The sequence below is a fragment of the Quercus suber genome, unplaced genomic scaffold (genome assembly GCF_002906115.3).
Source record: "Quercus suber isolate HL8 unplaced genomic scaffold, Cork oak 2.0 scaffold_74, whole genome shotgun sequence".
NCBI classification, from domain to species: domain Eukaryota; kingdom Viridiplantae; phylum Streptophyta; class Magnoliopsida; order Fagales; family Fagaceae; genus Quercus; species Quercus suber.
Window position 1 is genome coordinate 755,795 of NW_027069539.1, and position 72,089 is coordinate 827,883.

Sequence of the window (72,089 nt, forward strand, 5' to 3'; positions counted from 1 at the left end):
TTATTTATTTGGGAACCTTGGACCATTGCCTACAGGTTAAGCCAGCCCGTCTATATAGACATCAATATCTTGATATATCCAATCATGGATAAACGTTGATAAGTTATATTATGCTATTTGGATCATTACCCCTTTGTCAATTTTTTGGTAAATGTATCCATTATTAAGTGTCATATCAACTTATGACATGTACTAGTAGCCCAATCAAATTATTATATTTTATAGATTTTAGGATTTTTTTTAAAAGATTTTTCAGTTAATTTAATTGTTAAATTTACGTGTCACAATTTATTCGGACCTATTAATACATGTTATAAGTTGATGTAGCACTTAAGGAATACATAGCGAAAAACTAACTGAGGGGCTAATGATCCAAATGACATATAATATTTGTGGGGGGAGGGGGGAGGGGAATTCAAATTCTAAAACTTTACGTATAAAATTAAAAGCTTCAAAATTTTAGGGGCTGTTTTGCACTTTAAACTAAATTTTATTCGAATCAAAGATCATAAGTACACATGTATTATACCATGTGTCAATCACATCTAAGCTTAAATAGTACAGTTATCAAGAAATTCCAATAAGTTTGAGAAAGAGAACCTCCCTTCAAACAACATCCCTAGGAAGTGCACCAATCGTGGATACACTGATATACATATTCAAGCGTACAAGTTTTCTTCATTAAACACAGATTTATTCACTGGGCTTTAAAATGACACTCATTCCAAAATCACCGTTCTTGAATAAGCAATTATGATCATCGGACAAATTCAATTTTTTAAAACTCCATCATATTAGTGGTTGATACATGAAGGAAAAGTAGGCTTCAATCAAGGCGTCGCAGTAGGTACTCGACTTCAACATGCTTGGTAAGAGGCATTATCCAATCCCCATAGAGGCGAGAAACTACTGATGGATCAACCTTGTTCTTTCCATGGTTGCCATCGTTATTCAGAGTCACTTCTTGCCCAAACATCATGGCCTTCTTAGCAACCCTCTTCATCACTGCCTCCTCTACTTTCTCAAATGTCAACAATTTCATCAGAGTATCTCTGTCCTGAAAAACCAACACATTGTCTGAGTAAAATCCATGACCTTTATGTTTAAATTTGCCATATGTTCTCATTTTCCTCAAATGCCTGTCATAGTGTAATTGAACTCATTATTGTATTAAAAAAAAAAAATCCAACTTTACATTGTTATAGTGAATCTAATTTATTGCTTAAGAGTTAAGACTCACAGGTTCTTCAATCTGCTGATCAGAGCAAGGCAAATATTCTAGCAAAACCTTATTTACTATGGTACATAATGATGCACCTATAATACCTTGGCGCGAATTGCAGGCTCATATTCTTGAGGGGATTCCCTGAATTTTACCTCAGCTACTAACTTTCCATAACGAATTCTTCTGGAGAGGGCCTACAGGAAATACTTTGTATTATTCATTGTGAAAAACTCAAAAAATATGGCTTATGCCAGTAATCAAGAATTTACATTTTTGAAGAAAATTTTTAAAAGGATAGCAACATATGACTTTGCACAACAATCCAAATGATCATAAGCAGCCAGAAAATGTTTAATTTTAACAACAGCATAGCAGAACACTGAACAAGTTCACATGCACCTTTACCTGTAAACACACAAAGTCACTAGCAGCAGTTGATGCATAATTGCCATCATCACCCGGTGCAACAAACAACTGAAGCAGTTTATTGATATACGTATCCCATATGTCCTTGTTTATGTTAATTGAAGCAGCTGGAGGATGCAAAAACTATAGTTGGAATTAGATCAAGAGAAACTGACCATTTCAAAATTTAAAAGCAAAACAAGAGTTTGCAGCATATGATTACCTTTGCAAAGTTGTAAGGTGGCACTTCTGAAGGTGGTAAATCTTCTGGAAAGAAGGGATGTTTTTCAGGGTTTGCATATCTACCAGCCTGCAAAATTCCAAGTCATATTATAAATAATACTGAAGTAGAAAGTACCCACGCAACACAATCCAAATAATTATCTGTCGCCTGAGTTTCATTACTGTGGTCAGGGGCGTAGCCAGGAATTCTTGCTTGGGGGGGCCAAGGTAAAACTATCATTTTGATTTGCAATTCAATAAAAAACTCAAAGTACTGTATATTTATAACACAAAATTATTGGTAGAATTTTTTTGTCAGTGTAATTCTATAGCACTAAGATATCAAAATACTAACAAGTTAATCAACCAATTGAGCATCTTAAGTTTTTTTTTTTTTTTTCTTGAATTTTTCCTATTCTTTTGAAAAACCATAAGTCCATAACATTCATAGAAATCAAATATAAGTATACAACAAAAATACAGAAGAAGAAGACAAAGACGAAGTTGGTATTTCTCAATATTTGCTTAGCTTTAAATAAGAAAACTCTTTGTTAAGGAAGATGGAGGAACTAATGAAAATGTGATTATGTGAGAGCATCCCATAGAAGAGTTAATGAAGAGTAACTGAAGAGAGAGCACCAAGTGATGAGGAGAGCCTTTTCAGTGGTTTTTAAGTGGAAAGTGATATTGTAATAGTTTTGAGAAAGTGCAAAACTTAAGTATAATATCGTAAGTGTAATACATTAGGTTCTTCAATTAAATTCAAGCACATGTTTATCATGACCAATAAAATACAAATAATGTTATTATTTTTAAGGACAATTAAATTTAATACATATGATTTTAATCAAGTAATCTGATGTACTACACTTCAGTTTTATCCCTTCACAAAAATTGAATAACTAAAAACTAAAAAAATACGGATGTGGCTATCATGCTTTAGAGAAGAAAGGAAAAGACAAAAGGAGTTAATTTTTATGATTGCACAGTGGGAAGAATTTTATGAGTGACGTGTTGGAGGGGGGGCAATCTTTTAATCTTGTGGAGGCCAACTCTTAACTCAAAATGATTCTAGCCTAGTTTTACCTATAATTACAGAGGTTTTAAAAAAATTTGGAGGGGCCATGGTCCCCCCCCCCCCCAAATGCATAAAGTGGCTCCGCCCCTGATTCTACTAAGTTCACATTTGGCATTGACACTAAACAAAAAAGTATACATATCAAGGATACAAGTAACTTAGTAGATAGAAAGCTGGAACAAACGAAATTACATACAGTCAAGCAATTTATCTCAGGGCTAGATTTTCAGATGCTGCGTTCGAATTTAATTTGGCTTGGGTGCCCTTGTCAGATATGTTTAACAGCGTGAAGAGTCAGTGTGGCGTACTAATGACAACAATGTTCATGTTTTCTAATTAAAATTAGCCGATGACAATTCCATATAAACTTGATGTCGTTTGATACAATTCTACTAAGAATCAAAGAACACAAACCCAAATTTCCCAGTGGAATGTCTGGTCAGTCCACCTCATTTGTTATAAGAAAAAAAGGTTCACCCTTGGTGATCTTTCATATTATTGGTTCTCCAAATTTTTAGTGTGTCCCTTAACTGGCTACATCTATGGAAGCAAGAATGACTCTTCACTCCTTCCTATACTGTGTGAAATGTGATGATCAATTTCAACTAGAAGAAACGTACCATATTGAAATCTCTTTGCCATTTGTCTAGTCAAGCATTAGAGGATGTAGAGGCTCGATTAGTAAAAGGGCACTATCTTTCCCATATAATAAAATCATAAAAATATTCTAAATAAATAAATAAACCATACATACATACAAGGAGACCAAAAAATAAAAAAAAAAAGGAAAACATAATTTCCACTAGACCTTTATTCACATGGTAGGACCATCATCAATTCATCAGTGGGAACTTTGATAGTATGGAAAAATGGAAATAGCACCACCCAAAATAAATGGTGAATACAAAGTCCCAGGCTAATATGTTTTGTAACTCTTGTCGAATCCAAATCTTCTGTCCCACTTTTCCTGCTCCACTCTATACTCCACCAATAAATACTTGCCACGTGATTCTATTAATTAATAACTGTAGGATTAATAAGTCAATAATGATAATATTTAATTAATTAGGTGAACACGTAGTAAGTATTTATTGGTGGAGTATAGAGTAGAGCAGGAAAAGTGGAACAGAAGATTTGGACTCACTCTTGTCAAGTTACACCTAGTGTAACTTAACAAGAGTTACACTATTTGTAGACCACAAATTTGTAATTGATTTAATGGTTAAAAAAATAGCATTAAATGCTATTGGTTTCCTCCTCATTTATAATTAATACTAGCATTTTCTCTCTCTCCTTATTTGTTGTTTTTCACTTGATTAAAGGGATACTGCCATTTTTAAGAATTCTATACTTGAAAAAAAATAAACTATACAAAAAAACGGATGTTATCAACTGGACCAAAGTTCATTGGCTTTTTTTTTTTTTTTTTTTTTTTTTTTTGTTTAGATTTTTCATGGAAATTATATATGCCTCCAGTTATCAAATCTATATCAAATCTTCCAGATCCAATATAAGGATATGAAGCTTGGTGGTCCTTAGCATATTTTATTTTGTGTTTGTGTTATCAGTAATCATGTTCATAATAGACAAAGGACGAGGATCCCAAGTAACATAGTGATATAGTTTGATGCAACTCTTCATTGGTAATGAAGTAGTGCCTTTTCCCACATAATCGTAGATTTTAAGCAAACTGTTTTCAAATCAAAAGGAACTATGTAATTAATTCTTCATTTGTTGTAATTACTTCTTCTTTTTTGTTTCCCCCATTTATTTAAAACCTCATTAAACAACACTTAGCCATTTATTTATTTTTAAGGAGACAAGATATATATTCACAATTGATATAAGAGTATGACCGGCTTAAAAGAAGGAAAAAAAAAAGTATTGCAAATATATTTGTGAAGTCATTGGCAAAAAAAAGGAATATATGTAAAAGGTTTTAAATAATAAATAAGGAGAGAGAAACAAAATTGTTATTAATTAAGTAAATAGGGGTATAAGTCAATTAGCATTTAATGCTATTTTTTTAACCATTAGATCAATTACAAATCTATAGTCTACAAATGGTATAACTCTTGTCAAGTTACGCGTTTCAGTCCACTTTTTTTTACTGTTCATTACTGTTGCGGCTACGTTGAACAGTAGCCGCAATATTTGACTTTTCCACACAAATTTTACTGTTTATGAACTCACAAATTTCACTTTTCAGCAACTTTTTCATTAAAAATGGGTTCCACGGTACTATTTACATATTTAAAAATTATTTACTACAGTATTTTTTAGTTTTAAGTTTTCAGTTTTTAGCTGTATCCAAACAGACCCATATATATATATATATATATAAGTTTTGCACTTTGATTTCTGTATCAGTATTAGATTAAAACATCACCAGGTTGCGACAGCTTAACAACAAATAAGAGGGGGAGTTCTCCCACATGGCCCAAAATCCAAATAGAGTCCACACAATGTGGTCCGTCCAAATTGACACCACAAGCCCAACGTCAATTTTTTTTGCAGACAATAGTCACAATACAAAATACAAAACATTAATATATTTTATTATTATAATGATAGTATCAATATTTTATTTATTAAAATATGAATATTTTGAATGAAAAGCAAAGCGCATACATACACACCTTAGCTAGGAGGGCTTCGGTTTCCTTAACAACAAAGCGAAGCAAAGGACCAGAAAAGGTGTGAATAATTTATGTACTAGTACGGAGAATGGAGTGCGAACCTACACCCCGTGAACGAACCGGTGAAGAAGATGCGGAACTACAACGCAGCACCAAAAAAGTGAAGGAGGACCAACATCTCGGTGTATCGCAGGGGGGCTGCGATGGGGGTGGAGGGGGTACTGGTGCTCTGTCCTATAAGGCCAAACTCGTTGGTGACATATCTGGTGATTATGCCCAGGCATTTAATTTTCTGACTGATGAAGTTGAGGAGCTCTTCTCCGATGAAGAGATGGATGACCCTCCTGAGGGTTCAGTTGCCATCAAGCTGTCCAAAAAGACCAAGATTAATATCCGGGCTAAATGGAATCACTCTCTCATTGTTAAGGTGTTTGGGAGAACAGTGGGGTTCCACTTCCTGCATTCCAGGATCATGCAACTCTGGAAACCAGCTGGAAGACTGGACTGTATCGACCTGGAAAATGACTTCTACTTAATTAAGTTTGGTTTGGTGGAGGATTTTGAGAGAGTTCTTAAAGGAGGACCCTGGTTCGTAGGGGAACACTACCTCACTATCCGTGCATGGGAACCTCATTTTAAACCTTTAGAGGCAACTTGCTCCAAGGTCGCTGTTTGGGCTCGTCTTCCTAGTCTTCCTATTGAGTTCTACGAACTGGAGGTCCTTCAGGATATCGGAAGGGCGATTGGGCCGGTGCTCCGGATTGACGCCAACACCGCTGCGGGTACAAGGGGTCGGTATGCCCGATTGTGTGTACAGGTTGATTTGGATACGCCCCTGCCGAGAAGTGTTTTTATTGGAAAATTCAAACAAGCCATTCTTTATGAGGGCATTGGTGCTCTCTGTTTTTCTTGTGGCAGAATGGGTCACCGTAAATTTCAGTGCCCGTACACCGTGAAGGAGGCTGTCAAGGAAACGGTGGTGGAAATGGAGACTTCCGGCGTGAGTGACCAAGGAGGGATAGATGATGAGGTGGAAGTCAACACCAATCCCGAGGGAGCAGATGCAAGCAATGAGAGGGGAGATTATGGCCCTTGGATGCTTGTGGTGCGCAAGAAACATGCAGCAAAAAATCGGGCTGGCCGCCCTCTCCCTCTCAAGTCAAATCCGGACCAAATCCCTGCATTTAATGCCAAAGATTTGGGCCGGTTGAGAAGGCTTACCCAAGAAGCCAAGCCACCTACTAAGCCTCCTGCTATATCTCCTGATGGGAAACGTAAAAGCAGGCGTTTTGACAATACAAGCCTGACCGAACCCACCTGCTCCACTAACTTTGACTCAACGGCTACTGTGACAGCCCACTCTACACTGCCCAAGGTAAATCACAGAGATTCGGGACTGAAGGTTAATGACACTTTGGGTATTAATTCATTACCTAAAGTCCCCTCACCCAGGTTTGAAGCTCCCACGCATACTCCAAAAATTTTAAGCAAGTCTAAATCTAAGCCTGGCAGTTCCTCTGCAAATCATGGCAGACAGCACACTAAGGCAGTGGGCAATAAGCTTGCACGGGAAAACCATGCCGTTGTCACGAGCTCTCATGCAGCAGATCCAAGCATCTCCCACTATGATTTGGGGGTGGTTCGACCAGGAACAACTTCAAGCATGGAACCATATNCAAAGCGAAGCAAGGGACCAGAAAAGGTGTGAATGGAATTTGAAACGTAAGACTGGCTGTAGGTAGGAGAATTGATGGGGAAGTGAGCTCGCTCTATGAGACTGAAAATGATGCTGTCTTCTTGTCTTATCAATGAATGTCTCACCGATTCAAGCGTCAGACAATTCCTCGCCATGCTATTTCTAACATTATGGGATGCCACACAAAAAAAAAAAAAAAAACAATAAGTAATAATAATAGGGACATGTTATGTTATATGTTAGCAACAATTTTGTCAAAAAAACAACTAGGAAATTAAGGAATTTTTGCCATTATTATTATTGGGACTTGGGATATATGGTAATTGTTTTTTTTTTTTTTTTTTTTTTTTTTAAAAGGCACCCTTTGGTGAAGCATTTTGTTATATGGTTGGTAAATAAATAGAAAATGGAAAAGGTCGAATAAAACATGAATTAAAAAGAAGAAGAAATTATAAGTACCCTTGAGTTTGGTGGGACTTTGTGGTGATGGAAGAGTTAAGACTTCTATGATAGGATTAAGAGGTGATGATGTTAGAAAGACAGAGGAGAAAAGAGGTGGTGGAGGAGAGAAAGAGGTAAGAGAGAACGGAATTGTTGTGATGATGTTTTGTTTTCTATGACTGACTACTCTGGCTGTGAGTTCATGTTTTGTTTTCTATGGAAAGGAAAATCGTGGGAAAGAATCAAAGAAGTGGGGTTTGATAGGAACGGCCATTTCCACTATTAATATGCGGATTTTGCTTGGGTACTAGTGGCCATAGCGTGGCGTCATTGCAGATTGTGTATTGCTTAGGCAGGAAGATAGGTAAGTGAGGACCCACACGCACCTTCTTTATGTCCACCTCCTGGTGGTGTGGCCTCTTTAGTTAGCACTTATTAGAGTAAATGAATAAAGCCGTAGCTATTCATTTTGTAAATACTGTAGGTTGTTGATGCAATGTATTATGGATCTGTTTGGATACTACTTATTACTGAAAATTAAAAATTGAAAACTGAAAATATTATAACAAAATAATTTTTAAATGTGTGAATAGTGCCGTAGGACCCAGTTTTAAAGTTGTTTTTGCTGAAAAAAATACTTGCGAATTCTATGAACAATACACGAGACCCACTAAAAAATGCACGAGACAACACAAACACATTGAGAAAAAAATACGGTATCCAAACTAACACTACATTGTTATTTTGTGAGTTTATTAATAATATAAGGACAAAGTTTAGCTACAAAATTGGTTGTAACTTTACGTTACAAACTCACTTAATAAAATAAATATTACTGCATATTTTGAAAATCTAACCGTTGAATTACATGTTCTTTATGCTCTTAATGCACATGTCAATTTTTGTGTCAATCGGATATCATTTACTATATAATCAATAATCTTATATTTTATGCATAATTTTAAATTACAAAAACTTGCAATTTAAAAATTTATCGATGACATAGTTATTGATTTTTAATTTTCTTGAAATTTTGCAAACATGGAGGATATAAGAAGAAGATGCAATCCAACGGTGAATTTGTCAAAATTCAATTCCAATAAAAAAAATATTGAGTGAGTTTGTAGCCTAAGACTACAATCAATTTTGTAGCTAAACTTTGTCCATAATATAATCATTCATTTGTTGTAAACATTCATTGATTTGTGAGGGGGTCAAAAATTTTAGTCATCGTTTTATCATATATGTAAAAAAATAAGTTTTTTTTTTTTAAGGTAAGAGAAAAATTATAAGTTAGTCAAAACTTAAGCTTGTTGGATAAGAAAATAAACCAAACTTGAACATATAAATTTGTTCGATAAACAGGTTAAGCTTAGCTCATATTTGAAATAGAATTAAATGAATGAGGCTAAACTTTTAACACTCAGCACGACTTTTGATATAAATTCAAATTATCACTTCCAAATTAATTCAAACAAAAATCAAACTAAAGTTATAAGAGGGGGAGAGACTACTTATGATAGGGAACTAAAAAACACAACACCAAAACTTATTAACCCAAAACAGAGTTATAAAAAATATAATGATTCATCAATTAAAGTAAAGTTGCAAGAAATAATACGAGAGAGAGAGAGAGAGAGAGAGAGAGAGAGAGAGAGAGAGAGAGAGAGAGAGAGAGAGAGAGAGAGAGAGAGAGAGAGGAGTAGCAAATTCGTAGAAAATAAAAATGAGAAGAAAAAAAGTAAAGATAAAATATTTGGTAATAAATAGCAAATTATCTAAGTCATGCTATGTAATAGAATAACATTATATTCTTATGTACTATCTTTATATGTAATAGATAACATCTAACAATTAAAAAAAATAACAGCTTAAAACACAAAATTAAATTGCATCAACCAAAAGTAGAGTTCTATAGAACATAAAATTTATCATTCTAAAGTAGAGATGCAGGAAAAAAACCAAAAAATAATTAAAAAGAGAGAGAGAGAGAGAGAGAGAGAGAGAGAGAGAGAGAGAGAGAGAGAGAGAGAGAGAGAAATAACCTTCTTACATGGAAATTTATGGTAAGAGAATGAATAAGAAGAGCCAAAATAACGGAAGATAAATGGATAAGGGAAGAGTGACATTAAAGTAGAGAGTACTATGAAGATGAAAAGGCAAAAATGAAGAGGAAATGTGGGAGAAGTGTAACAATCTGTTGGAAAATTAATAAAAGGAAAAAAAAATTAAAAAAAAGGGAGAGAATGTTGGAAATAAGTGAATGATGTGACATAATGTGAGAGTGTAAAAATTAATTGCTATCTTCAATTTTTAGATAAGTATAGATAGATACAGATATAGATATAAACTAGTTATTAACCATGCTTTGCACAATTTATTTTATTTTTTATTAAATTTCTTTTAATTTATAAATTTGTAAATATTAGAAGTAAAAACGTTTGTAGAAAATATATTTATTATCATATAGATAATTTTTTTTTTTTTTTTTGGTGATAGCCTCTTTTAATTCATTACTAAATTTGATTATATATGTGTGTGTGCGCGCACGTGCGCGTGCCAAAAAAAAAATATGAGTTGTATATATTAAATTGTATGCTGCTTCTTGCCTAAAATTATTTACTGCATTTTTCAGCAAAAAATATATATATATTTAGTGCATTTAAATTTTTTTAAATTTTTTTTTTATAAGATAGTGCATTTAAGATCATGTTAGCAATATCTGATTGTTCCTTCCGCTCAATAGTATAATGACATGGTGCCAACTAATTGAGTCAGATATTTATCATTATCAAGATATGTCAACATCCTTATTAGTTTCAACACTTTTCTTGCTCAATTGGACAACATCTTTATCAATTCTTTATTATTATTATTATCTTTTCTTTATCAATTTTTTATTATTATAATTATGATTTTTTTAGGAAAATACTTTCTAAAAGATTTAGGGGATGTTTTGTTTGTGTTTTTAAACAACCATTTCAATTTTTAAACAACGTTTCACGCATTTTAACGCATTTTTTCACTCACACGTATTTTCACAAATGTTTTCAAATAACAATTTTTAGTTTTTAAATAAATGTACCAAACGGGAGATTAATTTGAAGATTTGTTTCTATGAATGGTAAGTATATGCTCTTCAACAATCAAATAAGTTTAGCAGCGCGATTAGGACCATCCATTGTCCCTTTCATCCAAGTTATGTGTAGCTCTTGTTTGATTAAATGTTATTTCATGGTTTACATTAATTTGATTTTCTTTTCTTCCGTAATATTGTGAACGTTGTGATGGTGTATTTTTATTTACTTTTATTTCGGATAGTATACTTAGGATTTGTTTGCCACATGAAATTATAGTATTTAGTGTGTGAAAATCTCTCCTGCCTACATGTGTCATTAGATTTGGCACTTTCTTGCTAGCTAAATTGGACAACATCCTCATCAATTATTTTTTATTATTAGGACAAAGATTAGTTACAAAATTGCTTGTAGCCTTAGGCTACAACCTTACTCAATAAAATAAAAATTACTATATATTTTAAAAATCTAACTGTTAAATTGTATGTTCTTTACTCTCTTAATACACATGTTAAATTTTGCATCAGCCAGACATTATTTACAATAAGATTTATATGCTTATATTTTATGCATAATTTTAAACTACAAAAACTTTTAATTTAAACAATTTATTGATGACATAGCTATTAATGTTTAATTTTCTAGAAAATTTGCAAACATGGAGGTTATAAGAAAAAGATGTAATCTAATGGTAGATTTGTTAAAATTCACCTCAAATAAAAAGATATTGAGTAACGTTGTAGCCTTTATCTACAACAAATTTTGTAACTAAACTTTGTCCTTATTATTATGTTTCCTCCTCAATTCTTTATTATTACTATATTTTTTTATTATAGAAATACATTCTAAAAGATTTAGTGTTTGATTGGATTAATAAGTTTGGTTTAATTTGAAGATTTTTTTAAAAAAAAAATTTTATCAAGGGCAGCTATATGCTCTTCAACCATCAAGGACGTTTAGCAACACCAAGCCATTAGGAACCATCCTTTGTGTCTTTCATGCAATTTATGTGTACATTTTGGTGATTAAATGTAATTTTCATGGTTTAAATTGATTTGAATTTTCTTTTCCTCCATAATATTGTGAATGTTGTGATGTGGTGTATTTTTATTACTTTTATTGGTATGGTATAATTAAAATTTATTTGCACACATAAAATTAAAACACTGAGCGGCAGAAATCTCCCCTCCAATTGTAGCTATTGAATTAAAAGATAAAAATAAATAATAAATAAATAATTTGATCACTGGATCTTGCTGATGTGATCTTCCAGACATGTAGAATAATTTCTCGCAATCTTGTATTCATTCTATAACAATAGTTAGCCCACTATACTCATTTGTAATGCATTTAATTGGGGAAAATAATAATGGAAAGACATAAACATTTTATAAGCATCATTTTTAATATTTGTTTTCTACAATTTGTAGACGTGTAGATCACTAGGGCAAAATTGACAGTAACTAATTCAACCATGGTGTTTTCTATATTGGTGTTATATCTACACTTTGTAGTTATATAAAAAGTTATTTGAAATAAAAATAGAATAAATTTTTTGAATTTACCGTATGGATATTGGCATTAATCTAAAAATCATAAATACAAAACTAGAAGGAGCACAAAAGAAACTATATAATTCTCTGAACTTATCATGTGATGACAGGCATGCCTTATGCAATTTGGATCTGTAAAATTACAAAAATATGTTATAGGGAAGAATAATTTGAATCTATATTATAATTGATTATATTAAGAAGATTGTTAAAAACTTCTTTGTTAAGAGCAAATGGATTTTTTTTTTTTTTTTTGGAGAGAAAATGGAGTTTCATTAAGAATAATTCACCATAAAAAAGTTAAGAATATTTCAAAAATAGTATTAATTGGTATGCAAATTTTATTTGTCACAGCTACACATAAATCACATTCTTTTGGAAGCACAGGACTTACAGGAAAGGAATGGCATAAGGCATGTCAAGAATTATGTGATACCTAAAAGAAAAGGAAGAAGAAGAAGAAAAGTTTTCCTAGTTTAATTTCACTCTGTTGCAATTTTTGAATGTGTAATATTCTTCTCATTTGTCATCATTACACCTTGTTAAAATTTATATCCCACACTGTTACAATCCATAAGCCAAAAAGCCAGACAGATAATGTAACTCGTCATCAAACACCCAAGTATAATTACTCATGCATAATGGCTTGATCAAAATCTCACTCAAAACCTGTTGTTTACAATATTTGATGCTTAGGAAGTTTCTGAATTATGTCAGGAACCAAATCGTGAAGGCCCTGGAACATGCTGCGAAATAAGTCGTGCAGTGTCTTTCCACCAAGAAACCTCTATTTCTTTTTCATGAAGATTGTGTATGGTACATTCTAGAGCAGCTTCTAGCTCTTCTACTTCTACCTGATCTTGCTCCCTTGCTTCCAGTAGTTCATGCAACCTTCTCTGGAGTTCTGTGGGTGAAACTCCATATTCCATTTCAGTACCTCCATATTGAGGGTCAATTACTTACCCAAAACTCTGACAGAAGCAGTTTCCTGAGCAGTCACTTGTTAGTTTTAGTCTACAGATATTAAGAAAGTGTAACAGAGATGACCCAAACCTCATTTGTTTCATTGTCTTTGGGTCATTTCTTCTCAAGCCGTTTAATCCATCTGGACCAAAACCTTTGTATTAGGCCCTATATTTCACTCCATGCCTAACTTACCCTCCTCAGGTAGTAAATTGTGTTGATAGTTTATATAGATCAACTTTTGAGGCAACAAGGTGTTTCAAAACCGTTATTTTTTCTCCAATCGTGTGTAAATATGTAAATTATCATGGTCTTAACAACAAAGTCTTCATGTACCAATATAATGTTGAATAAGTACAGCGGTACAACTTTTTCACAACTTGTTGAATTAAAAAATTATGAGTAGCTGTTAACAAAAGTAGTGTTAGTGGAAAGTATATGAAATTATCCACCACTCACAACTTTTCATCTCAACAAGCTATGAAAAAAGTTATGTCAACAACATATTATATAAATCATTTTTTTAGGATTGTAAGCTTCTTTACCTTCATTTCTTTATCAATAATGCCTGCACATATATATATATATATATAGACACACATCGATATCTCTGTATATCCAATCATGGATACACATGTTCATGTAGACGAACTTTCTTAATTAAACACAAATTTATTCGCTAGCTTTTAAAATGATACTCATTTCAAAATCATCTTTCTTGAATAAGCAATTATGTGATTACAAGAAAAATTCAATCCTTTGAAACTCCCATCACATTATTGGATGATTCATAAAGGAAACAGCTTCAATCAAGGCGTCTTAGTAGGTACTCAACTTGGACAAGTTTGGTGAGAGGCATTATCCAATCCCCATAGAGACGAGAAACTACTGATGGATCAACCTTGTACTTTCCCTTGTTGTCATCATTATTCAGAGTCACTTCTTTTCCAAACACCATGGCCTTCTTTGCAACCCTCTTCTTCACTGCCTCTTCTACACTCTCAAATGTCAACAATTTCATCAAAGCATCTCTGTCCTGAAAAAACCAACACATCATTGAAGTAAAATGCATGACCTTTATTTTTTCTTCTTCAAGAAGTAGCACCTAAACAATTTAGCAAGTTAAAATTTGCTTAATATAAAAATCAATCCATATGTTCTCATTTTTCTCAAATTCCTGTCATGGTGTCATTGATCTCATTACCATAATAAATAAAAATCCAACAAAATATTGTTATAGTGATTCTAATTAATTGCTTAGGAGTTAAGAATCACTGGTTCTTCAATCTGCTGATCACAACAAGACAAATATTCCAGCAAAACCTTATTTACTATAGTCCTTAATGATGCATCCTTAATACCTTAGCACGAATTGCAGGCTCATATTCTCCAGGGGATTCCCTGAATTTTACCTCAGCTACTAACTTTCCATAATGAATTCTTCTGGAGAGGGCCTGCACGGAATATTTTGTATTTTTCATTGTCAAAACCTCAAAATATGGCTTATGACAGTAATCAATAATTTACCTTCTCAAAGAATATTTTTATTTAAAAAAAAAAAACAACAAATGACTTTGCACAAGAATCCAAATGATCATCAGCAGCCAGGAAATTTTTAATTTTAACAACAGCATAGCAGAACACTGAACAAGTTCACATGCCCCTTTACCTGTAAACACACAAGGTCGCTAGCTGCAGTTGATGCATAATTGCCATCATCACCCGGTGCAACAAACAACTGAAGTAGTTTCTTAAAATACATATCCCATATGTCCTTGCTTATGTTAATCGAAGCAGCTGGAGGATGCAAAACCTAGAGTTGGAATTAGATGAAAACTAATGGACCATTTCAAAATTAAAAAGCAAAACAAGAGTTTTGCAGCATATGATTACCTCTGTAAAGTTGTAAGGCGGCACCACTGAGGGTGGTAGATTATCTGGAAAGAAGGGATGCTCTTCAGGGTTTGCATATCTTCCAGCCTGTAACATTCCAGGTCATTTTATTAATAAAACTGAAGTAGGAAGTACCCGCACAACCCAAACCAAAGAATTCTGTCAACTGAGTCTCATTACTGTGGTTTTACTAAGTTTGCATAATCGCATTTGGCATTCACACTAAACAAGAAAGTAGACATATCAAGGATACAAGTAACTTAGTAGATAGAAAGCTGGAACAAACGAAATTACATACAGTAAAGCAACTTATCTCAGTGCTAAAGTTTCAGATCCTGCATTGAAAATAAACTTGGCTTGGTTGCCCTTGTCAGATATGTTTAACAGAGTGAAGAGTCAGTGTAGCGCACTAATGACAACAATGTTCATGTTTTCTAATTAAAATTAGCCAATTATGGTTTTGCAGATATTGATAATCATGTAAAGGGCCTAAAGGCTTTAGCCAACGACAATATCACATAAAACTTGATGTTGTTTTGATACAATTCTACCAAAAATCAAAGAGTACAAAGTACAAACCCAAAAGTTCCAATAGTCTGTCTGGTCAGCCTGCCATTATGATGATGTTCAACATGAAGTGTGAAGCAACATAGTTCATCTTCCTCAATGGCACGACATGGTTCTCTCTATGAGGAGAACCTGGCCCAACCCCATATGTTGTAAGCTAAAAAAAAAAAAAAGGTCACCCATGGAGATCTTTCATATTGTTGGTTCTCCAAATTTTTAGTGTGTCCCTAAGTTGGCTACATTCATGGAAGCAAGAAATAACTACCTTGGCCACCAAAAACTCTTAACTCCTTCCTAAACTCTCTGAAATGCGATGATCAATTTTAAGTAGAGAAATGTTACCATATAGAAATCTCTTGCTACTAGTCTAGTCAAGCATTGGGATGCAGAGGCTCAATTAGGCATTGTACACAATGTTTGAACAACATTGTAATTTAGATGGTTCGCACACTCCATTCAATAAACACTTATTTAAGAGTACAACCATATGAAATCAATGGAGTCATGGTAAGGGCACCACTATCTTTCCCATATAATAAAATCATAAAAACATATAAAGAACCATACATATAGGGAGGCCAAAAATAAGGGAAACATAATTTTCACTAGTCCTTTATTCACATGGTACTTGGGAATAGTATGGAAAAAAAATGGAAATAGCACCACCTAAAATAAATGGTGAATACAAGTCCTAGGCTAATATTATTATGAAACTGATATAACAAATATTATTAGTAATATGATCATTATATAACAAATATAATTTTGTTTTGTACTTTGCTATAATAATATTATTATTATTAAATTAAATAACTACTAAAATCATTTTGTTTAGTACAGGCGACAGTAAAGAGTTGAAATCCTGAAGATACATTGTGCAAAAGCAAAAAAAAAACCCAAAGACGAGCGAGTTCACCCACATGGCCCAAATACAGTCCACACACAATGTGGACCGTCGAATTGACACGATACCACAAGCCCAACTTCAAATTTTTGCGGACAATACAAAACACAGCAAAACAAAACAAAACAAAGGACAATGATAAGGAAATAAAAACAAAATTGCACCAGAAGTCGAAGACCAAGAAAAATTAAATTATTTCCTTTGAAATATTAAATATATTTTTTTTAATAGCACATACCTTAGCTTGAAGGGCCTCTGCTTCCTTAACAACAAAGTGAACCAAAGTACCAGAAAAGGTCGGAGTGGAAACGTAAGATTCATTGTAGGTAGGAGAATTGGTGGGGAAACGAGCCCGCTCTATGAGACTGAAAATGATGGTGTCTTCTTGTCTTATCAAAGACTGTCTCACCGATTCAAGCGTTACACCATTCGCCATGCTGTTTCTAACATTATGGGACCATACCACAAAAACAAAAACGATTCGTAAGATGGACATGTTTATGTGTTAGCAACAAGAAAAGGAATGAGATGAGGCCAAGATTATTATTGGGACTTGGGATATATATATTGTAACCAAAAAAAAGGGGCACCCTGTAGTTGCCATATATAGAGGTCAAATTTTATTAATTAGTAAAGCATTTTGCCGTATATAGTTGGTTAGTAAATATACTAAATAGAAAATGGAAAAAAGGTCAAATAAGACATGAATGAAATGGAGAAGAAATTCTACGTACTTACCTTACCTTTGGAGTTTAGTTTGGTGGGACTTGTGGTGGCGGAAGAGTCAGGGAGGGTTAGGAGGTGATGTAAGAAAACGCAGGAAAAGAGCTTGTGGATGTGGATGAGAGAATGGATTAATGGTGATTGACTGTTCTTATATGCGGATTTTGCGTGTGCACGGGCAAGGAGTGAGGACCCACGCGGCGGCCACGCACTTCTTTATTTCCACCTCCGGGTGGAAATTAAACAAGCCCAACCTCGAGCTCCATCCGAGAAATAGATTGTCTACGTTAGTAAATAAATTAATCTTAAACGTAAGTTTAAACTCTATTATTAAAAGCTTGGCTTAAACATAATAATTTGTTATTGAACAAGCTCATGAATATGAGGCCCGGTTTAAGTGTGTGTGTGTGTGTGTGTATATATATATAAATGCTACATGCACAATATTTTCACAATAAATTTTTTTTTAGAGAGTTTCAACTTATAGTGTCTGCTCTTAATAATAACTATTTACCATTAGAGACTTTACCAAGTGAGCTAACTGAAACTTATTGTTTTTCACAATAAATCAGTTGACAAGTTTGTTAAAGGTTTTTAATTTAAATCCACCACTGAAATTACTTTCTTACCCACTAATAACATCAAGTAACAACCTGCTACATAGGATTTGATTTTGTAAATTTATAAATAGGTTGTTGATATGATATCAATTTTTTTATTTTTAGTTTAATAATAATATAACCAGTTTGTTTATTGTGAAAATTCATTGATTTTTGAAAAATGTAAACAATTTTAGTCATGATTTTAATATATATGTGAAAAAATAATTTTTTTTTTAAATAATAAGGAAAAAGAATAAGTTAATTAAGTAACTCATGAACAAAATCAAATTTGTTTGACAAGAAAATGAACCAAGCTCAAACATCTAATTTTGTTTGATAATGAGCTAAGGCTTGACTCATGCTCTTTTTGGTTGGTTTTTGATTTTGAGGGAAATGAATGCAAGTGGGACGGGGAATATTGAGGATTGATGCTCTTTTTTTTCAATTTTAACAATTTTTGGAAAAAGAATTATTTTTCAAATAATTTTTTCAAAAACTATCTTATTTTTCTATGTTTGGTAACAATCTTAAAATGAGTTAAAAAATTTATCTATTGACTTTCTTTATTTAGCTTTGTGCGAGATAGAGTTGTTTTCTAGAAAATTTTAGCTAAAAACTATTCTATCTCATGTCAAGCTAAGTAAATAAAGTTTTTTTTTTTCTTTTTTTAAGTTTTCTTTAACCCCAAGGGGTTAGGGTAATGGTTTCTAAGTCCTCATAATATCCTTGAGCTCTTAGCTTTGAAACCTCTCGCCAACATCTTGAGGTCACCTCCATGAGATTCCTCCCTATAATAACTTGGTGCATGTCACATTTTCTAGTGTTTGGTAATATCAAAAAAAAAAAAAAAAAAGGGAAAACTATCTTTAAAATTCCCTTACTTAGTTTGACACGGGATAGAATTGTTTTGAGCTAAAAATTTTTGCAAAATAACTCTATCTCTCACAAAGCTAAATAAGGACAGTAATTAATAGTTTTTCAACTCATTTTAAGATTGCTACCAATCATAGAAAAATGAGATAGGTTTCTAAAAAATGATTTTTGAAAAACAATTCATTTATAGAAATTGTTAATATGGAAACAAATAGAGCATTAGTCCTCAATATTCCCCATCCTAGTTGCATTATTTCCCAATGCGGTTTGGTTGGTTTTCTTATTTTTCCTTATTTAGCTTTGTGTGAGATGGAGTTGTTTTCTAGGAAATTTTAGCTAAAAACAATTCTATCTCTTGCCAGGCTAAGTAAGGAATTTTTTTTTTTTTCTTTAACCCCAAGGGGTTAGGGTAATGGTTTCTAAGGTCTCATAATATCCTTGAGATCCTAGCTTCGAAACCTCTCGCCAGCATCTTGAGATCACCTCCATGGGATTCCTCCCTATAATAACCTGGTGCATGTCACATTTTCTAGTGTTTGGTAGTATCAAAAAAAAAAAAAAAAAAAAAAAAGGAAAACTATCTTTAAAATTCCCTTACTTAGTTTGAAATGAGATAGAATTGTTTTGAGCTAAAAAATTTTGCAAAATAACTCTATCTCTCACAAAGCTAAATAAGGACAGTAATTAATAGTTTTTCAACTCATTTTAGATTGTTACCAATCATAGAAAATGAGATAGGTTTCTAAAAAATGATTTTTGAAAAATAATTCATTTATAGAAATTGTTAATTTGGAAACAAATAAAGCATTAGTCCTCAATATTCCCCATCCCAGTTGCATTATTTCCCAATGCGGTTTGGTTGTTTTCTTATATATTAAAAAGTTATATTGAATCCCATAAAAAAAAAATTATATTGAATATATGTTGCATGTATATTAAATATTAAATATAACTTATATATTAATAGGTGCGGTGTGGGTTTTTGTGGTTTTCTGAAACAAAACCACACCGCACTTATATTTGCGATGTGGTTTTTGCACCTCCACCATAGTCAACAGTGTGGTGACCTAAATTTCGGTTGGTTAGGTGCGATCAGAACGGTATTTTGTACAGTACTAGTAATAATATATTTTATACTTGTGTCTGACCCTAAAATGTGTTAAGACAACCCTACACTTGACCCTATTTTTGTGGACTATGGATTTGAGCAATGTTTGAAAAATATATATATTTTAAGTTGAATTGAGCTATTTCCATAAATGACACTATTTAGAATTTACAATTGTGGGGCCCGTGGGCCTGATAGCCTCGGCTCATTGTGTAGCAGGCCCAAGGCCTACGCCGAGGAATACTGACTATTCAAGGCTAAATTGGGGAAAGCCTCTTTTCCCAATCCACGCCGAGGACCTCCTCATCCTCGGCCTGACAAGGATGATTTTTGGGAAAGATCAGGCTCAAAGTAAGCTGTCACCCTCGCATTTAATGCATTCACCTAACTTCCCTGGCCGCATTAATGGGGATATAACCCCTTAGCAGGGCAACGTTGATCAGAGTGAACCACTTGAGTACTGATAAGGCCTCTGATGGGACGGACGGCCAGAAGAGAAGCAAATGGATGATCAACAGATGGAATAAAGAGATAGGAAGATGAAGACTATATAATAAAAGCAAGTAAAGTAAAAAAAAGGGGGGGAAGAAAAGGGAAGAAAAAGGTCTCCTCGACCCATGGCCGAGGAGCATCTCCCCAGTTGTAAAGAAACTCTAAGTATCTTTTTTATAAAAGAGAGTTCATGCTTGATGAACGACGGCCAGCACCTAAACCTTTAACCCACTCTCTATAAATTTATTGTTTGGGCTTGTTGGGCTGAAAACTCATTCATACTCAGGGTCAATCCAAACTGAGTCCCTACAACAATTTTTTAAAACTTTTTATTTTATATTTAAAATATGCATATGAAAAATCTTCATAGTACTATGGCCATATTTTGCATGAAATGCATTTAACATGTCAATATTGTAGTTAATATTTCATGATTTTGGCATGAACATAGTTATATTAGTACCAAAAAAAAAAAACAATTCAATCAAGGCTAAAATTGTTATAATATATATATATATATATATCAAATTGATGGCTTTTCAAAGAAGTATTCAACAAGTTGCACCATTGGGCTATTGGAAGAAACTAATAACTTTTCATTAAACTTCTTACTTTAGATTTTCACCTTAACTCAAAAATGTGTTGAGCCAGCCTTGCTATTCGGATAAATACTTCAAAGATATATGGGATCTAAAACGTGATGCTATGTCTTCTACTTAGGTTCTTGTTTCTACACATTCGGCGTTTATCAAGTGGGAAGTCAATTATGAGGAGTCCATTGTATAGGCAAGGGTTCAATGGCAAGCACGGCCTCCTTATGCACTTTGCCAGTGATACTTCTACAAGAAAATACTCTTAGGAATAGATTGCATAAAAAAATATTTATTTGGCAAAAACTCTGAAGAATAGATTGCATAATGACCTATAAACAGTCACAAAGAAGACTTTGCTAAAGGAAAAGTGAAAACCCTAAATGTATCACGGTTGCTAATAGTGGTGATGGTGGATGAAGAAGTTTAAGACGAAATGGACTTGTTATTCAGTGGTGAAGAGGTAGAGTTGGAAGATTTTGCAGTGGATTTCGAGTTCACACTTCCGTTTGAAGACTACCACAAAACTTACAAAGATTTTTCTCATTACGATGATTATCACATTTGTGAGTGTTCATCTCACTAATATTCTTGAAATCCTTCAGATATTGAAAGCAGTGAATTATCTTTTGGTGTCAGGATTTCACTATATTTACCTCTCTTGTTAGATGAGAGTTAAGGGGAGACAACAAAACAGTTAACTTAATTTAGTGGTTAAACTTAACCTTAATTTTTTTTTAAGTTAGTTTATTTAGCAAAAAAAGCAAAAACAAAAGTATTATGACTAAATTATTCGCTGATATCAAGTGGTAGAACTTAGTTGTTCTTCACAAACCTCAAGAAAAGAATTGCCATTTTTTCAATAGTTGGGGGAAAAAAATTTCCTAAAATTTCAATAGAGGTTAATGTAATTTAACAAAAATAAAATAAAAAATACAATGGTATATGATTGATGCAGAGGCCGGGGAAAGACATATTTGTTTTTATTTTATTTATCTTTAAGTTACAAAGCGACTTTGTAATTTAATAATTTTCTAGAATGAGTTGTCCTAATAGTCCGTTGGGTTTTATTTTAGTTTAATTATTTAGTTGGGCTTAGTAATGAAAGCCCAATGAGTCATAGTCTTCTATTTAAAAGTTGCAATGCTTTCTATTGATGAAGAAGAATAATAATAAAGTCTTCAATTTTTGAAGAAACTTGTTTGTATGATGCAAACTTCTAGCAGTCTCTTTTTATTATTTTACATTTTTACTGTTCAAGAGTTATTGTTCACAACACAAGAACAATTGCCTAAATATGATTTTTCTCGTTCCTTTCATCCCCAAATCCTAATAATTTTTGTCCCCTTTGGAAACTCTATAATCCCTATTATTTTCCAACCCTTTTCCCACCAAACCTTCACCCTAATTATTATCGCTGCTACCTCAGATAAAGAAATGAAAGTAAATTCAAATTCAAAGTGCTTATTCAAGATCAATGATACGCTCCAAGAAACCAAGATTTTTCATACTTCAACACTTCAAAATTCGAGGAAGAGTTTTGACCAACCTGAGGAAATGATGTAGGAGGCAATGTTAATTTAATTTTATTTATCTTTAGATTTTAGGGGCAACTTTATAATTTAATAATTTTTTGAAATGGACTTTGCTAATAGTCTATTAGATCTTATTTTAGTTTTATTTTAGTTGGGCTTGGTAATAAAAGCCTAAGGAGTCCAAACCTTCTTCAGGATATCTTAGTTCTACTCGGAATAGCTAAGTCTTCGATTTAAAAAGTTGTAATAGTTTCTACTGAAAAAGAATAATAATAAAGTTTTCAAATTTTGAAGAAGCTTTGAAGCTTGTCTGTGTGATGCAAACTTTATGATGGAGCTTGTTTGTACAGGAACAGCTGCCCAAATCTAATTTTTCTTCTTTATTTCATCCCCAAACCCTACTAATCCTTGTCCCTTTGGAAACCCTATAATCCCTATTATTTTCCAACCCTTTTCCACCAAACACTAACCCAAATTCCTCAAAATTGAAGCTATACTAGATTTGCCCCAAGAGTTCTAAATCTGATTTTGTTTTTTCCCCCTCGTCCTACGTCAATGATTAGCAATTTAGTAGCTGTACAATAACACATCTTAAAACCTATGTGACAATCAATCAATTGAATGCATCATTTATCATATGCATGAGTAGGATCATTCGGTACGCATAACATAAGTATGAATTAAATGTCTTCATTTCAATTGGTATGCAAATTTTATTTGTAGCAGCTACACATATATCACACTCTTTCAGAAGCACAGGACCTATAGGAGAGAAATGGCATGTCAAGAATTATGTAATACCTAAAAGGAAGAAGAAAAGATTTCCTAGTTCAATTTCACTCTGTTGCAATACTTGATTGTGTACTATTCTTCTCATTTGTCAGCATTACACCTTTTTACAATTTATATCCCACGCTGTTACAATCCATAAGCCAAAAAGCCAGACAGATACTGTAACTCATTATCAAACACCCAAATATAATTACTCATGCATAATGGCTTGATCACAATCTTGCTCAAAACCTTTGGTTTGCAATTTGCTGCCTACCTCCATAATTAAGAAGTTTCTGAATTATGTCAGGAACTAAATCGTGAAGGCCCTGGAACATGCTGCGAAATAAGTCGTGCAGTGTCTTTCCACCAAGAAACCTCTATTTCTTTTTCACGAAGCTTGTGTATGGTACATTCTAGAGCAGCTTCTAGTTCTTCTACCCGTTCTTGCTGTCTTGCTTCCAGTAGTTCATGCAACCTTATCTCGAGTTCTGTGGGTGGAACTCCATATTCCATTTCAGTACCTCCATTTTGAGGGTCAATTACTTCCACAAAACTCAAACTGCGGCCTCTGACAGAAGCAGCGTCCTGAGCAGTCACTTGTTAGTTTTAGTCTGTGATATTACGAAAGTGTAACAGTAAAATTCAGATAGAAGTATAGAACAACATACCAAAGATTACTCCAGAAGAAAAAACAAAAGGAGGAAGAGGGGGTATCGCCACAAACTTGGGGAAGTTAGTCAAAATTTCAAAATTTCTAACAAAAGTAAGTTTTTGTCTTAAAGTTCTTTCCTATTGATCTTACATGATGTGTTTGAACTGCAATCAAAGACATTGATTAACTCAAAAAGTGATATTCTCCTACAGTGATGAATAGTTTGAATAATCTTTTACTAGTGTATGAGAACAAGGATCACAATATTAGCAGGGAATCATCACCTAAACTCTTACAATACCTCTATTTTGCAGGAGGCAACTATGTAAATTAAAAGACCGAAGAATTGGTTGACAGTTCATGAGGCCATCAACATATATAAAGTCAACGAATTAAAGCTTACAATGAAAATGTCAAGGTGGCAAAGTACAGCTATTCTACTCAGATGTATGACACAACGTACCAAAACTGAAGGAAGAAATGTACTTGTAAGATACAGGCAAAACATAATAGAAAAAGGAAGACTATGCTACAAGATTTTGGTGATCATCTACAACTGATGTTGAAATAGGTGCAACCAGGTTGATGACCATGCAATAGTTCCGACAACTATCAAAAGGTAAAACCTCTTCTAGTTAATCACTAAGACACTAACCTTGCACTTCCATATATTCAAAAAAAAAAAAAAAAACACATATCCAACAGGTGCATGTGCTTACACATACAAAATACATGACTTTTTTTTATTATTGGTAAGTTACACACACTCCCAATAAGTTCTGAATTTATGATCTCACTCTCCATATACTCTTAAGGGAGGAAGAAGTGCCATTTGAGCAGAGATAACTTGATTAAACTGATAAAAACATAAAAAGGAAAATTCTCAAATCAATACTTTGCCCATTTGTGCTCCTCTTTGCTGGTACCAGTCCTGATTTAAGGCCACTCAAGATAACAAAGTTTCTATAATGCAAGCAAATCTCATCGTAATTTATCAATTCACTCAGGGACACACGGGCATCAATTACAAATTAAAGAAAGAAACAGAAATGTAATTCCAGGTACCTTTATCCTTTGCTGCTGTGGATGTTTCGTCGAATTTTCTCGATCCAAGTGGATCTGCAGAAGTTCTAACTCAGCTACAAGTTCCGCCTCAAGTTATTTTTTTTTTTTTAAAGTTAGTTTATTTAGCAAAAAAAAAAAAGCAAAAACAAAAGTGTTATGACTAAATTATTCGCTGATATCAAGTGGTAGAACTTAATTGTTCTTCACAAAACTCAAGAGAAGAATTGCCATTTTTTCAATAGTCAGGGGAAAAAAAAAATTTCCTAAAATTTCAATAGAGGTTAATGTAATTTAACAAAAATAAAATAAAAAATACAATGGTATATGATTGATGCAAGAGGCTGGGAAAGACATATTTGTTTTTATTTTATTTATCTTTAAGTTACAAAGCAACTTTGTAATTTAGTAATTTAATAATTTTCTAGAATGAGTTGTGCTAATAGTTCGTTGGGTTTTATTTTGGTTTAATTATTTAGTTGGGCTTAGTAATGAAAGCCCAATGAATCATAGTCTTCTATTTAAAAGTTGAAATGCTTTCTATTGATGAAGAAGAATAATAATAAAGTTTTCAATTTTTGAAGAAACTTGTTTGTATGATACAAACTTCTAGGAGTCTCTTTTTATTATTTTACATTTTTACTGTTCAAGAGTTATTGTTAACAACACAAGAACAATTGCCTAAATATGATTTTTCTCGTTCCTTTCATTCCCAAACCTTACTAATTTTTGTCTCCTTTGGAAACTCTATAATCCCTATTATTTTCCAACCCTTTTCCCACCAAACCTTTGCCCTAATTATTATCGTTGCTACCTCAGATAAAGAAATGAAAGTAAATTCAAATTCAAAGTGTTTATTCAAGATCAATGATACACTTCAAGAAACCAAGATTCTTCATACTTCAACACTACAAAATTCAAGGACGAGTTTTGACCAACATGAGGAAATGATGTAGGAGGCAATTTAATTTAATTTTATTTATCTTTAGATTTTAGGGGCAATTTGTAATTTAATAATTTTTTGAAATGGACTTTGCTAATAGTCTATTAGGTCTAATTTTAGTTAGTTATTTAGTTGGGCTTAGTAATAAAAGCCTAAGGAGTCCAAACCTTCTTCAATATATCTTAGTTCTACTCGGATAGCTAATTCTTCAATTAAAAGAGTTGTAATAGTTTCTATTGAAAAAGAATAATAATAAAGTTTTCAAATTTTGAAGAAGCTTTGAAGCTTGTTTGTGTGATACAAACTTTATGACGGAGCTTGTTTGTACAGGAACAGCTGCCCAAATCTAATTTTTCTCCTTTATTTCATCCTCAAACCCTACTAATCCTTGTCCCTTTGGAAACCCTATAATCTCTATTATTTTCTAACCCTTTTCCACCAAACACTAACCCAAATTCCTCAAAATTGAAGCTATACTAGATTTGCCCCAAGAGTTCTAAATCTGATTTTGTTTGTTCCCCCTGGTCCGACGTCAATGATTATCAATTTAGTAGCTGTACAATAACACATCTTAAAACCTATGTGACAATCGATCAATTGAATGCATCATTTATCATATGCATGAGAGTAGGATCATTCGAGACACATAACATAAGTATGAATTAAATGTCTTCATTTTAATTGGTATGCAAATTTTATTTGTAGCAGCTACACATATATCACCTATGTGACAATCAATCGATTGAATGCATCATTTATCATATGCATGAGTAGGATCATTCGAGACGCATAACATAAGTATGAATTAAATATCTTCATTTTAATTGGTATGCAAATTTTACTTGTAGCAGCTACACATATATCACCTATGTGACAATCAATCAATTGAATGCATCATTTATCATATGCATGAGAGTAGGATCATTTGAGACGCATAACATAAGTATGAATTAAATGTCTTCATTTTAATTGGTATGCAAATTTTATCTGTAGCAGCTACACATATATCACATTCTTTCAGAAGCACAGGACCTATAGGAAAGAAATGGTACAAGGCATGTCAAGAATTATGTAATACCTAAAAGGAAGAAGAAAAGATTTCCTAGTTCAATTTCACTCTGTTGCAATTCTTGATTGTGTACTATTCTTCTCATTTGTCAGCATTACACCTTTTTACAATTTATATCCCACGCTGTTACAATCCATAAGCCAAAAAGCCAGACAGATACTGTAACTCATCATCAAACACCCAAATATAATTACTCATGCATAATGGCTTGATCACAATCTTGCTCAAAACCTGTGGTTTACAATTTGCTGCCTACCTCCATAATTAAGAAGTTTCTGAATTATGTCAGGAACTAAATCGTGAAGGCCCTGGAACATGCTGCGAAATAAGTCGTGCAGTGTCTTTCCACCAAGAAACCTCTATTTCTTTTTCACGAAGCTTGTGTATGGTACATTCTAGAGCAGCTTCTAGCTCTTCTACCCGTTCTTGCTGTCTTGCTTCCAGTAGTTCATGCAGCCTTATCTCGAGTTCTGTGGGTGGAACTCCATATTCCATTTCAGTACCTCCATTTTGAGGGTCAATTACTTCCACAAAACTCAAACTGCGGCCTCTGACAGAAGCAGTGTCCTGAGCAGTCACTTGTTAGTTTTAGTCTGTGATATTACGAAAGTGTAACAGTAAATTTGGGATAGAAGTATAGAACAACATACCAAAGATTACTCCAGAAGAAAAAACAAAAGGAGGAAGAGGGGGTGTCGCCACAAACTTGGGGAAGTTAGTCAAAATTTCAAAATTTCTAACAAAAGTAAGTTTTTCTCTTAAAGTTCTTTCCTATTGATCTTACATGATGTGTTTGAACTTTGAACTGCAATCGAAGACATTGATTAACTCAAAAAGTGATATTCTCCTACAGTGAATGAATAGTTTGAATAATCTTTTACTAGTGTACGAGAACAAGGATCACAATATTAGCAGGGAATCATCACCTAAACTCTTACAATACCTCTATTTTTGCAGGAGGCAACTATGTAAATTAAAAGACCGAAGAATTGGTTGACAGTTCATGAGGCCATCAACATATATAAAGTCAACGAATTAAAGCTTACAATGAAAATGTCAAGGTGGGAAAGTACAGCTGTTCTACTCAGATGTATGACACAACGTACCAAAACTGAAGGAAGAAATGTACTGGTAAGATACAGGCAAAACATAATAGAAAAAGGAAGACTATGCTACAAGATTTTGGTGATCATCTACAACTGATGTTGAAATAGGTGCAACCAGGTTGATGACCATGCAATAGTTCCGACAACTATCAAAAGGTAAAACCTCTTCTAGTTAATCACTAAGACACTAACCTTGCACTTCCATATATTCAAAAAATATTCAAAAAAAAAAAAAAAACACATATCCAACAGGTGCATGTGCTTACACATACAAAATACATGACTTTTTTTTATTATTGGTAAGTTACACACACTCCCAATAAGTTCTGAATTTATGATCTCACTCTCCATATACTCTTAAGGAGGAAGAAGTGCCATTTGAGCAGAGATAACTTGATTAAACTGATAAAAACATAAAAAGGAAAATTCTCAAATCAATACTTTGCCCATTTGTGCTCCTCTTTGCTGGTACCAGTCCTGATTTAAGGCCACTCAAGATAACAAAGTTTCTATAATGCAAGCAAATCTCATCGTAATTTATCAATTCACTCAGGGAACACGGGCATCAATTACAAATTAAAGAAAGAACAGAAATGTAATTCCAGTACCTTTATCCTTTGCTGCTGTGGATGTTTCGTCGAATTTTCTCGATCCAAGTGGATCTGCAGAAGTTCTAACTCAGCTACAAGTTCCGCCTCAAGTTCATCCATTCCTTCTACATGTTCCTCTTTTTGATGATGATTACTAATCAAAAGCTGATCATGTACCATAATGCTTTCTGAATCTTGTAAGACATGTGATGTAGTTTGCGACTGAAGTGAAATTCTGCTGTTAGAGTTTGAACCTTCTTGTATATCGGAATAAGCAATTGTGTCATTTGACTCAAATGGCTTACACAGTGCATCCTTCCTTTGTAATTCCACTTTGACATTTTGAAGAAGCATTTCCACTTCTTTTCGCAACTCCACCATCTTAGTAAGTTCATTTTTACCCGCTGCAATGAGATATAGCAACTACACCCGAGTCCTAAGTTGAATGAAGGCATCTTCTCTGCACTGTCCTGCATATATTAAAATATTTAAACGATTTAATTCATTCTTAACAATAAAGAAACAATAACTGTAAGGAGAAAAATCAAACAGGCACAGTCACCAGGCCTTTATATGAAATCATGCCCTCTCAACATGAAGAAACCAATGATCAATTAAACTCACATATGGAGAATTATTTTTACAAAAACCGGCTTCACTTATGACACATCTTTTAGTTTGATAATTGATGAACTTAAATGTTCGAATTCAAAATGCAGATTTTGATTGCTATTGTTAGTCTGGTATTACCAAAGGAAGCTCATATGTTTCATTTACCAACCGTACTCAAACAGGTAATGTCTGAACTTTATACAACGAGAAAGCAAAGATAGTGATGCAATGGCATGGCAGTTCACACATCTTTAGAAATCAAAGACATTAGACACCCATGTACTACAGTAAAAATGGTCATGAGGCAATCATAATGGCACCATTGCCATTAATCTAGATTTTAATGACACATAAGTAACAAGAACAAGCCAGCTACAACTAGCATAGCAGCCCGCGGAAAAGGCTCGTTGAGCCCCTACTCCTAAGTTGGAGCAACAAGCAACGGATTGAGCGCATCTTTCCCCTTTCTATTAGTAAGGTTGTCAAAGTCTTTCCTTGAGTTTGATTGCAGTAAGGGGTGCTAACACGCAGCCGTTTTCAATAAGGGGTGCCCGAAAGACTAGGCAATTTTTTTTCTTTAAATTGTAATATTTGGAAAAGCCTCTTGGGCATGAGAATAAACTGCATCATTAATCTAGATTTCAGTGACAAATACATAACAACAAGCTAGATAAGCTTTTGGCGGTTGTTTATTTAAAAACTAGGCAATTTTCTTTTTCTTTAAATGGTAATATTTGGTAAAACCTCTTAGGCATGAGAATAAACTGCGTATCCCAAACGGGGTAAAAAGATCCTAGACTACCCAATAACTGGTTCTAGCATATGTAAAGTCAATTGGAGGATTGTTATACTTAATACTCTACTTCTAGCAACTCATCTTAGTGAAGTTCTCATACGTCATTAAAAAATAATAATAATAATATTTGGGAAGCAAATTAGACAATGTGAGAATTTCAAATCTCTGATCATATTACAAAAAGTGAAAGATTAAAAATTTAAGACTATGAGGGCATCCTAAGCACAAGAAGTTTTTTTTTTTTTTTTTTTTTTTAAAAAAACCCATTTTGTTCAAAGAAACATCAAATGAAACAATCACAAATTCAATAATCAAAAAGCAAAGCAAATAAAAAGCCTCACTTTCGGAAGACGAAAGCGACGAACCAGAACGGTCCTCGAGACTATCGACGGGACCCTTTGTGCGCAGAGGCTGATTCTCCTCCTCCTCCTCCTCCTCCTCCGTCTTCCTAGGCGGCACCACATTCACAATAGACCTCTCCTTGTTCCGCCGCCGCCGCCACACCGCCGCCAGCCAGCGAGCAACAATCCGGCGAGGCGACCAGCACTCCATGCCTAAATCTCTAACAAAATATCCGTCGTCGTCGTCGTCACCATCATCGGCGAGTATGTCTGCAATACGAAGATGTTGGTTCTATATTAATGTTCATATCTTGGGATTTGGATTGGTGTTTTATTTCGTTGGGTGAGAATTGAATGTGAAAACTGATGAGAGAAACAGTGACAGATGAGAATATGGGACTAATCAAAGTGTTTTAAATTAGAGAGAGAAGAGGGAAAAAAATTTAATTGGAGGGAAAGAGCGTTTGGCTTGTACTCTGTACAATACTAAATATTTCGATATTTACTGTTGTGTTAATTGATTACTATATTTATTGTGGCCAAACATGAATCATGAAAAAGCTGACAAGTATATTTACTTTTCAATCCAAAAAATTAAATTCCCTTATCTGGTTTTTAATATTACTAGTAATTATTTGAATGAATCAGAGAGCAATGCTGGGTGCTGACCGACAGCATCTTCTTCTTCTTTTTCTTTTTTCTTTTTTTGCTTGTTTCAAAATGGGACAAAAATAAAATAAAATCAAAGTGTACTATTTTGAATTTCCAACACTTTTGAATGGAATATGCTATTTTTTTTTTTGGGCAGTTTTTTTGTTTAATAATGTAATTTTAAAAAATGATTTGGTCAAATAGATTATAGAATTGTTTCAAACTCTCAGACCCTTAAAGAGTTTTTTTTTTTTTGGTTATATATTTAAAATATCTTTTATTTAGTTGAGAAGAAAAATTAGGATAGAAAATGATATTTGTCTAAATTTGTTCTCATATTCCTACTATTACATAAAAAATAAATAAAAAAACAAGAGAAGAAAACTATAACCGTAACATTGTAAACATATGGGAGAAAACAAAACACCTTAAAAATAAATAAATAAATAACCTGAATTAAGCCATTGTTTCTCCACCATTTTCTCTACGATTTGGGAGAAAATGGGCACTATTCAAACTTCTCTATAATTTTTCCTCCCATTTTCCATCTTCCAAAATCACCCCAACCAAATGGGTTAGAGCACATCAGTCATTCACTCCAAAAGAAAACCTTCACATTAGTCGTACTCACTAATGCTAATGCACATATTTGACATAAAACTCAACTCATGAAGAGTTGTGTACCAAAAAGAGAGTATTTTTCGATATTTGTTTGAAGCTGTGCTATTTGGTCAATAATGTGAACAAAAATGAACTTGCCTTTCGTTAATTAAATTTCAAATGAAATGAGTGAATTTTCTAGAATATTTTCATTATAAAAAAAATAAAAAATAAAATGTAAAAAATTGCTTATTTAAGTTTAAAGACTTTTTTTTTTTTTGGTTAATGTTTGATATTTACTGTGAGAGGGGGGAAAACCAAAGAAAGAAGATCATCAATTGGGCTTGACACAAGGAGCAGTCGGGCCCAACTATTCATCAACTCAAGCCCAACACAATTAGGATAATCTAGATAGTGAAACCAAGAAGACGGCTTGCCTGAGAAGCCCAAGGAGCATACACTTCTCGTGAGACTTTAGACAAACCACCAAGGTCATAGGACTAAAAGCCAAGGAATGAAGTAGAGACATGCAAGTAATGAGAAGAGGAAACTCCTAGATAAGGCACCCATCACCTCCACATTTAATGCACTATACCAACTCAATTTGTTGCATTTATGGCAAAATGACCCCTAAACAGTGCTCTCACAACCTGCATCCTATTCTACCACCACCAGCAAAGCAACAATAAGACAAGTATCCAAAGAATGATCAACGACCATCCAAGTGGAAGGTTATGATGCAATTCCAGTAGCTATATATAGGTGGGGTTTGGATTCGGCATTTTCTTCTTCTTCTTTTTTTTTTTCTTTTTTTCACGCGTTTCAGAGGGGACAACTAGCACTGTTCATGTACTGTTGATTACTGTTCACACACTGTAGCAAAACTATTTACGCACTATTCATAAGTCCCACTGCCACTTTATTCAGGAAAAAAATATTAAAAATGAGTCCCACGACACTATTCACACATTTAAAAATTATTTTGCTACAGTATTTTCAGTTTTCAATTTCAGCAAAAATAAGTTATATCTAAACAAACCCATAGAAAGAAATATCCTCCTAAAGGGAGGATCAGAAAAAAGAAATAGAAAGGAAAGATAGTGGAATTAAAATTTGTATAACCGAGAAGTGTATAATCCTAAGAACCAATGCTCCTCAGCCAGCCTAAGGAAGAATTTGAATAAAAATCTGAGTTTTTCTCTATATCATTCTCTTCTCAAACTGTTGTCTTAGACTATTTCATTTCGTTAAATCACCAAGTGAAGCTGTTAAGGCTTGAAGGGTTGGCCTTGAAAACCCACCTCTACAAATTAATTGTATTAGACCTGCTTTTGAGCCCATTCCTCTTTTGATTGGGCTTGATCACTGGTTACACCCTTACATTTACAATAAATGATTTGAACCATGAATGTCTTCATTAGAAACATTAGAAAGTAACAATTAAACTATAAAGCTCTTAGCTTTGTTTTTTTGTTTTTGTTTTTTAGAGAGTTTCAACATAAGGCATCTGCTTCTAATGATAACTCTTTATCATCTGACCAAGACACCAATCAATTTTTGTTGTAAACAAGGATTAAACTATAAGACTCTTAGCTTTGTTGTATATACTACACTTATATAATATATATATATATATATTAAATAAGGCAATATTTCATATTCACGTTTAAGACTAAATAGGTATATAAAGTTTTTTTTTTTTTTAAAAAGTGTATACAGCCAAATTTTCTATAAATTTATCTTTTTTAATCATATTATGCATTTATTGTTGAAATTCATTTATACTAATGGTCCATTTGGATTAAAGGGAAGGAAGAGGGAGTAAAGTAGAGTAGATTTTGCCCAAAATTAGCCTATTTTAAGCCAACTCTATTCTACTCCTCTCCACTCCCCCTCCTTCCCCCCCTCAATCCAAACGGGCCGTAAGTCATTTGCTTCAAAGTGAAAAACCAAAACAAGAAACAAGTTTGATTGTGAATGTGCTTGTGTGAGCTATACTTCCAACTTATTTTTTAAATGCACACAATTTACTTATGTACAATGATTTAAAATATCACTTCTCTATTTAGTTGAGGAAAAATGATTAAATGGTAGATCAATATATCAAGTGTAAGAAATAAAGACTTGCAGCGGAATATAAACAATCGGTTTTTCGGCATGCCTCTCTTGGCCTAAATCGACAATCACACAGGACCTTTGAGATTGTTCTACGCTGTCTAGAGCCAGCCTCCACATAGACCAGCTATTCAAACACGTTTTGAATTCTAGTTTGTATAACCCATGGACCAAAAATGTTTCTCAACGGTGTTGCACACTGCTAGATTGATGCAAACATAACCTACAATCTAAGAGCCTCACAACACTCTATAAACACTATGAGAAATGCAGAATTCGTTCATTGTTCAATGGGTACCACTCTTGGTATTTATATACACACCACTCCATTAATATTAAGTGGGATAGTGGACTTAGCAGGGTAGAGTAACTGTCCAAATCATTACTTCATAACTCCTGGATGTTACAATTATCCTGAGATATACAAAGGGACGTACCCATTTTGGGTGTCCTTTCATATTCTTTTTAGTTTCTAACATCCCCCACTCATCCACTGTGGCCATGGCACTGACTTAGTGACTATGTCATGCCTCAAACCCAGCTAGGGCCTAGAGAGAATGAATCATTGAATTATCTAACTTGTATACATATTTGTTTGTTTAATTTAAGAACATCCACGCATGGAAAATAAAATAATACTCATAAACTAATATTTTTATGCCATGATTGACAAAGCTCTAATTCCATTAATAAATTATTAAGAATATTTCCAACCACAACGATAATGCAATCTTCCAACCCAAAGGAGGTTCCAACAAAAATAATCAATTTCCATAGAGTCCAAATTTCTTGTGGTTTTTTATTACATTAAATTTTTCTCCAAAATAAAACATCTACAACAAAGACCAAATTAAAATTCCTCAAACACATAACCAAAAGCTCATTAGTCTTATTGCAGTCGCCTTTACCCAAAAACTCTCTAATCCATGATTGCCTCAAGAATTAGTAAGGAGGAGATATTACCTAGGTCATGGAAACAAGCAATTTTAACAGAATACCTTTTCAATAAATCCACTACTTTGCAAAAACAGTTATATTGCAAATATAGATATTTTTTAAAATAGCAATGTAGGTAGATATCTCAAAACATCAAGCACATATATGGAAATATTTCATAAAACAATATATTTATGTGAGCAAAACATCATTCATGACTTGGCTCTGCTTCACCTCACCCTCATTAAGAGGTATTTTTTGGACTTTGAGGTCACTATGAGAGACCTCGAAAGTTGCCTCTCAAAAAAGAGTGATTTTTAGGACACCTCTCTTTTTGGGTAAGTGGTATGGAGTCGCTACTTATTTTTTATACAAAAAAAAAAAAAAAATACCAAATACATGATTGAATTATTCTTTTCATTGATTGAATAAAAAAAAATTACATATTTGAAAATTTGAAAAATTACATGGTTTTGGGTCCTAGTTACAAACTACCGAATAATTACATGCCTTTTTGTCCTAGTTACATTTTACCCAAAATAAAAAGTAAAGACAAGGCTCAGATCTACTTAACCAAATACTTAAATCCGGAGGCTAGGTTACGGAATGAGAACGTGTTAGGCACTCATTCTGCCCAGACAGAGTCTGGTCTTCTAGACTCTTGTGACCAATGTACCTTTTTATCCATATCATGAATGATATGTTGAACATGTTAAATAAAGATCACATAAATTTATTTATGAATGAAGTATCTTCTTTTGTTTAAAAAATTCAGATCTGTTTTGATTGGTAAAAAAATTTTGATTTTGATTTGTCAAAATACCAGATCTATTTTGTAGGATGTAGAAAATTGTGGTTTTTGGAGATAGAAAATTCAAATTTGTGTTTATCACATGAAATAAAGTCTTTTGATTTGAAAAATATCAGATCTATTTTTTTTTAAGAACTAAAAAATGGTTTTTGATAACATGAAAATCAGATCTGTTTTTTTATATGTTTTAAAAGAATGAAAAAGATTTTTTAAGGAGAAAGTTTCACTCATAATTTAAATATATGCAACATGAATTAAATAAAACAAACATAAACACAATCATGTTTAATTTTTTCCTTTATTTCAAAAATCTGCATATGTTAAAGAAAAATCAAATATGCATCTAAGAAATATACAAATTAGTTTTTTATTTAAGAAAATTTCAGATCTGCATGTAATGAAGATGCAGATCTGTTTTTGGATTAAGAAAAATTCAGATCTACATCTAAGAAAGATGCAAATCTGTTTTTGTTTTAAGAAAAAGAATTATCCACATGCTGATTATTGGAATTAAGAAAAAGATCATAACAATTGTATAAAAATCAAGACCATGATTTAACAAAACAATAAATAATAATTCATGGATAAGGAAAAACATTCATCATCATAAACAAGAAGCATAAAAAGAAAAGGTGATTGAAAACAACCTCTTGCATGAGCGCTCCTTGTTCTTGAGAGGATGTTTTAGGGTTCAAAAAAACTTATTCGGTTATCTTTGAAACCTAAAACCCTAATTTTAGCAGCAAATCTTAGAGAGGATCAACAAATATCAGCAATTGAAGAGCCTCAAAACGTATACCTCTTAGAGCGTAAAAAAAAGGTGTTGAATTATGAGATTTAGTCTATATTTATAAAGGCCATAAAACTCTAAAAAATAGGCATGGACGATTAGGATGCGACTCCGGACGCATCCTTCCGTGAAAAGATCGAAAAGAGTGTGTCTTATCATTACTCGAACGGAGTCAGGCCAAAGCCCAAAAGGAGCCAATTTGGCACTTTTAAAGTGCCAAATGGGCTCTTGGACACTGACTGTTCTTCCGTGTTCGGGTGTGTTTTGGACTCTCCTTCTAGGGTTTTTTGATCCGGTCCCTGCACCTAGATGTGTTTTCATCCTTAGTCTATGATTTTTTATCTCTTTTCTGGATAATTCAAGTTTTTCAAGAACAATTATCTTGTAGATAAATATCCTAAAATAAATCTTGATAAATTTCAGATTTTCCAAAATTTTATTGTTATCCAATCATCCATTTTATTCCTATGCATACATTCCTATTTTAAATACTAATTATCCACCAATCACAAATAATTAATTTTAATTACTTAACCAATCATAATTAATTTAAGTTGATCACGTGTGCGACTCTACATAGACACAATATATGTTGACCGTGCAACTTGATATGCGATATCTTTCGATTCGATAGTCTGGTTTGGAAACCAGACACACCATTGTGACCATTAAAACTTCAAGATTATTTTTATGATATGCAATTAATAGATTGACGCATGTAATGCAAAAACAAATTGACGCATGTAATGCAAGAACAAATTAATGCATGTAATGCAATCATGATTTTTGGGGTACATGGATGGTCATTCAAGTCATTCTCCTTGATTAAATCATGATTGCAAAATTGAGTGTCTACAACACCACAATGCAATAATATTTTATAATAGATCAAATATAATCACATAAAACAAGGCTCATTCGATAGATCGACTCCCGCTTTAGAATCATGATCGATAAATTCCCCATTTGGAGCTACCAAAGATGCACTATCAATGGTACCATGCTTCTACTCATGAATCATAATTTGCCTTAAGGTTTCAAAACCATTTCTCAAAGTGCTCACAACATATTTCAAAATTAATTGATTTCATATCTACCATTGATATCTTTAAAACATATACTTCCAATCTTATAATACTTTCCAATCATTTTAAGTAAAAATGAACACATATCATATCATAAAATAAGTTCTCAAAGACAAGATTTAAACATAATTGTACAGGCACCAAGTATTGACCCAACCCATTAGCCTCTGTATGGTTAAAGGTTCAGGGCCCAGAGCCAGGTCGGGGCCCAATGCCAGGTTGGGGCTTATATCAGATGGGAATGGTAATGCCTTGGGGGAGATTGCTTGCCGAGTGCCATTTGATGACAGTTGCAAGTTTCAAGGAAGTCACGTTAGTCATGAGTAGTGGGCCTCATCTGATTAGGAATATATCTCAGAGGAACCCACCAGTATGGAAAACCATCCTTCCCTCATAACGCCCTTACTAAGGGATAAGGACTAACTAGTAAAAGGGAAGGGTTTGGCATTTTTAGGGAGGGACACATGAGTGAAGAGTGAGGAACAACAAGAGAGAGAGAGAGAGAGAGAGAGAGAGAGAGAGAGAGAGAGAGAAGGTTTCAACTTGACATAGCTTGAGCCTTCTCAAGAAGCACACACACAAGGGAACATAATGCAGAGTGGGCCTAAAACACCATTCCTTGGGCCGTTGGGTTGCTCTAGGAGGTTTTCCCATTATAGGAAATTCCATACCCATCAAAAACAAGTAAATTGAGAGTTTGACCCCAAAAACTCATCCGGAATCTTGGGCTAGGCCCTACAAAGTATTCATAATCCTCAAAACATCATGAATGAAATTGAACAGTAGCTTTCTCAAGCAAACCATAGGCAACTTAAACCAAAACATATAGGAACATTTATACACTTGAAATGTCTCATCAACACATACATATTCATATAAAATTAAGCTCGCATCATGACATTTTCAAATATCACAATTAAACAAAGTTTTCTTTTATTTTTTCCCTCTTTTGATAGCTAATGTGCACTTAAATTTTTTAACAGTTTTGACTCTAGAGTTTAATTTGTTACCTTTCAAAATTTCAAGGTTCAATTTGATACTTTTGAAACTATGAGGTTTGATTTTGATTACTCCTAAAATACATGTTTTAACCCTGAAATTAGCCCAAATTTGTTTTTAAAAATATGAACCAAATACTCTGAGCTTATACTCTAGGAATATATTATCTATATCTATAGTACTATTTAAGGGGCTTCCAAATTGTAGACTCTAAGCTATGGACTCTAAGCTGGCTTTCAAGCCATGAACTCTAAAATTGCGAAAAATTAGGACATTAACTTTACTACAGTATAAGTTAGTGCCAACTATTTGGTCCTAAATTTTAGTTTTTCAAAAAAGAAAACTAGCAGCCTCATCCCTCTTTTATTTTTTTAGTTAAGCAGCAGCCTTATCCCTTAATCACAAAGAAATGTGCAATCCCACTAAATTGGCATTTTTTTATACAATACTTACCTTTTTTTCACACACACACACACACACATATGCGCGCGCGCACACACACACATATATTCTCTTTCACTTTTATTTCCCCTGTACCAGGCACACATGATAGAAAATTCCCACTTTTTTATCCTCCAGACATTGTCTTTACTCAAACTTTTCTATCCCTTAGACCAAATATAGCCAAATTTGATAATTATGTTAATAGATTGGGTAAAATTAAAAAAATACTACCGTTAGGTTTGGGCTAATGTTTATTAGGTTAGATAGTACAATTTTTTTTCAAAAATATATAATTTGCTCCTAAAGCAAAAACGCCTCTTAACACTTTTTAAAAATTCCCTTACTTCCTTCTCAATTGGTGGCTTCTATTTATCTAACAATGACCATAATGTAGTTAATGTGAGACCTATGCAGTAAGGACAAGTTGTTTGAAGGAAGCAGTTGACTTAAAAGAATAATAAATTTTCAAACAATATTAAGTGTAGTTTGTGTTTAGGGGAAAAATTGGATATTTTTGAAAATTTTTGATAATGCCAAGTGTTGGTCACTAGTCAGAACCTTAAAAGTGGTTTTTGTATTTTAAACTACTAGGTTTACCTTTTTATGAGGGGAAGAAGAAAAAAAAAGGAATTTTGAACTCTAATTTAAGTTCATTTGCACCAATTATCAATTAACAATTGTATTGATTCTAAAGTTAAAGAAAGTTTAGAAAATAAATAAAATAAATTTAGGGACACCCCAAATGTGAGAGGTGGATAGTGAACGATTTCTGTTCACCCTTCTTTACTTGGACGGTTGGACCATTACTTTTTTTTTTTTTTTCCCTATTTACAATCAACCATTTTAGAATATTGTAAAATTAGGTGGTCCGTAGTATCGTTAAAAAAAAAAATGTTAGTAGATGTCAAGTTTGAGTTCCTTCCCATGGACTTGCACGAGCTTTATCTACCAAATCATGAAATTAAAGCCTACGTTTGGATAGCACGGTTAGTTACTCAAAGTTGTGTTACGTTCTCTACTTTTTTTTTTTTTTTTTTTTAAGAGAGAGAGAGAGAGAGAGAGAGAGAGAGAGAGAGAGAGAGAGAGAGAGAGAGAGAGAGAGAGAAGGTTTCAACATGACATAGCTTGAGCCTTCTCAAGAAGCACACACACAAGGGAACATAATGCAGAGTGGGCCTAAAACACCATTCCTTGGGCCGTTGGGTTGCTCTAGGAGGTTTTCCCATTGTAGGAAATTCCATACCCATCAAAAACAAGTAAATTGAGAGTTTGACCCAAAAACTCATCCGGAATCTTGGGCTAGGCCCTACAAAGTATTCATAATCCTCAAAACATCATGAATGAAATTGAATAGTAGCTTTCTCAAGCAAACCATAGGCAACATAAACCAAAACATATAGGAACATTTATACACTTGGAAATGTCTCATCAACACATACATATTCATATAAAATTAAGCTCGCATCATGACATTTTCAAATATCACAATTAAACAAAGTTTTCTTTTATTTTTTCCCTCTTTTGATAGCTAATGTGCACTTAAATTTTTTAACAGTTTTGACTCTAGAGTTTAATTTGTTACCTTTCAAAATTTCAAGGTTCAATTTGATACTTTTGAAACTATGAGGTTTGATTTTGATTACTCCTAAAATACATGTTTTAACCTTGAAATTAGCCCAAATTTGTTTTTAAAAATATGAACCAAATACTCTGAGCTTATACTCTAGGAATATATTATCTATATCTATACTACTATTTAAGGGGCTTCCAAACTGTAGACTCTAAGCTATGGACTCTAAGCAGCCATGAACTCTAAAATTGCTAAAAATTTGGACATTAACTTTACTACAGTATAAGTTAGTGCCAACTATTTGGTCCTAAATTTTAGTTTTTCAAAAAAGAAAACTAGCAGCCTCATCCCTCTTTTATTTTTTTAGTTAAGCAGCAGCCTTATCCCTTAATCACAAAGAAATGTGCAATCCCACTAAATTGGCATTTTTTTATACAATACTTACCTTTTTTTCACACACACACACACACATACATGCGCGCGCGTGCACACACACACATATTCTCTTTCACTTTTATTTCCCCTGTACCAAGCACACATGATAGAAAATTCCCACTTTTTTATCCTCCAGACATTGTCTTTACCCAAACTTTTCTATCCCTTAGACCAAATATAGCCAAATTTGATAATTATGTTAATAGATTGGGTAAAATTAAAAAAATACTACCGTTGGGTTTGGGCTAATGTTTATTAGGTTAGATAGTACAATTTTTTTTTCAAAAATATATAATTTGCTCCTAAAGCAAAAACGCCTCTTAACACTTTTTAAAAATTCCCTTACTTCCTTCTCAATTGGTGGCTTCTATTTATCTAACAACGACCATAATGTAGTTAATGCGAGACCTATGCAGTAAGGACAAGTTGTTTGAAGGAAGCAGTTGACTTAAAAGAATAATAAATTTTCAAACAATATTAAGTGTAGTTTGTGTTTAGGGGAAAAATTGGATATTTTTGAAAATTTTTGATAATGCCAAGTGTTAGTCACTAGTCAGAACCTTAAAAGTGGTTTTTGTATTTTAAACTACTAGGTTTACCTTTTTATGAGGGGAAGAAGAAAAAAAAAGGAATTTTGAACTCTAATTTAAGTTCATTTGCACCAATTATCAATTAACAATTGTATTGATTCTAAAGTTAAAGAAAGTTTAGAAAATAAATAAAATAAATTTAGGGACACCCCAAATGTGAGAGGTGGATAGTGAACGATTTCTGTTCACCCTTTTTTACTTGGACGGTTGGACCATTACTTTTTTTTTTTCCCTATTTACAATCAACCATTTTAGAATATTGTAAAATTAGGTGGTCTGTAGTATCGTTAAAAAAAAAATGTTAGTAGATGTTTAGTTTGAGTTCCTTCCTATGGACTTGCACGTGCTTATCTACCAAATCATGAAATTAAAATTAAGCAAGATGTTTACTTTTTGACTGAGTTTTAAGGGTTTTTTACTTTACTTTTCTTTACGACAATAAAGTGATTTTCTGGCAACGAAGTGCCTTTCACGGTTTGTACAATCATATCATTTTCTGACTGACAACAACAACTATAAATAAATAAAGGGGGAGTCAAGAAAAGAAAAGAGAAGAGATGCAACTAGTAGTAATAGTTAAGGTTTCTACCAAAAAAGAAAAAGAAAAGAAAAGAGAGGTAACAGTTCAGGTGATGTGACCGTAACTATCAAAATGTGACCTTTGATGGTGTTTAGTGTTTAATCAACTTGTACTTTATGTCTTTAAGACTTTAACAAACACGTCAAATAGTTGATTCTTTAGCAACTAAAAAAAGCAAAGAAAACATCAAATTGCCAGCTCCAAACGAGAGCTGCATAAAGTGTTAAGTGATTTGGTGGACCAATTAAAGCGGGATTTTGGTTCTGTGTTGCCAGGTATTGCGCCATGTTTTTTGCCGAGAAGAAGAAATCATTTAATTAATCTTAATTGTTCATTACTCATAATAATAAGAAATTAAGGTCCTGCTGTACTTCATATTTGACGTTTTTTTTTTATGATTATTATTTAAATTTTAGATATGGCAACATGGCTACCACATTTCGTCACTCAATATGATATGATATCAGGACTTTGGTGGGGTTGCTATTATTAGAAATGAGTAGTCCACTATTTAACCATTAGACTTCATTTTAATTATCCCCCCTCCCCCTCTTCTCTTTTCTCAAAAGAATCACATCCCAACCACATTGTTGCCTCCAAACTCATTCATCAAAAACACATCAGTCACCATAAACTCATATAATCGTTCATAAATAAAAATAAAAATAAAAAACCATATAGTCTTTTGCCATAAAAAACTCAACATAAACTATCAAATAAGAAAAAATAGCTTATTGGCGTTTTTTGTTTGTTTTTTTATTTTTATAATTCATTGAGCTTTAAGCCCTTATTTGAAACTTTTATTTAGTTTGTGCAAACATTAGAAAGGCAAGCAGGGTGTTTGTAGAGGTTACATAGAGAGTCTAGACTCTAGAGCTACAAAGATTTTGCGAGAATATAATATTTGTTTTGTGATAATTCAACATTGACAATGAGGATGGAGGGATTTGAACCCTGAATGTTTTCATTATAAAAACCATAAGGTATCGGTCGAACTATAAATTTTTTTTTAGGTAAAGGGTAGAGAGCTACAAGATTCTTGACGAGTATAGACTGTTTTATATGATCATTTATAGTGATTTTTCCATTGAAGGGGGATTTTCATTGATTTTTCACTTTGTTATCAAATCTTTGATTTGATTGTTACTACTTTATCTTTATTGCTTGGGATTTCTTATTTGATATTTGTGGTTAATATAAATTGCGTTTGATATTTACTTGTGCATGGAATTGTGTAATAATTTCATTGATTATGTTAGCATAAATTGCTTAGGGGTCTAAATTTGATTAGGCATTAATGAGGCATGCCTTTGCCTACCATCGTTTTTAATTTTCATGATTTTAAACGAAAGTAAAGACAAGCGATAAACTATTAATTAAACTATGTGTTTCATTTAATGCTTGTTCATATATCAATTTGGCAGCTATTAAACAGAGAATTGTAGCATTAAAGATAGAAATCTCCATTTATGGAAAGAAAGTTTTGCTCATAGTGAGAAGGTGTTTGTTTAAAAACCAGGGTACCTAGATGAAAAACAAAATTTTATCAATGACTCTTTGTTTAATTTCTACCATGTTCTTTCCAAAATAATCAAAATAAATTACAAATATGGGCAAGGGTTTTTAAAATTAAAAAAAATTCATAAATTTGAGACTTTAATTAATAAAATTAAGAGTCTAGGACCTAATTTGAAAAGGGTATAAAATCCTAAACATTTTATGTAATTTTGCCATTAAATTTTTTCCTTTATCTTCAAGTTTTAATCATAACTTTTTGAAATTTATAATTCAATTTTAAACTAAATTTAAAATGCAGTTTGTAATCAAATTTTAACCCTAGAAAGGAAAAAACATTCGTAAAATACAATTTAACCACACTACCTTATTGAAAGAATAGATTATAAATTGTGTTATGAGTTCCTTTTTTTCTAAAGTGACTTTTATATTTTTTGTTGGGTGTTCCTTGATGGGCACACATACACACGTGCCGCACAAGAGCAAGCAAAGTACAGATCTAATCCATTGTCTATTCTAATGTGTGGAATAGAGAATGTTAAAAAAAAAAAAGAAAAAAGAAAAAGAAAAAAAGAGAGGCACATCATTATCATCAATCTTTTCTTCCTAACACAAAACAAAAACACACAAACACAAACAGGGACAGAGACAAACCTCAGATCCTTGGATCCCATATCTCTCTCTCTCTCTTTCTTAACAACCTCCATTTCTGACTCTTATTTCTTAATGTATATATAGGAATAGAATGTACCTATAAACCAAACTCTCTCTCTATCTCGAGCTCCTTCTATCTTGATTGAAAGCTAAGTCTCTCTGATACACAAAAGTGTGAATTTGAAGACAAGGACAACAACAGCAATACCCAGAAAAAAAAAACGAGTATTCCTTCAAGACCCAGCAAAATCCATACCTCTTATTCCTGAATGTACACATAACAGACACTACCTTCAATACCATTATGACCGTTCTCAATTTATTTAATGTGGGGTTTGTGTGATCTGAGATGGGGGGGTTGAGCTTTGTTGCAATGTGTGTTGTGTTTAAGCGTTCCTAGGTGTTGTGTTTTGGTTGGTTGGTTGTTCTTTGGGATCTTGAAAGAACATGGCTTTGTTCCGCAAGTTCTTTTATAGGAAGCCACCAGAAGGGCTCTTGGAGATCTCTGAAAGGGTTTATGGTATGTATTTCTTTCGGTTCAGTTTACTTGGTTGACCAAAAATGAAAGGGAAGGGGTTGAATATTAATGGGGTTCTCTTAAATTTGTGATTGTCATTTGATTTCAGAGTTGTGAATTCTTATGCATTGGTGTTAATAGTAGTGCCTTTTGACATAATAAGATATATATTGTGTTTAATTCTTGTGAAATACATGATGGGTTGTTCATGGTTATACATGTTATCATCATAGGCTAACCGGGAGTGGCTAATTTTGCAATGAACATGTGTTTATATATTTTGAGACCAAGATTTTCTCTAATAGTGGAAGCACTGAGAATGTTAATGAATAGAAAGTTGAAGTGGGACTGTCAAATGAACAAAATGTGTCATTGTCACAGTCTATAGTAAGGATTTGTTGGTCAATTTTTCCAGGGAAAATCTTTGGGAAGAAAAGAAGAAAAATAGCTGCGTAACATTGTTCTTTCTGGGTGATGATGGAGGTTAGAATGTAATAAAATTTACCCACACTTGGCAGTAATTTTTTTCTGAGAGAAATGAGGCATAGAGAGAAGGTAATTTTCCAGAATCGCTGCCAACAACTCATTTCAATTGAAATCAGTGGTGCCTTACCCAATCCATGTCGGTGTTCGTCGCACAGATTCTGACTGGCTGCTGAATTGTATTATTATCTAAAGAGAATTTAAATTGTTTCCTCTGGAAACTTGATCTATTGACAGTCTTTCAGTAAAAACCAGTCAAGAAGTATTCCCAGTTTGTGAACTATCATAATGTTAGAAATTTTCCAAAATCTACATTGGGAAAGTTCTTAGGTGCTCTATGACCTCTTATAAATTTTGGACATGCTATATTTGCCAAGGATTGTATTGCAATTAATGCCCTCCACAAATATATGTGTATATGTATGCATGAATGTATGTATATGTAGACTGTGTATGTGCATCTGACATACATGAGCTCGTGTCTTTGTTTACGTTCTTCATTTTGTCCAATACTCTGATATATAAATTAGTTTTCTGAAGACGTATGAATTAAATTATTTTTTTGATAGGTAATAAGACTTTTATTGAAAAAAAAAATTGAACATCATGTTCACGATGGTGAACACTTTGAATAAGAAACAAATACAATTTGAATTAAATTGTGATTGTTGTATAAACAAAGAAAAATGACTTCCTTATATATTTAGCCTTTGACGGTTGCCTTGTTTTGAATGTTTTGGAGGAAATGAATGTGTCTTAGATCTGTATATATAAATTACATTGTTCATTTTCATGCTGTAAAAGAATAGACAGAAAATTTTGCTTATATGGCTGTGATCACTATGTTTGCACATGTGTAGTATTTGATTGCTGCTTCACAACGGATGTTTGGGAAGAAGATGAGTATAAAGTCTATATAGGAGGCATAGTTGGTCAACTTCGCGAACACTCCCCTGATGCTTCATTCATGGTCTTCAACTTTCGAGAAGGAGATAACCAAAGCCAGATATGTAACATATTGTCTGAATATGATATGACGGTGATGGATTATCCACGACACTATGAAGGTTGCCCGTTACTCACAATGGAGATGATCCACCACTTTTTGAGATCAAGTGAAAGCTGGCTGTCACTCGGGCAACAAAATGTGCTTTTGATGCATTGTGAACGTGGTGGATGGCCGGTATTGGCTTTCATGCTGGCTTCCCTCCTGATTTACAGGAAGCAGTACACTGGTGAACAAAAAACTCTTGACATGATTTACAAGCAAGCACCACGGGAACTTTTGCAGTTAATGTCACCACTGAATCCATTGCCTTCGCAAATCAGGTACCTTCAGTATGTATCCAGAAGAAACGTTGGCTCAGAATGGCCTCCACGGGACAGGGCCCTTACATTAGACTGCGTCATAATTAGATTCATTCCTACTATGGATGGAGCGGGTGGTTGCCGTCCAATATTTAGGATCTATGGACAGGATCCTTTTATGGCTGCTGATCGGACAACCAAAGTTCTATTCTCGACTTCAAAGAGGAGCAAACTTGTTCGGCACTACAGTCAGGTCAATCTAAGTCTTTTAATTCTTGTATATATGATTCTCACACCCCCCCCCCCCCCCCGGCGATGAACTACTGAAGAAAGAAAAGAAAAGAGAAGTGTTATTACCTAGTGTTGGTCCTGCCAAAGCAGGATCCTGGGGGGATAGCTTGTGAACTGCATATGATGTATCAATATAAAAGCTGTTCTTGCCATTATCTTATAGTATATCTGTTGCATTTTTAAATCTTGCTCTTTAATAGTTGCCTCTAATGGAGAGGATATCTACCTTTATAGTTTTTAAATCCATAATGTGATCCCTAATCCCTTTAATATTCACTATGTTCTAGCAAAGGCATTCTCATTAAAGGGGGGGGGGTTTCCAACATGAACATATCATGGTTACTCCTATTGATAAACACATGGTAGTATCATCTGTCATATAAGAATCTACAAAAGGATCTTATTCTGGTCATAGGTCAGCTAATAAGATGAATCAACCATGGAATAAATAGAAAATTTACCCCCTAATAGTTCACATGTTGTTATTATTATTATTATTATCATCATCATCATATATTCATTCATTCTTCATGTTATTGCTAACATATAATAATAATATTATTGTTGTTGATAAACTATCACTAGTTTAAAAGATTAAGCTAATAGAAAATGATAAATTTAATTACTTAACCATTATTCTAACACTCCCCATTCGTGTGTGGGCCAGACTGACCATTAATAAGTGGGCCCGATAAGTGGAATTTTCTACCTTCAATGTGAGGTAGAATGGAGAAAGGGTTTGAACTTAGGACCACTTGCTCTGGTCCTAAGTTCGACTAGTCCTAAAAGCTTAAATTGATAGGAAATGGTGAATTTAATCACTCGACCATTACTCTAACAGTTGTCATCATTATCATCTATTTTATTTTTTATTTTTTAGTGAATATATCTATAACACAATGTATGGATAGGTAATTTCTGCTTTAAGAGATGGAGATTAGGGAAGAACAACTCCATAACAACTCACAAAGGTTTTGTTTAAGAAAGTGGCTTAGTTCTTCTTCATTTCTGGGTATTTTTTGACTTAAGATTTTTTTTTTTGGGGTGGATTTTAATTTAATAAAACTAAGCACCTATACTTGCTATTTTAATCAAATTTAAACTGGTAGCAGTGACCTTGAAGTTAAGATCAAATCCAGTTTTATAACAAAAATTAGACAGGACTAAGAGGCTTATATACTTCAATTGACTGGGTTGGTACCTTCTCACAATTTAATTTTTAAGATCAACTATCACTTCTTACCCCACTCAAGAGCATTAACATTTGCTTCTCATGGTTTATTTTTTCTATATGTTGTTGTGTTGCCTATGAGAATGAGTTGTAAATTGAATTTTCCCCAATTTACATGTATATTATTCTAATGAGATTTCTACTATTATTATCTTATTGCAGGAAGATTGTGAACTTGTTAAATTTGACATCCATTGCCACATCCAAGGTGATGTTGTTCTTGAGTGCATTAGTTTGGATGATGATCTGGAACGTGAACAGATGATGTTTCGGGTTATGTTCAATACGGCCTTTATAAGATCAAATATTTTAATGCTTAATCGTGATGACATTGATGTCGTATGGAATGTGAAGGATCAATTTCCCAAGGATTTTAGAGCAGAGGTATTGATCTATCCTTCACTTATGCTTGGCACAACAACAAATTTGTTATTTAGTGGCAATTTATGTGAATTCTGCTACTTCTCTTATTTGATCTGACCTCTTTTTAAGGTTCTTTTTTCGGATATGGATGCTACTGGTCCTCCTATTTCAATTGATTTGGCTGGTTTTGAGGAGAAAGAAGGGCTTCCTGTGGAAGCATTTGCTAAAGTTCAAGAGATTTTCAGCAATGTGGATTGGCTAGATCAAAACGCTGATGCAGCACTAAACGTTATTCAACAAATCACAGCGTCTAATATTCTTCAGGAAAGTCTGGAGGCCGTTTCTGTTCTCACTGCTGAAACAGGTAGCTCGTTGCAAGATTCAAGTCATGAAAAACTAAAATCAGAATCCAGTGCCTCTGAAAACAACATCAGGTGCCTCACATCGATGGATATGCTTCAACAAATCAAAGTATCAAATGCCATTCAGAAAATATTGGATCCCATGCATTCTGCAGAAGTGGGTAGCTTGTTGCTGGATTCAACTCCAGAAAGTCTAAAATCAGAATTAAAGGGCTCAGAAAAAATCACCAGGAATCCCACGTTGATGGACCAGGGAAAACAATCTACATCCTCTTTTGAATCACCTCTAGATTCTCTTTTAGTTAGGAAGAAGATTGAACCCCAAGAGTTACGGTTTTCTCTTCAACGGCCTGCCAAACCTAAGATCATATCCCAAAGAGGACCTCAAACTTCCCTATCTGCTCCAAATTCATATTCTAATTCTTTGCAAGGTTCGCCTGTGCCTATATCAAGATACCATAGTGCACCCTCAGCCCTTGGCATTACAGCTTTATTGCATGATCATGTTGCATCTAGTAGTGAAGAGGTTAAGCAGTTGACAGTATCTTTACCTTCTCCCACTTCTTTGGCTGCTATTTCAAATACACTCAAACCTGTACAGCCAACTAATGTGTCTATTCCTCCAACAACAACACCTCCACTGCCCCCTTTCTCATTGCAATCTTCAATGGATGCTCCTACATCTCAGTCAATGCCTCTACCAATTTCAAGTGCGGCAGATTCTTCACCTACCCAACATCCTGGGACCACAATACAGTCATCATTACCTCCTCCTCCCCCTCCACCCCCTCCTTTAGGGGCATCTCCATCCTTTGTTATCAAGAGTTCATGTACAATCCCCTCTCCCCCTCCTCCACCACCTTCATTGGCTGGGGCGCCATCTTTGTCTGTCAAGAGTTCATTTTCAACTCCCCGACCCCCACCTCCACCTCCGCCTACTTTGACTGGAACATTCCCATCTTCCAGTATCAGAGACTCATTTTCAACTCCCCCTCCCCCTCCTCCTCCTCCTCCTCCATCCACTGGCATTCCTTCTGTACTACCTGTAAAGAACTCAGCAGTTACATCTGCCCCTCCTCCATCACCCCCTCCTCCTCCTCCACATTCTAGATTTGCTTCAGGTCCTAATAAAACATCTTCAGCACCAGCACCACCCCCTCCTCCAGCTCTGTTAGTGAATGGGTTAACGAAAGTGGGTAGTTCCGCTCCACAGTCTTCCTCTGTAGTTAGTAATGGAAATGTATCTCCAATTCCTGGACCACCTTCTGGTGCTCCATTCAGTGCAAAGGGACGGGGCCTATCACGTATAGGTTCTAGAAATCTGGCTCAGCCTAAAAAGTCTAATCTTAAGCCATATCATTGGTTAAAGTTGACTAGGGCCATGTCAGGAAGCTTATGGGCTGAGGCACAGAAATCTGATGAAGCTACTAAGTATGCATCTTCATTGTCAACCATTTCTTCCCTCACTTTCTAAAAAGAGTATTTTTCAGTTTGTACAATTCTTGTGGACATTTAATTGTTCTTATCCTGTCTTGTCTGTGCCAGGGCTCCAGAGTTTGACATGTCAGAACTTGAGAGTCTTTTCTCTACAGCTTTGCCAAATTCAGATCATGGAAGCACAGGAGGAAAATCAAATCGCCGTGCCTCTGGACCTAAGTCTGAAAAAGTTCAGCTGGTTAGTGTCTAATTCTACTACAATAGAGCTTATTGTTAGTTCTCTACATTTCATCAACTCAAAATTTCTGTTCTTACACCTTGCTAGAACTGGCATGACTTGTTTTATCCTGTTAAACAACCAGGCTTGCCTGGTTCTGGCTGGTTATTTTCTCAAGGGGTTGTGTTGGGTTAGGCCCTTTGGCCCATACAGTTAATTACTGTGGGTGAACACTTGAGTTCTTGTGTTTTAGAAAAATCAATATTGGGCATATGTGATAGAATTTATCATCATTAATTAATGAATCTGGTTAGTTGTATAATACCATTTCGATGCAGCAATTTACATTTTACACTGAGGGTGTTCAAATTGCTTTGTAACTCTTGTAATAGAAGTAAGGTATTCAATGATCATCTGTTCGTCAAAATTCTCCTACATCATAAAAAACAAAAATCTGTTCATCAAAATTTAAATTGTTTGAATCCCACTGAAGGCCCCCAATTATCAGATTTGGTTTCTACTATTTATATATGTGTGTGTATATATATATTATATTATGAGAAATGATATGTCCACAATATTTTTACAACAAATCATAAGTGGCAGGTTGTTACTGGTTGTTTTTGTTGGGGGCAAAAAAGTAATCTTAGTGTTAGGTTCAAATTGAACCAATAATAACTAACCATCTGTGATTTATTGTAAAATGTTGTAAAAATGTTGTGGACGTAGCATCTCTATTATATTATATTATATTATATTGAGAAGTACGTCTCTCTCTCTCTCTCTCTCTCTCACTCACTATATATTTAAAATTCTTTTGGGGTGGGGCAAAAGGGGAGAACAATTTTTGATCTTTACTTACATCATATGCAGTATACTCTTCTGGCCACCAGGAAATTGCTTTATCACAAGCTAGTCGTCTTAGCTTTTACTTAAAACATATGTTGCATGGTATCTTTTTCTAATTTCTATATTTTCACCTATTCTGACAAACAAATATAGAGAAAATATAAGAGAAAAATAAAATACAACTGGAACCTTTCCTGTTCATGGCATCCTACTTTTCTTTCTTGCAGAGTATTCTCTCCTGAGTTTTTGATAGATATGAATACATGTTATCAAAGCTCGTTAAAATGTCAACACACTTCCATCCTAAAATTCAATGGGATATGAAAATCATGACTCCTAGTTGTTAGTTTTCTCAAGAGCTCTCTCCTCCTGAAACATATATCATTCCAACTTGGATTTAAGTGCATGAATTTCCTTCGAAATTCAGGGGAAAAAAAAGAAGCGTACAAGGTTGAATATTTAACATATGGAGGTGAGAGAGATTTGTAAAACAGTGGGAGATTGGATGTTAAGTGCATGAACTCTTAGAAAATATTAGGTGCATATCCTTGGAAATTCAGGGGAATAAGGCAGTGTACAATAAAGTTGAATATTTAATATATGAAGATGAGAGAGATTGGTAAAACAGAGGGAGACATGTTGAGTGCATAAACTCTTGGGAAATATTAGGCGGAGAGTGAATTTGTGGTTTCAACCAATTGGGTATGTGTGTAACAAAAGAATAATAATTAAAAAAGAAATGTATTGGAAAATGTAATTGGAGGTGCTGATTATCAAAAGTGCAATAAGGATAGATTGAGAAAACTTTAGCAGCAATAACTAGTTGTGAATAGGAATTTCAGGGGTACAGCGCTCTTATCCTGTTCAAATAATAAACCCATAAATTTTTGACAAAATAAAATATCTCCTCACATTGCTGCTTCTTGTTGCCCTTTTATGATGCTCTGAAGTGAGGTTATAAGGTAATAAAGTGATAGGGGACACGTGGAAAAGGAAGCAGGTATATGAGTCATGTCATTTGAGGTGTTCGAGCTTGAATTTATGGCAAGCAGTAGATGAGGTGGTTGATTGATACCCCCACTGATCCATTAGGTGTCAGAGGATCTTAGTCTCTTGTAAGAGGCCCTCTGAATGTGGAGTAGAAAATAATGCTGGGGATAGGATAGGGTCTAGAAACAACAACTTCATATTAGGTCGCATTTGGGTGATCAATTTGGAGTGATATGGTCATATAACCTGGTAATTGTATTTTTATTTGGCTTATCATATAAATAATTGGAAATTCATTCATGGTGCTAGGTGATGGAGAAACTAGGAAGCATGGGTGTGGATTCGGGTTTGGGTGTGGGTGTGGTGCGGCAACTCAGCAATTTTTGAAAAAGTAGAGTGCAGATGCGGCGGCATACGTTTATTAATAAATTATTAAATATATATTTTTATTTATATTTTCTATATATTGCTAAACGTATTTTTTCATATAATGGTAAACATATACCAATTTCAGAATAGTAGATAATAAAGTGAATACTGAATACATAACCATTCCATGATGTTCAGTGAGGCAAAGGAGAGATGGAGGGAGTTTGAGGGAGAGTCGTGGGTTAGAGAGAGAGAGGAGACGGAGAGAACGGGAGAGTTTGAGATGAGTTTAGGGTTTTTTCTTTAAACTAGGATGTCAAAACGGTGTGTTTTGACAAATTTGTTTATGGTTTTTTTTTTAAACACTTATTTTGGCCCAGATCGGACCGATTCGGGGCCTGTTTTGGCCCGTTTCGAACCATATCGGCTGATTTGGAAAATGAAAAAAAAAAAAAAAAAAAATCAGTCACGGACGCTTGTGCGGCCGTGGACGCGTCCGTGCATATCGGACTCGGGTGCACCAACCTAATTGGCGCACCCGTGCTTTCCAGTGGAGAAATGGAACTTCCTTCTAAATTTGCACAGACAAATTGTGTGGTGCCCTATGATGCACGGACACGGCTGGGAGGGTGCTGCACCAGAGTCCGACGCGGTTGCCCGCGCGTCGGTGCCGCATATGAGCTTTTTTTTTTTTTTTTCATGGATTAGCGCTGACTCGGCTTGATTCGCGCCGACTTGGCTTGGAATTCGCGCTGAACTGGGCCGATTCGGTCAGAATCGGGCCATATCGACCGAATCGGGTCGTATTAGCTGACGATCGAAACAGCTGAAAAAGGCCGAAATCGGCCTTGAATCAAGCTGAAACAGCCGAAATCGGCTTCGGGGGACAAATTTCCCACCTTAGAGATACTAACTGACTTAAAGTACAATCATTTTGTGTTTTGTTTTGTGAATCAAGGTATAGTAATGCGTTTTTTAAGAATATTTTAATAGTAAAAGTATTTAGAAAATTAAATTAAAATATTTTTAATAATTTTTTAATCGCCGCACCCCACTGCACTCTCTCCCAACTTTTTCAAAAATTGCCGAGTCCCGCACCTGCATCTGAATCCAGAAATGCACCCATGCTTTATAGGTGCCTTTTCTTTTATAGGGATAACCTCTTCTTGGTTGTATTTTTGCATGTTTGATGATTTTTGCCTTATAGCATCTCGCATTATATACATATGAAATCATTAGTCATCATCACTAGAACATCTAGTTTTGCTATCTCATATTGAATTTATTGGTTCTTGCAGATTGAGCTAAGGCGAGCGTATAATTGTGAAATCATGCTTTCAAAAGTTAAAGTCCCTATTCCTGATTTGATGGTAAGCTACTCCTTATGGCTTTTCTCTGCATTTAAACTCTTCTTTCATGGAATTGGAGTTGAGGTTCTATAGAGTTATCCGTACCATTATAATTCTTCTCATTTGGTGTCATTGTTTGAATACCCAAAACAACTTTAGGGAAAATTAAATACTTATTAGAAGTTCAGAGATGTGCAACTAAGATTAAAATAGTTCAAGAAAAACTCAAGAATACTTAATAATATGGGCTTTTGAGGATTTGGATAGTTCTGGTGATTAGATTCTTGCTTCTTTTAGTGAGACTCTTTTTGATTGGTCTCGGGCATGGAGACTCACGACTAGTGATTCTCTTCCTTTTTTTCTTAGTTCTCTTTCTCTTTTGTAATTATTTTGTTGTCTGGTTCTTTTTTTTTTTCTCTCTGTTTTTTTCTTCTTGTATTCTCTGGGTTTGCTCTGTGTTTTTCTTGCATAGAGTAACCGTTCGTTTATATAACATTCTTACTTATAAAAAAAAAAATAGTCCCTTGTTTCTCCTTCACTCACTCACTCACTCTCTCATGTTACTAAATAACTTCCCACATCTATTCACATAATTCCTTATGTCTTATGCTCACTGTGCTACATTCTCTTTAGCTACACACGCACTCTTAACTTCTTACGATTATAACTACGCCTATTTTAGCCAAAAAAAAAAAAGAAAGAAAGAAAGAAAGAAAAAAAGAACAGAAAAAGAAAAGAAAAAAAAATACTGCACAGTCTATATTTAAATAGTGTTGAAAAAGGCAAAAAAAAAAAAAAAAAAAAAAAAAAAAATTGAAAAAGGCAAAAAAAAAAAAAAAAAAAAAAAAACCCACATGCACTGTGTGTTTCCACATCTAGTATGGGTTACAGTTTTGAATTGCCAAATATTATTTTTCTAGTTTGTTCATTTTATATAATGTTTGACATATTATTTGACTCCTTCAACTCTATTAGTGTAGCCAATTGATTCCTTTTGTGGTATTCATCTTGACTGACTGTAACTATAGGTTTAATCATAATGTTTTTCTTGGCATGACTGTAACTATTGTTTGTATCAATTGAATCTTAATGTGTGTACTTTTAGGAAAAAATTGTTGCTGCTTGGACAATGGTGTTTTTTTTTTTTTTTTTGGTGTGTGTGTGCGCGCTTATTTACGCCATCTTTTCTAATTATAAACTTGCCACCCTAGTGTAGGAAAAAATCTCTAACATATAGGTACTATATACTAGGATACCTTCCAAATTGTATATATTTTTGGCAGAAGATCAAATGGAGGTCTGGAAACAGAAATTATGGATGTCATGGATTTTGTGAAGAATGAGTTTGGTTCAAGGTGGAGTTTAACTAGGGCGGCAGTTCAATAGTTACCATATGTTCCAACTTTGTAACCGTACCATCATGGAGTCTCTTTTATAATCCATTTCCCCCACCATCATTGCCCTTCACCACTGGTCTGCATTATTTAATTACCTTTTCTATTTGACATCATGACTCATCCCGTCAATGGAATTTGGTTTCAATATGGTTCTCAATCTAGATTTCCAATAACTCGAAATCAGGACAAATTTCAATTTTATGTTCCCGTGTAGTAGATTTGATTGTGTTAATATTAGCTATTTTATATTAAAAAATTTCTAAATATGTTTATTGAATAGAAAAAATTAGGAAAGTGTAGCTCATGATGTTATTGTTAAGAGTATACAACCTAAAAGCTTAAGCTATTAAGTAGGGATGCCTAACCAGTATGTAAACCCATATCAAATTCCAAACACAACCAATCTGGATTTCTTAGCACATCTTCTCGAGTCCAAGTCCAACCTAGACTAGAACTGAGACAGATGGGGTGGATGACCAAACTGAAACCGAAACAAAAACAAACAGGCTTGCCATGTGGAGTGAAGAGAGAACAAACTGGGATTCGATATTAGAGCATCTGTCATTAAAGCTTAAGCTATTTAGAAAGGTCAACTAGTACATAAATTAACTTTAGGTTCTATACATGACCAATATGGGATTCTTTAACAGTTACCTATTAGAAAATTTCTTATGATATTGGAATTGTCCATAATTTGTTTGTAATCTAATGGTCTAATCACTTTTATTTTTTGGTGATTCCATATAATTTTTTCGTTTTGCATTGATAGTTTCTATGAAATTGTGTGAACCATATGAAAATATTTCCTGGATCAATTTGTGAATTTATGACGGGGCCTCATTCGTTTTTCTATAGATCGGTAAGATTACTTATTGGTCAAAACCGTTCAGATAAATCTACAAGCAATATAGAGATAGACATCTTCTAAATTTAAGAATTAGTGGCTAGGAAATACACATACTCCATTTTTGCTAAAGTACCCATATCCGATACGTCTTCGTATCAGATACTTTTGGGATACCTCTACATGTGTGTCCCGACTGTCTTTTTAAGTGCTGATATATTCTGGGATGCTCTTGTGATACAGCTTGGATACGGTCGTAACTCATAACCCAACCCTTTGATAGTTAGAGATAGCCCAAACTTGTGAGGATTTTTGTTTATATTTTTTATATATTCGTTTCAATATTAAACATTTATCTAGTTATCTTTTATTTACTATGTTGGATCTTAATTTGTATGCTAAACATAATTTAATGGCTATAGATTCACTTTAGTATCCATTTTAGCTCTTAAATTGATATATATATATATATATATGCTTAACAATATTTAAAAAATAAATGCTTAACAATATATACAAAATATAAATAAACATATATGTAATAATTAATTGATACATGTATCTCTACCATATCCCGTATTGTACCATACCCTTACCTGAAAAATGTACCCGTGCTTAATTTAGTGGAACCAAATGTTTCTTTTTTTTTTAAATACTTAAGTTTCAATGTTTGATAACAATGCATATATGGTAAAATCAGAACATTTTTTTTAATATATATATATATATTATACACACACACACATAGAAATGATAATTTGTGTATGTATTTTGCCCATTACCATCTCTTGTACGAGAAGCATTAACTTGTTAGAGACTTTTTGTAATATTGTTCATACCTTGCTTGCTTGAATCTTGTTTCTTTTTAGTGCATCAAAGACACAACCATGGACAAATGTAAGCAACTTAAACACTTTTTTTTTTTTTGATAAGTAATAAGATATATTGATATAAAAAAGGAAACACCCTAGTACACAGGGAGTGAACAAGGGGACAACAAATCAAATACAAAAATTGCATGAATCTAGGAAATCAATAAAAGAAGGGAATGATTGGTTTTGCAATGCAAACAACCAATCCAATAAAGTTCTAAAAAAGAGTAGCTTGAGATCCAGAATAGATCTCTCAATATCTTCAAAACAACAATTATTTCTCTCTCTCTCCAAAGACACCACATTAAGCCATGAGGAATGATGGACCATATATAACCATTTCGATGACGACCAAAGCTGCCTTGCCAACACCCTAACAGCCCTAAAATAGTATGCGGCATAACCCAAGATACTCCAAATAAACCCAAAACCATAGATCATAGATCCATAGCAACGGGACAGTGAAGGTAGAGATGGTCAACCGATTCACCATTACTCTTGCAAATGAAGCACCAATCCAAAATCCACACCTTCCTTTTTCGTAAATTATCAATCGTCAAGTATTTCCCTAAGGCAACAGACCATACAAAGAAAGCTACTCTAGAGGGAATCTTCTGCTTCCAAATACTTCTCCAAGGAAAACCGAAGACAGTAGGACCAGCTAAAATTCTATAATAATTTTTCACCAGGAACCCCTTAGCTTTGCTAGGAATCCAACACATCTTATCCTCACCAAACCCCCTTATTGAAGAGCTGTATATGGTTTCCATGAAGCTTGACAAAGCTTATGGCAGCTTATATCTACCATCCTTGGATATTGGGGAATTTGAAGTGATGCACAATGAATTATTTAACAGATTTCATTCCATAAAATGAATCTTTAAATTAGCTTCTTACATTATTTCTTCTTTGCCCATGTCATTTAGAGTTTAGTCCTGGCCTTGGATGAGTCAGCGCTAGATATTGATCAGGTTGAGAACCTCATAAAGTTTTGTCCAACAAAAGAAGAGACAGAATTGCTAAAGGTATTGGATTTCTTTTTCAGTTGAAATATTCCATTCTATGTTTGCATATCATGCCCACTGAATATTTTATTTCCATACTGTGAGTACTGTACACATATTTTCTCATGTTTCTTTTGTGTTGTAATCATGCTTTAATGTTCAGGGTTATGGTGGAAATAAGGAAAACTTGGGAAAATGTGAACAGGTAATGGAGCTAATTTTTTTGACTTGTAAGTTTTTCTTTGGGTAGCAGGACTGCTGCCACTATTAAATTGAATGTACAGATTGTATGTCTTGAGTTGTACTTAAATTAAGCTTTCAGTAGATCAATATAGGACCAGGAAGGAAGATGCAGAGACTGTCATCTATAAGCTGCAGTTGCACAATTTTTTAGCTTATCATTCAAGTTAAGACCATAAAATTTAATCCAAGTGGTCTACCTCCCATGGTAGACCCCAACCGAAGTTGAACCAGCATAATGAAGCTATAAAAAGGGCAAGCCCACAGTTGGATTATTTCAGCCAGAAAAATTTATCCAAATTTTTTTGAATACAACTAGATCCCTCTTTTGAAGGAAAAAGCAAGGCTTGAGGGAGTCCTGTATTAGTTCTGATACTATGTGTGTGACATGTATGGGTTAATTGTGAAATTCTGAAAAGATATGTCTAATATCATCAAAATAGCTAAAAAAGAAAAAAGAAAAAGAAAAAGAAGAACTTTAAGTCACATGGTGAAAGAACATACCAACAATGAGCTACGTGGTGGAAGCCTGGCATGTGAGACAGGTTTGATCAAAACCCAAAGTTATAGGAGATTATTAAAATATTTATGTATAAAATTCAATGTTAAAAACTTAATTTGAATTTCTTTGAACTTTTGACAATATTTTCAATTGGAGTAGCATTTCAATATTTCTTGGAACCTTTGGCAAAAAAGTTTTACCTAGAGAAAATTATCATAATAATTGTAGTTGATAAATTTTGAAAATAGTGGAAAAAGAAAAACACCATAAGCCACATGGGAAAATAAAGTGGATACTGCTTGTAGTGAGCTATATGGTGAGAGCAATTATACAATGTGTAGTGCTTACCATGAGCCACTTGGGGGATGGACAATGTGTAATACTGAATATATGAATCAATTTTATCTTGATGAAGTTGGGATAATCACTTTCATAAATATTTCAATTCTCTCTTTTTCTATCATATTCTAAATAACTAACTAGTATGCTTTCAGACAGTTCTTTTGTAGACAGCCTGCATACCATAGTCATTTCCTATGTTTTTCATTAATTTATTTGTTTAATATATAACAAAATGTTTCCTTACAGTTCTTCTTAGAATTGATGAAAGTGCCACGGGTAGAGTCAAAGTTGAGAGTTTTCTCCTTTAAGATACAGTTCCGTTGTCAGGTTAGATGACAATCAATTTATTATTTTTCCACGTACTTTCCCTTGTTGTTTGTGTTGTTACTTGTTAAGCTTGTCTTGTATTTCTTTCAGGTTTCCGACCTTAGAAAAAATTTGAATGTCGTCAATTCTGCATCTGAAGTGGTAAGTTACTTTTTTTTTTTTTAATTTCAGATTCTCAACTGTCTGCAAATTTTTTTTTTTTCTGAACAGTTTTATCTCTTACCCCATTTTCACTGCTGTGCTTATCAGATCAGGAATTCAGTCAAGTTGAAAAGAATCATGCAAACAATTCTTTCTCTGGGTAATGCTTTGAACCATGGAACTGCAAGAGGTGAGTTAAAATTACATTGATTTGCGTATATTGCTTTTTTCTTCATCTTGAAGAATTTGAATTTTAGACATATAGTCAAGACCAAATGGACTAAGGAAGCTTACCATATTGGTAAAACATAAATCTTAAAGCTTAGGTTGTTAGGATGTAAGAAAAAAATCTTTATCAAGCCTACCATCAACAGGTATAGAATAAGGATTTATTCAACTTATGTGTTTTACCTCCTATACTATTTTGACAATTAAAAAGTAATTTGAGAATGGGCATCAAGTCTTACAAACCGAGCTCCTTTGTATGAGATGTTCTAACATGAGACCTTTGAACAACCTTCTATCCTGTCTTTGAGAGGCCCGACTACCTCAAATTAGTCAGAAATATTGTTCCCGGTTAATTATTTCCTGTTTTGGATTGATATGGGTGGATTTCGCAGTTTTTTTATTGAATCGAAGTTGTTTCAATTGGTGGTTGAGGAAGGGGGGAATTTTTTCTCCCTTAAGATATTTGAAAGGGGGAAGTATTTCATGCAATCAGTCTTTATGGGTAGGAATGCAGCACGTTGGCTTATGCAAAGCTTGGAACACACGGTGATTGGGGTTAACCCCAAACACTTCTTCACGCTCAGGGAAGGTGACACCGCATACACAGTGCAACGAGCTCTATGTTAGAGATTAAGTCTTTCTTTTTACACACTCTCCTCGATTGGAGTGTGGTCTTTTGTCATTTTTCTTGTTCTTCCCTTCCTGTTTTACTTGATCGTTGTAATCTTCGTTTTTGATTTCTGCCCCCATAGTACATTCCCAATGTACTCGGGTTGGCTGTTTTTCTTCTTTTAATAAAATTTTCGTTACTTATCAAAAAAAAAGAATTTTAGACATATAGTGTGCATTTGGCTCCAGCTTAAAAAGCTAATTTATTTTACTATTTAACTTATTTTTTCTATTATTCATAGGTCCAACTGCACTTTTTGATAATATTTATGGGGTCCACTGTACTATTTCAGCTAACTTTTACCTTTATCTACAGTACTTACAGCAAAAAATTTTCAGTTTCAGTAAAATAAGTGAATCCTAGACAGACCCATAATTTATCATTTTATACAACAAAAATTATATTTGAAAAGAAATGTTGCAGTAGTGATAAAGCCACTTGAGTTATAAAAGGATATGCATAATATAGGTTTCAAATATGTAAAGAGTGAAAAAAATGTAGAAATTCTAGCAAAGAAAAAAAGGGAAACTACACTTTACGCATCTTTGGTTTGGGGTGTCTAACGTTTACCTTTATCTACAGTACTTACAGCAAAAAGTTTTCAGTTTCAGTAAAATAAACAAATCCCAAACAGACCCATAATTTATCATTTTATACAACAAAAATTATATTTGAAAAGAAATGTTGAAGTAGTGACATTTTACTCCCTGAGTTTCTCACTCTCCCCTTTAAGCTTCCAAAACCCACCTTATCACACTTCACTGTTAAAAAATAAGGTAAAGTTTCATTCTTTTTCTTTTTTCTTTCTTTCTCCCTTATCTAACCAATTTCCTCTCATGAGTGGCTTTGGATGGGAATGGTTTAGGCTTTTTGAATGGGGTGGCAGTTGGGTCCATGGTGGCTGGCCATGGATTCATGGGTTTGATTGGGTGTTTGGGTTTGGGTTTCCTGTGGTGGTTTGGGTGGGTTTCATGTGGCTTGAGGTGGTGGTGGTGAGGGGTGGATTGGTTTGGATATTTTTGGTAACGGTGCTTATGGACTCACGTCTAGCGTGGTGAAAACGGTTTGTGACTTGTTAACATGCTTGTAGAGGGAGAAAAAAGAAAGAAAGAATGGTTTGGATACTCGGATGCCTACCTTTTTGCATGTTCTATTGCTTCAAGAGATTCTTATGGTATCCATTTTACATGTTTGATTTTATGATTGTTGCTCTTTTCTCTTGCTTGGTTTCCTCCTTTTACAATCGGTGGATTTTATTGCCTTGTGGGTGTAACGTATGGTGGAGGCGATAGAGTGTAGGTCTTCCAGGTTGGTGGTGAGGCATCACAAGATGGGCTATAGGGTGGCTTAAGATTTATCGGAAATGGTTAAAGAGGTTAGTGTTAAAGGAATTGAGGGCTACATGCAAAAACATGCCTTTGTGCTAAGTTTGAGAATGGTTTTCCGGTGAAGTCAGAGGTTGCATTGGATTCTTTTGGGGATTTTATTAGCTAATAAAAAACCTTAGAGGACTGAAATTTCACTTGATATCACGTCATTTTGTATGTGAATGTACCAATTTTTACCTTGTTTTGCATCTTCCATTGGATGTGTTGTGCATCCTATCCATGTGAAAGACGAGGCTTAGACATCTAATCTGAGAAAGCTGTGTTTTTAATCTATGGATTTAGCGGTTTTGATACATTAGGTAAACCTTGTGAGCAGCCAGTAGTGAAGCCTACTGCTGCTGCTGAGGCTTGTAAGTCCTTCAGTTAGTCTAAGATCTGTTACTTGTGGTCTATTTCTTCTTTCTCCAAAAGAAGAGAGAGATTGGCCAGATGTGGGAGAGACAAAGAAAAGAAGAAGTCATGCAAACAATAAAGAGTTTGAGGAAAAACATGATAAAATGCCAAAAGATTCAAGAATTGTAATCTAGTTTGGATGTGGGGTCTTCTTGGCACCTTTCATAGGCTACTTTAGTTAATATTGAGTCTTAGTGTTAAGTTTAGGTTAGAAAGTTGCTGTTTCAGTTTTAATTAAGTTTTATTAAAGTTGGGGTAGTTTGATAATTTGTAGATTTTTTGGAATTGGCAAAGGCCCCCATGAGTCTTATTTTATGTTTTAAGTCCTTTTTCTATTTCATTTAAAAGTTTTTAAGTACCTCAATTTGTTATTAGGAGTTTTAGTCTTTCTAGGAATAGGTTATCTAGGAGCCCTAGTCTTTTGAGGAAAAGATTTAGCAATAGCCTATATAAAAGCTTTATTGTAGTAAATAATATTTATAAATAGAGAGATTGAATTTTATTAAATTCTAGCAGCTTATTTTAAGCTTTGAGGGTGTGATTGCCTAGTGTATATCTTTCTTTGTTTCTCATTTTATTTATTGTTTTAACACCAAACAATCATCAAGTTTATTCAAGATGTTATCTTTTTATTATCTAACCCTATGTAAACTGTTAAACCTCAAACCCTAATCAAGGAGCCTAATTTATTGTTGAATTCCTAAAGATCCTACATTAAAACTGGTATCAGAGCCCCTTAAGGATTCTATCCTGTGTCAAGAAGTGAGCAATGCACAGATGATTTTAGCCTTATTTTAATGGTGAATTGTGTTGAATTCTAACAAGACAAGCTCAGGGTATAAAGTGTCACTTTTTAAACCACATATAGGTAGAGTGAAATCATTCCAAGTCAATGGTGGATTAAGTGTACCCCCGGCCCCCTAAAACAAAAAAGAAAATTTAGTATGTGGTTAAGCCCTATTTTGACCACATTCTGGATCTGATGAGAATGCCAAAAAAAAAAAAAGAAAAAAAAGAGAGAGGAAAACATAACTTGGGAATTTAGTGTACCTTTAAGTTGCAACTAGGTGTCAAATATTTGTCTTTAGTATTGGAACTGGCTGATCTACCAAAGATTCTGTTTTATTATAGCTTTACTTTAGCATGATATCAGTAGCTTTTGCTTGAAGAAGCAACCGATAGTTAAGTGAAGCATTTGGCAAAAGCAGAATTCCAGGACAATTGAAGGATGTGAAAATTCTGTTTCTGACCTGAAGCTTTTATTCCTCAAGTCTTTGTTTGAATGGATATATGCTTTGGGGCTTCTGTCTTTTGGATCTTTCCTTGAGATGCTTGACAGTTGTTCTTTTAGAGTTTAAAGTTGGTGTACTTGTTGTACTCATACGCTCCCTGTGTACATGGGCTATGTCTTTTCTCTTTTTTTTAACGAAATATTTACTTGTAAAAAAAAAAAAAAAAGAAGGATGGTACCAATATTCTATCCTTTGGTCAGTTGGAGTTGCAGGGTGGACTTTGACCTGCAACCTCATGGATGCCATTTGGGTCATTCCAAGATATACTGCTTTGTGCTTGAAATAGCAAGCTCATGACTGGGTGCTTAAATCTGGGATGAATTATCTATTTTATTAAAGACCTTCTAACTACTCTAAATTATGTGTATGTGTTTGTGCTTTAACATTTGTCTTATATGCTGTGCGTTACTTTTTATCTAGATGCACCAGCTATCGAAATTTGCCTTTAGCTGTGCAGTACAATTTTTTTTTGAAGTACCAATGCCTCTTTCTTTCTTCTTGCAATAATTTTATAACATTATTGATTCAGGTTCTGCAATTGGATTTCGTTTGGATAGTCTCCTTAAACTCACTGATACACGGGCCCGGAACAACAAGATGACTCTTATGCATTATCTTTGTAAGGTAGAATATTGTTCATTTTAGCCTTTGCTGATGCTTATTTTTCTGTCGAGCTTGCCTCATTAGCTTAATTACAGGCACATTTGTTGCTTTGGGATTTTTTTGTTGTCATTGGTAATCACATGAGAACTCACTTTAAGTTCCCGCAGACACAGGTGTCTTTGGTGTAATGTAAGATCAGAGAGTTAAATATCTCCTAATTTGGCATGTCTCTAAAATTGTATTTGTACTATTTGATTGTGCATTTGATGTAGTTAGACATTATTAGAAGGTCTAGATTCCGAATACCTACATTCTATTGAAATATTTTGATGTAGGAAAGTAATTGCTACCAACTGCATCATATTCCGTCTCTCTCCATAAAGTAAAACTCCTTCCATCCCAAATTTTGTGTCATGTTTCACTCAAAACAAAGTTTAAGGAGACTTACATTGACACATTGTTAAGGATAGAATGGGAAAGTGAACATTTACTTCCTTTTACTTTTCACAAATTGAGATCAATTTGGGACTGTCGGATGAAGGAGACTCTCTCTCTCTCTCTGGAAGTGGCATAAAGTGCTTCTCTAATTAAAGAAATACAGCGAAGTATTAGTGGATGGAGAGCTCTTCCTGAAAGAGGACTGAATGGTGAAGAATGAGAAATTGTAATTGAGGGTTGAATATTGGGTGTGTTTGTAAGTTACAAATCCAAAAAATATAAAATAAAATAAAGGTTGAAATCGAATTGGAGGGATATCCATGGAGGCAGCTTGATTAAAGCAAGTGAGAGAAATACTATTCTGGGAAGAAAACAACCTCATAAATAGCCATCCTTATGCAGCTTGATAATGACGTTTTGCTGGCAAGTTTCAAGTGCATTTGGTGGAGCAGCTTTAACAGTATGGAAAAATGATTGCTAACATCCTACAGAAAAAGGATTCCATCCCCTCTTTGTTTCCTATCAGAGTTGGAGAGAAGAGCATCTGGTTGAAGAGGAGAAGAGGTATTAACAAATTAACACTTTTGTAGTTGGTTGAATTGAGTCATTAGTGAGGAGGTGTTAGACAAAGTTGTGTCTAACAGGGGAAGTTTAATATGTGGAAACTATGTTTGAACATATCCATAACACGTGCCTTTTTAAGTTTAGGGCATTAGGAGTTTGATGAAATTTTGAGCATGTACTCGGTGAAAGGAACTTAATAATGGTCATTATTGGACTTTTAGTACATTATACCCGACACTATATGAGTGTTTCTGGGCTATCTCACCATTGAGATTGATTTGAAGAGAGAAATATTGTAGTTCTTGCAGAATCTGGATCTATTTTCAATTTGTTGTTGGTCGGCATTTGGAGATATTGGTGTTACTGTTAATCTGTGCTGAAGTCTATCCTCCCTCATTTTGTGCATATTGAATCGTGAAATGGACAAAGAACAAAAGGAATAAAGTGTATTCAACTAGGCTTAACCTTAAGTTGTTTATTATCTCATTTTGCTCAAGTAAGCCTTAGCATCAATTAATTAGTCTGCTGTCTGCTACATGGACCCATTTTCACTATCCAGTCATATGGAAGGTCATATTTTATTACAAGCTATCTGGGGCTCCTTCAGCACTTGACTAATCCCTGGGTATATCTTTGATGATCATATTCTTCCCCCATTTTATCCATGTCATGTTGGTCTTACTTTACTGTTTTTGGTCTGATGAAAATAAAAAAATTTGGGACTTTTGCATGCTTCTGTTCAGGGAAATTTGTATCTATCTCTTTATGACCAATTTCTGCTTGGCAAGCTGTAGGTGCTTGCTGAGAAGTTGCCAGAACTTCTAGATTTTCATAAAGACTTAGTGAATTTGGAGGCTTCAACAAAGGTATTTTTTTTTTTTTTGCTTCATTTTTTGGGTATTATTTTTGTGGAACAGTTCATTTTCCGTATAACGTGTCTTTGTTGCTAAAAGTTTTACTACCATGCAGATACAATTGAAATATCTGGCAGAGGAAATGCAGGCCATTAGTAAGGGGCTGGAGAAGGTTGTACAGGAATTGACTGCCTCAGAAAATGATGGTCCTGTGTCTGAAAAATTTTGCAAGGTACTCTGCAATGGCTGCATATGTGTTCATGCGTGTGAGTAGAGTTTCTCTATGTATGTTGCTGCATGATATCCTGCAGCTGATAGATGCATTGCTTTGAGACATGCAATAAGCTTCAAGAGTTCTATTCCCAGTTGTACCTTGAAAGTTTTTTTACGGGACTTTTGTGATAGACCAATGGTATCTGTTACATCTGTAAACCCTGTCTAGGATGTGATTCTTTGTAATCTGTGGCAGCAGATATTCTCTAGACTTTTGGACCTTTTGAATGGTGGTGTGATTGCACATACTCATTATAGATTCCAGATAAAAGTTATTCCACATTCAGAGTGAAAAAGTTAATTATCTCAGACTTGGATACTTCATAATATTGTGGAATGGGAGAGTGACTGGGGGGGGGGGGGGGGGTGGGTAGGGGAGGAGGCAGGACATAATTTTAATCTTTATTTATATTAGTTGCTTTTGAAGGTCTGGAATCAGAAGATTTTCCTCTATACTAGTCAAATTCCTAGGTCTCAAAATCAGTTGCATTATTGATTGTTACCGAAAGCTGAAACAGCAAAAGTTACATTACATGACATGTAAGATAAAACTTATAAAGTCTTGCTGTAATAATAGTGTTTGTTTTTCCCATTATTGGTCAGTTGCACATGCGGGCCTTAAATCCACAACTTTACCATCTACCCTGTTTTTAAAGGGAAGGTGGTGCCACTTGAGGTAGAGCTTATTCACTTGCTATAATAATAGAACTACAAAGATTCAGTGAAAACAATTGAAGCTTTTTATTTTTTTTATTTATTTAGGGTTTTTTTTTTTTTTGGGGGGGGGGGAGTTCAGTTGTAAACTTGACTTTGAATGTTTCTTACTAGTTTTTTTAACCATAGTTAAAAGGTTTCTGACAAGACTTAAGAGTTGATATGAAAGCCACAAAATAATTGCAATATTTGTCATCTTGTGCACTAACATGGTAGAGCATTCTGCTTGATCTACCACCATCTCAAGAAGGCATGGCTTTTTTTCCTGTTTAAACACCTGCCATTTGTCTACAACTGCTTTCAAATCTAAGTTACTTTATTTTAGATTTATTTTTCTTATTGCAATTAATTCAGTTGTTAATATTTGATCTTTCATTTGGAAATTTCCAGATATTAAATGAATTCCTTGGTCATGCTGAAGCTGAAGTGAGGTCTTTGGCTTCACTTTATACTAATGTGGTATGTATTGAGTTTATTTTGATGGAATTTGTTTCAGATGCAAGTGTATGCTTGCAAGATGATATTTAAGCATTACTAGACATGTATCTGAATTTCAATGTTTTCAGGGTAGAAATGCTGATGCTTTGGCTCAGTATTTTGGGGAAGATCCAGCTCGGTGTCCATTTGAGCAAGGTATTTTCGGTCTTATAGTTTTGATTAATTTGTATTCCTGTTAGATGTTAAAGAAAATTAAGTCTACCTGTTCTTTATTTCTGATAGGTATCATGTTTTATTTTCTTAATTCCCTCGTTTACCTTTCTGCACTCTTGTGTCTGAGCCGTGTTTAACATGCTCACTACTAGAAAAGGATCCTCCCATTTTGATTCTGAAATGGATAGTCCATTTTAAGGTGAGGATTTCTTTTTTGCGAATCTATTGGTGAATATTGTGCCATTTCATTTAAAACCAATTACCATTCCGTTTTTGGTGGAATTGATTTTGAATGATGTGGCATCATGTACACCTTTAGATGCATGAATAATTAAATCTATACCATGAAATGGATCCTCTCCATTTCAAATCAAATTGAGAGGATCTTGATCCCTCACTTCTTGTCCTATTGGGCAACACTTGACCTTCATGCTTATTCTTTTTATTTTTTCTTTGAGCTGATGAACAATCAATTGCATATATATATATATATATTAGCTTTTAGAATTTCTCTAATTGATACTTACTAGGTTTATACATATATTACATTTCTTGGCTCCCAGTTATGCCAAGCAGTAATAACCTTGTGTCTTTACTTTTGCAGTAAACATATTTGCCTTTTCCTTTCTAAAGGATATCATTTTCTGTCTTTAATTTTATTTGGTATGTCTTGTAGTCGTATCTACTCTGTTCAACTTTGTGAGGATGTTTGTACGAGCACATGCGGAAAACTGCAAGCAGATTGAGCTTGAAAAAAAGAGAGTGCAGAAGGAGGAAGAAGAGAAATTGAAGTTAAATGCACCCAAAAAGGGGCCTTTACACTGGATGCAGACTGCCATCAAGAGTGGCAACGTCAAATGATCAAGTGTTACAAAAATTACATTCTGATGAGCAACACAAGATAACATAATTGCCTCATGGATGAAAAAACCCTAACAAGGACTGAGAAAACAAACCACAACTGGCAGCACTGATGTTGATGACATGGAGATTGTTTAATCTGAATGGTAAGGAAGATAAGCAGTTAATGGAATGCAGGTGGTGCATGGCTGCAAGAGTCATTTTTAAACAGTAAGCCTTTTACTACACCCCTTTCAAGTTTTGGAACTTATTTCACTTTATGAATATTGAGATTTATGTTCGTTTTATTTTTAAAAATGGTTTGTTGTTTTTGGCGCAGTTGTGCTGGAGGTGGAGTCCTGTTCGATGAGCTACTTTTATGATGCTCTTTAAGAATTATGTAGTGTAAATCTTAATCTGTTATCATCATTTTTTAATGTGTATATATTTTTTGATTGATAGGGATGTAAATGTTGATACATATATATACATAGATAGTACATAAAGATGAGTAGAGAGCAATATTTTCTCTTGAAAGTAAGCAATTATCAAAGATGAGTAGAGAGCAATATTTTTCTCCTTTTTCACCCAACAAAATTGATATTACGTGAATTGTTTTGAACTGACTCTCTAATCTCTTCTATAATATCAACTATCTGTCAGTTCATTGGCTTTCCTTCGGAATCTACACCCTTCATCACCAATTTGGCATCCCCTTCCACTTATTATATCTTAGGCCAATATTTTATTGGTGTCAACTCCACAGCATTTTTAAGGGTCATGGCTGCTGCTACTTCAGCAGTACTCGCAGTAAAATTGGACGGCCATGCTTGCTCGGCCTCACCCTTGTGGATTCTAACTGTTACTATACAAGCTTGGTCTTGCTTCCAAGTCGCATCAACATTCAAAATATATATATATATATATATATTTATGTGAGACAGCGGCAGAAAATTTTATTACTAAAATAAAATAATTACAAGTATAAAGAAAAAACAAAAAAGTATACAATGTAGTATAGGAAAGGAGATATCTAAACTCTTAGAGACAATTACAAACCAAATTTGTTTTAACAACGTGAGGACAGACATTAATACGAACTTAGAAGATGGCCCATGTTTTCCACAAATCCACCTTAAGGGGTATGTTTGGTTGGGGCGATTTTGGGGAGGATGGAAAAAAGATTTGAGAAAATAGGTAGGAGGGATGTTTGGTTGGGAGAGAAAAGGGGGGAAAAAATAGTGGAGCTTTGAGCCTATCAAAAATTGATTTCTCCAAATCAGGAAGAAAATACAAGAGAGAATGTGAGGTTTTTGTTGGACAAAATTGCCCTCGGTTCTTCCCTAGTAATTTACAATATTTTTCATTGTCTTTATCTTCTTTGCCTTTTTTATTTTACATATATATTTGCTTTCTTGTGTTTTGTCCATTTCTTTTATTCTCTTTTTTATTATTTATTTATAGAACTGTGTTGGTGTTGGTTTATATACGTGTGTGTCGTGTTTTGGATCAAGACTTGTGCTCTTTTTTAGGAGGTGTCTATATACCAGTTTTATTTATTTATAAGAAGTGTTACTTTTTGTTTTAGTTAAGAGGGACATAATTATCAATTTATACCAATTTTATTTATTTATTTTACTTTTCCATCATTCCAACCAAGCACATATAAAAGAAAACTCCAATTTTTTTATCCTCTCCTCATTTTCTACCCTCCCACATTTTCACTTCTTCAGTCTTCAACTAAACGGACCCTAAAATCACCAAAACTATGTAGGGAAGCAATAGATCTAGGAGAGAAAGCACATACCTGCAGTAGCTAAGAGGAAGAATCCACCTTAGTGTTAGAACTCCAGCTTTGAAATCCAAACCATTAGATTCGGACCATTCTGTGCTAGATTTGGACCGGGGCCACCCCCTAAGGGAATTTGAGGGTGGCTTAATTGTCAACCAACGAATGAGACGCAACCACATAGGATCGACTTGAGACTCTTGAAGGAGACGGTGAAAACTGCCACCAAAGGACAAAAAAAGGTCTTCAAAAGAGCAGAATAGCCCGCGAAAGAGGTAGAGAGAGGCTCACATCAGAGCAGAGTTCACAACGGAGGCAAACTCCACTTCCCTAGGATCTTGAACCATAAAGAGTATCGGATTTGGCTTACAAGATTGAACATACCGTGAAAAAGGTTTGATTTATTCTTATTGACAAAGATAAGAGGTCTATTTTGCCTCAATTATAAAGAACAACATTCCCTCAATTTCCTCAAGCCATCTGCTGTGGTTGCAACAAGATTAAAAAAGTATGCCGTTGACAAAGAGTCATTAGAAAATTCTTTATGAGAATCCACAAACAGCTTCATTGAATCCAGGCTTGAAGACAATTGCAATCTCTTTAGGTTTAGGCCCCAACTTGAGCCAAACCAGTCTAGCCATATCGCACCCCTTGAACACATGCTTCAATTTCATTTTTCCAAGCCACACAGCATGCGGACTTTGTCCCTTGTTCCACAAAAATAGTTTCAATCTCTTTGTGAAATTTGCATCCCCACAACTTCTTCCAAATGCCTTGATTTTCTCTATTAAATTCTTCTCCATGATCTATCCAGGAAGCCGACTTAACTGTAGACTTGCTCGATCATTCCTTAATCCAAGTCACCTTGTTAGATCTATTAGACGCTTGGATTTTCTTGCTTACTGCAATTGACTCCTCATCAAACAAGTCTTGCAATTTTTTTAGTTATCCCTATGACCTGTAGTTTGTTAGATTGGACACCACCATTGGAGCATGCCTTACATCTTCAATAAATTCATTGCTTATACCAATACTTTAATCTACTCCATTGAAGGTACTGGCAAAACTCTTCATTTTCCAACTCCCACCACCATAGACTTGATCAAATCTTCTATGTTTTTGTGCCAGGAAGGTTTACTGGACTCATAAACCCACTTAAAGTTCTTCAAGATGTTCTCAATCTCATCTGGGTCTATTAGCCACCTTTGATATCCCTACTGGAATCTATCTATATAAATTTTCCTTCTCCTCACTATAGTAGCCAGATGGAAAAAAAAAGGGTATTTCTATCCCCCTCCTCAAGCCAGAGTTTCATAGCCTTCTACTTTCATCAAGCTCCATTTGCAAATGGGCTTCAAGATTCAAATTTGGAGCTGTTGGTTCTACCTTTTGACAAGCATCCAACATCTTTGTTATTTCACTTATCCTTAATTGACATCATTCAAAAATCTCCTTTTTCCACTTTCTCAAAACTTTTCTAGTATCATGAATTTTCCTCATGAGCTAGAATGTCGTTTAGCTAAGAACTGTGCTGCTTCATGCATGTCTGACAACTTCCAAGTTACTAGGATCTCAAGCCCATGACATCATTTAAGGTTTAGGGTAAGTTTGGTTCAGCTTTTTGAAATTGGGCTTTTTGAAAAAGTGGGGT

The 72,089-nt window shown here is 34.1% G+C and overlaps 4 protein-coding genes and 1 long non-coding RNA gene across 6 annotated transcripts; 1 reads left to right on the forward strand and 4 right to left on the reverse strand.

Moving 5' to 3' along the window:
- Positions 1 to 469: 469 nt before the first annotated feature.
- Positions 470 to 7,984, reverse strand: LOC112011610 (chorismate mutase 2). The gene is made up of 7 exons (XM_065773383.1): positions 7,725 to 7,984; positions 7,272 to 7,427; positions 5,570 to 5,627; positions 1,854 to 1,940; positions 1,631 to 1,774; positions 1,327 to 1,419; positions 470 to 1,057 (listed from the first exon to the last, which is right to left on the reverse strand). The coding sequence occupies exons 2-7, from the start codon at positions 7,418 to 7,420 to the stop codon at positions 827 to 829; spliced, it is 762 nt and encodes a 253-aa protein (XP_065629455.1). The 5' UTR covers positions 7,421 to 7,427; positions 7,725 to 7,984; the 3' UTR covers positions 470 to 826.
- A 6,013-nt stretch (positions 7,985 to 13,997) lies between these two features.
- LOC112011609 (chorismate mutase 2) lies at positions 13,998 to 17,106 on the reverse strand. The gene is made up of 5 exons (XM_024043974.2): positions 16,902 to 17,106; positions 15,193 to 15,279; positions 14,969 to 15,112; positions 14,661 to 14,753; positions 13,998 to 14,335 (listed from the first exon to the last, which is right to left on the reverse strand). Exons 1-5 carry the CDS (start codon positions 17,097 to 17,099, stop codon positions 14,105 to 14,107), a joined length of 753 nt encoding a protein of 250 aa, XP_023899742.2. The 5' UTR covers positions 17,100 to 17,106; the 3' UTR covers positions 13,998 to 14,104.
- A 6,150-nt stretch (positions 17,107 to 23,256) lies between these two features.
- Positions 23,257 to 25,172, reverse strand: LOC136067470 (uncharacterized). Its single transcript, XR_010628947.1, has 2 exons — positions 25,078 to 25,172; positions 23,257 to 23,945 (listed from the first exon to the last, which is right to left on the reverse strand). It is a non-coding gene; the product is annotated as an uncharacterized LOC136067470 (long non-coding RNA).
- Positions 25,173 to 27,096: 1,924 nt separating this feature from the next.
- On the reverse strand, positions 27,097 to 34,400 carry LOC112011608 (protein POLAR LOCALIZATION DURING ASYMMETRIC DIVISION AND REDISTRIBUTION). The gene is given in 4 exon segments (XM_065773413.1): positions 27,097 to 27,653; positions 28,801 to 29,263; positions 30,525 to 30,823; positions 34,335 to 34,400. Coding segments are annotated over 4 exon segments (1,131 nt in total). The 3' UTR covers positions 27,097 to 27,350.
- Positions 34,401 to 44,218: 9,818 nt separating this feature from the next.
- Positions 44,219 to 69,333, forward strand: LOC112011624 (formin-like protein 18). Of its 2 annotated transcripts, XM_065773384.1 has the most exons (18): positions 44,227 to 44,826; positions 46,167 to 46,867; positions 48,299 to 48,520; positions 48,629 to 50,292; positions 50,407 to 50,536; positions 54,022 to 54,093; positions 58,112 to 58,210; positions 58,353 to 58,394; positions 59,520 to 59,600; positions 59,691 to 59,741; positions 59,850 to 59,931; positions 64,242 to 64,336; positions 66,112 to 66,183; positions 66,287 to 66,403; positions 67,549 to 67,617; positions 67,725 to 67,791; positions 68,486 to 68,880; positions 68,990 to 69,333. In XM_065773384.1, exons 1-17 carry the CDS (start codon positions 44,754 to 44,756, stop codon positions 68,668 to 68,670), a joined length of 3,822 nt encoding a protein of 1,273 aa, XP_065629456.1. In that variant the 5' UTR covers positions 44,227 to 44,753; the 3' UTR covers positions 68,671 to 68,880; positions 68,990 to 69,333. The 2 variants fall into 2 exon arrangements, with proteins under 2 accessions (XP_065629457.1, XP_065629456.1); XM_065773385.1 differs by lacking the exons at positions 66,287 to 66,403; positions 67,549 to 67,617; positions 67,725 to 67,791; positions 68,486 to 68,880; positions 68,990 to 69,333 and having other exon boundaries at positions 44,219 to 44,826; positions 66,106 to 66,183.
- The last annotated feature ends 2,756 nt before the right edge of the window (positions 69,334 to 72,089 follow it).

Coding starts and splice junctions, on each gene's coding strand:
- LOC112011610 (XM_065773383.1), bottom strand. CDS start 7,420: ATGGCGAGGAATTGTCTGACGCTTGAATCGGTGAGACATTCATTGATA. Junction 1,941..5,569: donor CCGAAGCCCTCCTAGCTAAG/GTGTGTATGTAT, acceptor GGAATTTTGCAG/GCTGGTAGATATGCAAACCC. Junction 1,058..1,326: donor AGCCTGCAATTCGCGCCAAG/GTATTATAGGTG, acceptor TTGGTTTTTCAG/GACAGAGATACTCTGATGAA.
- LOC112011609 (XM_024043974.2), bottom strand. CDS start 17,099: ATGGCGAATGGTGTAACGCTTGAATCGGTGAGACAGTCTTTGATAAGA. Junction 15,113..15,192: donor CGCCTTACAACTTTACAGAG/GTAATCATATGC, acceptor TTCCAACTCTAG/GTTTTGCATCCTCCAGCTGC. Junction 14,754..14,968: donor GCGACCTTGTGTGTTTACAG/GTAAAGGGGCAT, acceptor TATTCCGTGCAG/GCCCTCTCCAGAAGAATTCA.
- LOC112011624 (XM_065773384.1), top strand. CDS start 44,754: ATGGCTTTGTTCCGCAAGTTCTTTTATAGGAAGCCACCAGAAGGGCTC. Junction 54,094..58,111: donor TCCCTATTCCTGATTTGATG/GTAAGCTACTCC, acceptor CATGTCATTTAG/AGTTTAGTCCTGGCCTTGGA. Junction 59,601..59,690: donor AGATACAGTTCCGTTGTCAG/GTTAGATGACAA, acceptor TATTTCTTTCAG/GTTTCCGACCTTAGAAAAAA.